This window comes from Nuphar pumila, chromosome 16 (assembly GCF_984573655.1).
Source record: "Nuphar pumila chromosome 16, dmNupPumi1.hap1.1, whole genome shotgun sequence".
NCBI lineage: Eukaryota > Viridiplantae > Streptophyta > Magnoliopsida > Nymphaeales > Nymphaeaceae > Nuphar > Nuphar pumila.
In genome coordinates, this window is record NC_143264.1 from 62299349 (window position 1) to 62362528 (window position 63180).

General features: G+C 36.4%; 1 protein-coding gene across 1 annotated transcript; it reads right to left on the minus strand.

Moving 5' to 3' along the window:
* Positions 1-2273: 2273 nt before the first annotated feature.
* LOC149813340 (SKP1-like protein 21) lies at positions 2274-60115 on the minus strand. The gene is made up of 10 exons (XM_089991936.1): positions 59955-60115; positions 59297-59484; positions 58673-58897; positions 58344-58535; positions 58157-58267; positions 57705-57780; positions 53499-53599; positions 53220-53395; positions 26899-27032; positions 2274-2420 (listed from the first exon to the last, which is right to left on the minus strand). Exons 2-10 carry the CDS (start codon positions 59330-59332, stop codon positions 2404-2406), a joined length of 1068 nt encoding a protein of 355 aa, XP_089848062.1. The 5' UTR covers positions 59333-59484; positions 59955-60115; the 3' UTR covers positions 2274-2403.
* Positions 60116-63180: the final 3065 nt, after the last annotated feature.

Sequence of the window (63180 nt, forward strand, 5' to 3'; positions counted from 1 at the left end):
TTGCTCCTACAGAACCAAGGTAGAAAAGGCTCTTGCCACTGCCCGCGAGTAGGGATGGCAGTAGACCGGGGCGGAGGCGGAGGACAAGGTCTCCACCCCCGGCCCATCTTAAAAATCTGCCCTCCATCCCCACCTTCATACCTGCATGGGTTTTGATTTTAACCTCCATCCCCATTTCATGTTCTCTGTGCCCGTCTAAACGGGACAAGGCGGGGTGAGGCCCCATTTCTCCCCGATCCATTACCATTCCTAAAGGTATTTTACTAACAGGGGCGGGGGAAAGCATAAGTCCATTCTCACCTCCATCCCCGCATGGAGTTTTGATTTTAACCTTCATTCCCACCTCCATCCCCGTTTCATGTCCTCCATCCTCGGTCCAAATGTGGCGGGGCCCCATTTTTTCCGGTCCACTGCCATCCCTACCTGTGAGGGCTCCACTGATCTAGTAAGGGTATCTTATGAATGCCACTAAGCTGAAGGGACAGCAAGAGTTAAAACCCTACAGGTGTATAACCATTGCCACAAGGCTGAAGGCATGTGTACTCCGAGGTGGGCAAAGGGGACCCAGAGTTTTTACACCAATGAACTCGTGAGTGAGGTGGTTTCCCCGGTTATCAAAGTAAACGAATTCCTCTTACCATCACCACACAAATTTTGGAAATTTCACCTGCTTCCACTAGACTGTTGAAAATGGTTCATTTTAGTCATACCAAGCCTTGCCAATGGTTCAATGATCATGTACTTGAGAGTCCACCTACAGGAATTGCAGAAACAAATTTAGAGCTTCGGGGTATTTTTCACTATTTTACATCTAGGAAACGTTAACAAGGCCCAGTGCTGGCTTGAATTGTAGTAAACATATAAGTGCAAAAAGTCATTTTTAATGCGTTTACAAAATGGGGAATCATTTGAAAATGTTTCTCAGAATAATATCAGCTACCAGTAACGTACGTAGGGCTCAAGCAAAGCGCAGTGAATATCGTATTCTACCCAGTAGTTTTACATCCTCGTCTCAAGTGCTCATATTTTTGCAACAAAAACCAGCACATCATCTCACTAATTAGAGTAGAACATTGTTTTCATGTCATGTAATGTCTACGTTATCCTTGTGGAAAGAGCTGGCTTGTATATTGAACTACAAATCGAAGGGTTAATGGGTGTTGCAGGAAACCCCGATAATTTGCAATATCAAATTTCAAATTAGCCGCATATATGTTTGAAATACAAATCATTAGACTATTTTTGCTGTTTAATATGATGACCAACTTGGCTTCTTCCCCAAGTTGCAGGTTATGCAAAATGACCAGACTCGATGTTGATGAATTTTTTGGATGACCAGGGGGTAAGAAATGCTCGAATACGATACAATACTTGGTGTTCATTGCTAGGTGAATTTTGCCGTAGATTGCCAATTGCAGACCCACTTAAAGAGCTTTATGGCTGCAGCGGCTCATAGTAGCACTCGCAGTAGGGCATGAAACACCATTCACCGTGGCACAAATGTACATTCGCCGATACGTATCTACATAAGGTAGTTCACCCAATGCTTGCCCAAGATATCACCCCATAGCTCGATTTGATCTCTGCTTATTGATCAATGGGGTTTTTTCCAGTCACCACCTAATTTACTTGAAAGAACCAATAGTTTCTGGCCTAAAACAATAGGGACTAGAAGGCTGATTCCACCATATGCGGGAGACATGGCCGTGAAGCCTCGCCATGCAGCAGGTTCCCTCTGATGAGAAAGGACTCGTCACAAGAACACCTTCATAGTTCATAGTACCATTGCATGAAGCTCGTAGTTACAAAACTTGTTTTTCTCCGTTTGCGTTGAAACTGTTCTGCACTCCATGATTGAAACCAAGTTAATGTGAGCAATCACAACAACACGTCACATTCAATGAGCATCTGCTCATTCATCATAGGTTCCTGCAATGTTTTCCCTGCACGTATAGCGACTTACGTGTTAACCGCCTGATTAAATTAAAATTGCAAAGCAACAGAGAAGCTTCATGCTTAGAAATTCAGACAAGAAGTTCCTCCTTGCACCTGATGAAAAATGGTATGCACAAAGGCAGTAGCAACATACAACACAGGCATATTATAGATAAACAGTTAGGAACAATTTTACAACTGGCAAACAACTTTGGCCTCCAGTGCAGCTCAGCTGGGAGGCAACTTGGCATAATTTCCAATTCAACTCCAGCCTTCACTGTCAGTGGAAATACACTGCAATTTGTACTTCAAGCCCGGGGATCAAAATGGGCCTAGAGGATTGGATAAGAAAGTTGCTTGTCTTTTGGTATTCTGCCACTTTGGTAGCATCTGAATAAAATCTTAAACAAAACCCATGGTGAGAATCGACAGTACTGCATCCACGTTGTGCATGGACGATAGCATGTCTTATGTTCGATCCAAACCTGTTCACATGAAAAACGTTAGAATGGAAATGGTAAGTTTGCGTTGTATGAATGCAGATAAAGTTAAAGGCATGAAAGGAAGCACTACAAGTTCCCAAATCAATGAAACGCATGATCACCATATATGCAAAAGGAAATGTATGGAAGGGACTGCAGTCTCTTGGCATGATTCAACCAAAAAAGAAAGAGTCTAAATGCCAAAGCCATTGACCGTCTCTGTGTGATCAGGCAAAAAGGAACAGGATTTTTTTACAATAAAGAGTACTTTGCAATTCATGATTATGATTTAAAGGAATCAGACATAAATGCAAACCACATTCGGTAATCTTCATGAAAAACCATGGAGAAAGTCAATGTCGTTGCAGCCCTGTATAAGATAACTCTTCAGATAGATTCAGATGCAGATATCACCAAATCCAATATAATTGGATATACATTCAGACAGCACTCAGTAACTAGATCCCATCAGTGCAAGTCCAATTAGTTTCTAAACAGGTCTAAACTTGCACGCAATTGGGTAGGAATTTCACTGGAATTCAAACTCACAATCCACGCCAGCCATTTGACAAACAAGAAATATACCCATTGAACTTAAACCAATAGCAACAACGATACACCATACTTAGGCCTCTCATAGAAGAAGGTTTGATTATTGAAGCAGAAGATGTTGAAGACTTGAGCAGCTATTACTGAGAAAAGCAAAGCCAGAATGGGACTTTAGTTTAACAGCTAAAGCACTGGCATGTCTGGAAGTAGGAAAAGAAACGAGTAAATTCTGACAAAATGTGAAAAAATAGAATCTCCTGTGATATTAAAAATAAGTGAATTTTTCATGCCAACAATTTTCAGAACTTATGTACAATTTCCTTAGCCATCCATGGGGCAAATTTTCTCAATACGAGGAGGTATTTTTCTCTGACATTTTTTCACACTTGTACAATCTTTCCAGCTGTACCTCCAATGTTCTCCATATGAAAATTTTAATTTTCATATTAAAACTTTTACCACCTCCAATTGTAAACTTTGGTAGGAGATTCAGGAAAATTTAAAAACTTGTGGTTTTAGAACATGCTATGTGGGATAGAATTTCCCACAACAGATTCAGCATACAAGTTGGAAAAATCATGTTCTCCTAAATGAGCCACACATTACCCATAGGAAATGAATTCAGTGAGTTTGGGGTCTATGACACAAAGAGATCCTTATCAAGCAGAATTAGGATGCCAAACTGATAATCTAGAAAGCTTGATCTCCAATTATATAGTGTCATGCAGCTTCATTGATAGAGATTCTGTTATTCAATGATTTCATGCAGCTTCCTTTGTACAGATTCTACTATTTGACGACGAATTGGTATGAAATGATTGCTATGAAAAGCAGTATTACAAAAACTTGCACTGATTAGAATGATCACTAAACAAGATTCAGGCACCTCTAAAACTTTTTTTCATCAAAGCACGCAGACAAGTAACCCAAATAACAATACTATCAGAGAGAACTGAATGTCCCATCAGAAACATTTTAATGTTACTTCTCAGGGTAAATTAGAAGAAACTCGTATCTTTAGAGGTAACATGGAATGTTATTTCTTGGTTGAAGTGCAATTAAAAAAGCTTATCATAAAGGGAGAAAGCACTAAATAACAACTAAGATCATGAACAGCATCTTTATTCATTACAATGAAGCATGGAATAAACTGAATTGCACTAAAGCAAGGCTTCCGCTTTCTAAGTTGTACTCTTTCAAAAGTTATCAATAGAAATTGACGGCTACCTAGACATATAACCTCCTCAGAATTTGGATAAAAGATGCAAAACGATGAAAATCAACATAGATGACAAGAGAAAATGTGAACTTATGAGTTCAGATTTGATGTTAATCAGGATAAATATCAATTGGTCTGGTCACGAATAGTCAATAAATTATATTCCAACAAGAACTGTTCAAGACAATCTTCAATACAATTAAGAACTAACCTAGGAGGCTAGGAATTTTCAAGCCTTGTTACTCCGAATTCTTCACCGATGTATTCAAGGAATACCTGTCACATAGGTATGGATGTGGATGGGTGTGGATATGGGGTACAACGCGTGTACAAATGGTATGGCACAAATTTCTAATATATATATATATATATATATATATATATATATATATAGTCACATAGCCACGGAAAACCAGTAGCCGTACCCATATCAACACAGCTTGACACGGGTACTGGACATGGCACTGGTATGTGCTGGGTCTGATCGTGTCGGGTCCAACCCTGGGCCGACTCAATAACACCGTTTTTTATTATTTGACATGGGGTCAAAGGGCAGGGCCATTTTGGTCCCCACTTTAACCCCGATAAACCCTACCCCCCTCATTTTCCATTGGTTGAATTCAGAGAGAGAGGGGAGGAGCAGGAGGAGCGGGGCGAGAGAGAAGAAGAAGAAACGGAGGAACAAAGCAGAGGGGAGAGAGAAGGCGACAAACCCTCCCATTTTTTTTTTTACTTTTATAAAACAAAATATCAAATTGGCCCCCTCTTTTAAAAAAATTCTTTCACTCCCCAAACCTCCACAAAATATCAACCTCTTAATTCTTATATATATATATATATATATATATATATATATACGATGGATTGGATCCAACCCGATCCAAAGTCCAAATAAATTATATATATATATATATAGAGAGAGAGAGAGAGTCTTGTCCCTGTACCTGCAATTTTTGAATCGTCATGTTGTAGTACCCGCACTAGTACACATGTGCCATAGAGTCACATGTATCATTCAAGATAATTTCTCGTGATATTATAGATTAGGTGGTTTTTCTCGGGAAAATCTTGGCAATATTTTAAAAAAATCAAATAAAAAATCTGGAAAATAAGTAAAAAAAAAAATAGAAAATGAAAGAAAACTAAGATAAAGACCTTAAAAAATCTTTCCTTCTTTCCTTTCTTTCCTTCCTTCCTCCCTCCCTTCCCTTCCTTTCTTTCTTTCCTTCCATTCTTCCCTTCCTTCTCTTCTTTCACACTGCAGACAACCTCCTCTCATAAGCCCTTTAAGTTGACCCCCCTCTCGTATCTATCGAGTCTCGACCCCCTTCACAAGCCCTAAAGGACTTTTACTTGAACTTTTTCCCCCACTTTTACCCTTAAAAATTGTTTAAAATCCATACCAAAAACGTTGGTTTTCTTATCTTTAGACTTTTACACTCTAAAACATTTTAAAATCCACATTTTTAAAGTATTAAATAATCCCAAAACTGCCCTTCCTTCACAAGCCCATTCATAACGACACTCGATTTGGGGGTTTTCTCAAATCTCACCCAAAATTGGTGATTTTTTGCACATCATGTTGTTTTTATTAATAGGGTAATAGTATTTTTTTGTTTTTTTAATGGTTTGTTTTTTTATATTTTTTTAAAACAAAAAGTTTGAAAAAAAACCACCCAAATCTCGTAAAATCCATCGATTTGATTTGGTTCAAACCAAATCAAATCAGATTTGGATGTCTAGATTTTGTTTTCCAAAAATTTTAGTTATTTTTCCATATTTTATCTCTAAAAAAATTTGGTTTTTCTTCAAATTAAAAAAGGGGAAAACTTGTGGTACTTCCCATAGCGATATTATCGTGATATATATTTTTGCTGATATTTTGAAAATATCACAAGATATTCCTCATATTATCGGCCTATGTAGTCAAAATCACCAACAAGGCACTTAGTCACCACAGGTGTCGGGTCTGCCTCCAAGACACTTAGGCGCTATAGACTTAAAAGGTCCTGATTAATCCGACTAGTCCCGACCGAGGCACAAACTTGTCTTTTTTTAGATGTATATCTAATCTTTTTCTTTAGATATATAAATATATATTCTCCGGTTTTTTTTTCAAATATATATATATATATATATATATATATATATATATATACACACACACACGTATGCGTGCGCGTGTGTGTGTGTGTGTGCTTGTATAGATTACAAATATACATTATTATAAATTTTGTATTTCTGAATCTTTCTTTATAGGGTTCCGACAAGGCTGACTAGTCCCACCTAAGGCTTTTAGATGTCTGCTGCCTAGGCGCCAACTAGCGATTTTGACCAAGGTGTAAGTATTGTATTGTAACTTATATCGGTCAGGCTCAAAATAAGATATGTATTCTATCGTATAGTAAAAAATCATAAATTAAACTAGAAAAAATTAGCAAACATTCTAAAAAAATCATAACACACAAAACAATGATGAAATGCACAAAATGCATCCATAAAATCACATATGAAGCATTTGTCGCCATAAGCTCCACAATACATCATCAATCATCAACTATCTCACAAGAACAATGCAAAATATTAATAGTTTTTTTTTACCTTAACCCACTTCCATGAGCGGAAAAATGGCAGAAATGCACTCATACTTTATGAAATCACAAAAGCTCTCTCCCTTGTGCATGGATCGGCTCCTAAATCACTCTCACGACTCCTAGAATGTGTGGATACCTCTCTAATGGCCTCTATACAAATGAGGGAGTCGACCCTCAAGAGATGTTTAAAACCTAAAAACATGAAATTACTGTTTGGTTCTTTTTAAAGTGTGTCAACATTGTATCATATGATACACCATGTATCATTCGATATGGTACGATACGGATACGATATACACTCGTATTGTGATACGAGTGTGTACCATATCGTTTTTCTAAAAAGTATTGATATGTAGTGATAACAGTTTCAACTACATAATTATAGACTACCTTAAAATAGCTGATATTATTGGGATAATATCAAAATATCGATGACTATGATATATATAGGGGTAATGTTTGCTACCAAGTGGGTAAGGGACCCCCCAGCAAGAAAACATAATTTTTTTTTTCAGTTTTTTGAGCATCTAACCTTCTAGATGTGATCAACACATTAAGTTTAGTAGAAATTGACCTTTGGATCATGTTTTTCTGACATATATGTCATATTTTACGATGGTTGAAAAACCAACGGCCTACAATGTACAATTTTTCAAAACTCAAAAGAACATATTTTACGTCGAAAAACTATGATCCAGGGTCGATTCCTACTATTATATCCATGTTGAACACATCTATGAGGTCAGATTTTTTATTTTGGTCATCACTAAGGGCAACAAAGAGTGCACAAACACAAAAGCATCTAATGGGCAAAATGCAATAAGTCACAAGGGCTAGCAGAATCAACTTACAAAGAGTATAAGAGAGGGAAAGTGTAATAAAGTATGTGAAAAGGTAAAGAATGCTAAAAAGCATTCACTATGTCCCACAATGGACTAATACACAAAAGGAATAATAGCCAAGTCCACTATGGGACAATACATACATAAGCTTTAAAGAAAGCACACGCTAAAATATAAAATCTCTTTATTGAGAGAAAGAGAGAGAGAGAGAGAGCACTAAGGCCTTACAACTTTAAAGAATACAAGGGGTTTTACCCCTATTTATACACACAAGGAGGGTTCAAAAAGGAGGCCAAAAGGGGGCTCCCAAAGAGTCGTTGGGAGCTGGGAGCCCCCAACGACTCTATTGTGGGGCCCCTATTTGGCGTGAAATAAAAAAGATAAAAAAGACAAAATAAAAACAGAAAATAAATAAAAGAAAAAATGAGTTGTTTAATAAAAAACAACTGTGAAAAGACTATAATACCCCTATTAGGTATTATATAAATATATATATATATATGATTTAACACACACACACACTCAAACTTTATGGGAGATGACCGAAAGTTTGCCAAGGAGAAACATGAAGCGTGGAGCAGGAAGAGTTTTAGTAAAAAAATCTGTTAACTGATATTCTAATGTGACATATGGCAGTGAAACTGTTCCACGTAGATACTCATCACGAACATAGGGGCAGTCCATTTCGATATGTTTGATCCGTTTATGGAAGGTGTGATTGTTGACAATATAAATGGCACTTTTGTTGTCATAGCAAAGCTTTGAGGCACCAGTAATTTCAATCCCCATATCTTTGAGAAGACTTCGAACTCAAACAAGTTTCATTGTAATAGTTGTCATAACATGGTATTCAGCTTCAGTAGAGAATAGTGAAACTTTCTGTTGTTTCTTGCATCTCCAAGCAATTAAGGAATCTCCTAGAAAAACACAAAAACCAGTAGTTGAGGTTCTATTATTAGGGTTACATCCACAATCTGCATCAGTATAAGCAAGTAAATTTAATGCATAAGATGATGATAGGAATAGCCCTTTAGTTATGGTGTTTTTGATGTATCGGATGACTCAGAGCACAGCACACATACGCACAGTTGTAGGAACATGTTGAAATTGGCTAACAGAGTGAACATGGGCGATGTCAGGCCTAGTGATAGTCAAATATGTGAAAGATCCAATGAGTTGTCTGTAGGGTGTGGGATCTTTTAGAAAAAACCCATCCTTCAACCTTAATTTGACATTTATTACTTCTGGAGTCTCCATCTTTTTATTATCTAAAATGTCAGACTTAGTACACATAGTTGCAACAAGCTTCATCTTTGATAAAATATATCCTCAGGGAGAATATGCAACTTCAATGCCAAGGAAATATCTAAGAAAGCCTAGATCAGACATGTCAAAGTTATCTTTTAGCATATTTTTAACATTACCTGATCATTTCCTTTGATAATCATGTCATCAACATAAAGTAATAAGATAACAATCTTAGTACCTACACTTTTCACAAAAAGAGCAGTGTCAGTATAACAGGAACGAAATCCCAATTTAATCATGATATCACTAAATCGATTATACCAAACCTTTGGGGCTTGCTTAAAACCATATAAAGCCTTTAAAAGTTTAAGAGTTTGACCTTGTCCAATGGTAACACCGGGTGGCAGATCCATATATACTTCTTCATTGAGATTTCCATTTAGAAATGCAATTTTCACATCAAGTTGAAATATAGGTTATTTTTTTATTGGTGTGACAGCTATTAAGGTTCTAACACTTGTCATTTTGGTCACAGGAGCGAATGTTTCATTATAGTCAATACTATATCCTTGTGAATATCCCTTAGCCACTAATCCTGCCTTATATATTTCTAAGGATCCATCGCTTTTGGTTTTAACCTTAAAGTCCCATTAGCATCCAATAGGTTTTTTATGTGAAGGTAATTTGACTATTTCCCAAGTATTGGCCTTTTGTAAGGCATCTAGTTCTACTTTCATAGCTTCAACCCAATGTGATATAGATTTGGCTTGAATATAATGAGTGGGTTCATAATATGAATGTAGTGTTATTAGACAAACCCGATAATTAGGTGCTAGGGACTCATATGACACAAACCTATTGGGTGGAATTGATTCTCTAGAAGATCTCATAACAGGAGGTTCCTCTAAAGATTCAGTAATTTGAGAAAGTTTTTCCAAGGCATTGATAGGCCTTTCTTGGTCTCTTCGAGTATAAACATTAATATTGTCATTACTAATATCACCATTATATGGTGATATGTCAATATTGGATACATCACAAGTATCCTCTACATTTTCCGAATGATTCATAGAATCATCACATATATCATCTATAAGATCATGTAAAAATATGTAGTCAATTTCATTTTGTTTTCTTAGGTTTTCAAATTCATTCTCTTCTTCCAAAAAAGTTACATCTTTTGAAACATATAGTTTGTTACTTTTTAAATCAAAACATCTATAGCCTTTTTTTATTTTCCCCATAGCCCAAAAAACATGTTCAATCGCCTTTCGAGATAACTTATCTCTCTTATGTGAGAGGACAAAGAATTTACCACCAAAGATGCGAAGGCGATGGTAGTCGGGTGAGAAATTGAAAAGTTTTTCATACGGAGAGACATTCTTTAGTTTAGAAGGCATTCTATTGATTAAATATATTAAAGTCAAGACGACTTCGGCCCAAAAAAAATTGGAACATTTTGAGACAAGCAATGTTCTAGCAGTTTCTATAATATGCCTATGTTTTCTTTCTGCTAGTCCATTTGTTGTGGAGTTCTAGGGCACGAATTTTTATGACAAATCTCATTTTGTTTCAAATAATTTTGAAATTCGATAGATAAATATTCTCCACCGGCATCGGATCTAAGAATGGATATATTACTTTGAAATTGATTTTGTATTTTTATATGAAATTCTTTAAAGAAGAAAAACACTTCGAATTTATGACTAAGAAAATAAATTCAAACATATCTAGTGAAGTCATCGAAGAAAGTGACATAGTAAGAGTAACCACCTTTAGACATGACCGGAGATGGACCCCAAACATCTGAGTGCACCAATTCAAAAGGTCTTGTAGAAAGAAATGTTCTAATTGAAAATAGAATAGACTTTATTTTCTCAAAAATGCAATCATTGCAATTAATGCCTTTTTCCTTACAAAATTTGGTTCCAAATGGAAAAATATACATTTCAGAATAACTTGGATGTCCAAGTCATTTATGCCAAGTTTCAATGCTTTTATCTTGAACATAAGTACAAAAATAGTTTGTAGAAAGGTTTAGATGATCCATATAATAGAGGTCTCCCTTCTTATGGCCTTGCCCAATCCGCTTCCCGGACTGGAGATCCTGCACAAAGCAACCATTAGATGAGAAAGATATTTCATATCCATAGTCGTAATTTAGGAAACAAAAAAATTGTTCAAATTAAGCTTTGGAACAACTCCTACTTTAGGAACAAATAGATTTTGAGAAATAAGTGTTCCAATACTTGTGATTTTTAAAAAAGTTTCATCGACTGTAGAAACACATGAACTTTTTGAATTGGTGCATACATTATAAAGCATTTTCATGAGGAGTCATGTGAAAGGATGCTCCGGAGTCTAGGATCCAAAAATACGTACCGGATGATGATGTAGACGCAATGGCCACACCCGACGTGGAAGAAGTGGCTTTGAGAATTTGTTGTAGAGCCATAGATATTTGTCCAAGTGTTTCTTTGAGGTCTCCACTCTTGCCTTTATCTTTTGTTGGTAGGAGATTCTTCAAGAGAAGCCACCTTAGGCTTGAATGTTCTATTTAGCTTAGGGCAAGTGGGTTTGATGTGACCCAGCTCATGACAATGATGACATACAATCATCTTTCTTCCTCCATTATAGTTTTCTTGTTTTCCAAAATAGGGTGGTTTATAGGTTTTGACATTGTTGCCGGGTTTGGATACGGCAAGCACTTCATCAATGTTTTTACTCATACCAAACCTAGTTTTCTCTTGTGTGATTTCGGCTATGGCATCTTCTATTGGAGGAAAAATAGATCTATGGAGAAGTGATGACCTCACTTGCTCAAATTCGGGACGTAGTCCAAACAAAAATTGTAACAATCGGTTTTGTTCCATTTGTTTTTGTCTTAGTTCGACATCTTCCATATCCACCCATTTTGGCTCTAAAAGAGTCAGCTCATCCCATAGTGGGTTTAATGTACTATAATAATCTTGTACACTTGAATCACCTTGTTTGGTGGTTCTAATTTTTTTTTTCAAAAAATATGCTTTTGCAAGGTCTTTTTGGGTATACATACCCTTCATAAAAAACAAAGCCTCATTGGCTCAACGAAATTTAGCTAATATTAGCACATACCTTAAGTTCGACATTGTTCATGAACTAAGCAAGGATTTTGGCGTGGTTGCTTTTCCAATCTTCAACTTTCTTTTGGTGGTCTTCAATGACTTTGAGGCGAGCATCTCCCTCAAGAACTTTTTCATGACCTATTTCCATCTTGGTGAGCTCCAATTGGGGTTTCAGAATAGAACTCATAACATAACTCCAAAGTTTCTGACCTTTGAGGTTGTTCTCCATTGTTGATGCCCACATCATGTAGTTCTTTCCATTGAGCTTGAAGGATAGGTCGATTTTGGATTTCATGATGTCACCAAAGAAAGTGAAGGATAGAGACGATATATGTGAAAAAGAATATCACTCTTCTTCCTCTAAAAACCGAATGGCTTTGATACCATGTAATGAAGTATACGGAAAGGTAAAGAATGTTAAAAAGCATTCACTATGTCCCACAATGGACTAATACACAAAAAGAATAATAGTCAAGTCCACCATGGGACAATACATACATAAGCTTTAAAGAAAGCACACGCTAAAATATAAAGTCTCTTTATTGAGAGAAAGAGAGCACTAAGGCCTTACAACTTTAAAGAATACAAGGGGTTTTACCCCTATTTATACACAAGGAGGGTTCAAAAAGGAGGCTCCCAAAAGAGTCGTTGGGAGCCCCCAACAATCACATTTGTGACCGTTGGGGGCCCCAACGACTCTATTGTGGGGCCCTATTTGGCGTGAAATACAAAATAAAAAAGGTAAAATAAAAACAGGAAAAAAAATAAAAGAAAATTTTGAGTTGTTTAATAAAACTGTGAAAAGACTATAATACCCCTATCTGGTATTATAGTATTATACATATATATGTATTAATACATATGATTTAACAGAAAGAACACACAAAATATAAAAAATAATATTTGTTGAAAATGCTTGAGACAATCATACCACAAGAAGAGGATTACAACCCTTTATATAGAGAAGAGAGACCATAGAGAGCCCTTGGGAACCACCCCAACAGCTATAATGGCTAAGGACCATTATTGTAATGAAACCAAATGCTACACCTAATGGGCAGCTACTATTACATAAATAAAAAATTCTAAAAATGCCCCTAAAAAATTTATTAATTATATCATAATATAATATATATATATATATATATATACACATAAACAAGTATATACATATATAAATATGCATATATTTTAACACACTCCCTCAAACTGACGGTGAGATCACCAAAAGTTTGTCTAGAAGGACAACCGATAAGATAGCAATGCTTTGGTGAAAAAATCTGCAAGTTGAGATTCTAATGTGACATAGGGAAGTTCAATAAATTGTTAGAGAGTTTTCGCAAGTTGAGCAATGGAAGCTTTAAAGTCTTCATCCCTCTTTGATTCTTCATTTGTTTTGAATGTCTTCTATCCAATGGAAGCCACTTTCCACTTAAACTTGGGACAATGGAGTTTAACATGTCCTGCATCATTGCAAAAATGACATACAATTTTTATTCCTCCTCCATAGTTATTTCTCCCAAAATGACGAGGGCTTATAGGATTTTACAATGAGTCTCTTCTTGGCAAAGTTAGGCAAGTGCTTCATTAAGAGGACTTAGAGAGGTTCTATAGAGCAAAGATCCTCTTGCTCAAATTCGGGATGGAGGCCGTGGCGAAATTGAAAGTTTTCTTTCTCCATTTGATGTTGCCTTATGTCAATAGCTTCTTCAACCCATTGAGGTTCAAGAAGAGCAAGTTCATCTCACAATGGGGATAAAGTGTTATAATAGTCTTGAATATTCATATCTCCTTGAGTTGTAGATCTTATTTTTTTCTTGTAAGAAAAAATGCAAAAAAAAAAACTAGCAAGGTCTTTCTGTGTGTACATACCTTTCATAAAAAAACAAGCTTCGTTGGCTTTTCTAAACTTTACAAGATTTTCACAAATTTTAAGCTCAATGTTGCTCATGAACCATGCCAATATCCTATCATGATCACTTTCATTTTGGAATGGTATTCTTGAATAGCCTTTTCCTTTTCTTCATTTAGAGCTCTCTTGACCTCCTTCATTCATTGTGAGCTTCAATTTTGTCTTGGGAACCATGCCACACATAACCCCAAAGTTTCTTTCCTTTGAGATGGTTCTCCATAGCGGCCATCCACATCATGTAGTTGGTTCCATTCAATTTGAATGAAAAATCAATCTTTACATCTTTCTCGGTCATGACAAGAAAGAGAGGGAAGAGAAATAAAGAAAAGAGATTTGCTTGAGTAGAACCTTCACAAGTACTTCAATCAATAAGGCCCAAGAGTGTAGACACCTAGGGGCTCTGATACCATGTAATGAAACCAAATGTGCACAAATACAATGCCACTAATGGTTACAAAGAGTGCACAAACACAACAACCTCTAATGAGCAAAATACAATAAGCCACGATGGCTAGCACAATCAACTCACAAAAAGTATAAGAGAGATAGAAAGAACACACAAAATATAAAAAATAATGTCTATTGAAAATGCTTGAGACAACCATACCACAAGAAGGGGATTACTCCCCTTCATATAGAGAAGAGAGGCCATATAGAGCCCTTGGGAACCACCCCAACAACTGGATTTGTTGGGGAGGTCCTAAAAGCTATAAATACAGTTGTTGGGAAGATCCTAACAACTCTAATGGCTAAGGAAAATTATTGTAATGAAACCAAATGCTGCCCCTAATGGGAAGCTACTATTACATAAAATAAAAAAGACTAAAATGCCCCTAAAGGACATTACTAATTACATCATAATATATATGCATATATAAATATGTATATATTTAAAAAGAGGGTAGCATATATATATATATATATATATATATATATATATATATATATATATATATATATATATATATATGTGTGTGTGTGTGTGTGTGTGTGAGAGAGAGTCACAGGGACTCAGCAAAGCAGGTGCCGCACCCGCGTCAACGCGAGTGCGGTCAACACGACCCTGGGTGCGGTCAACGCACCCAGGGTCATTTTTGTCCACATTTCGAACATAAAAAAAATGATGAAAAGGACTGATTAGGGAAAAAAATCCAAAATCACTCCTCTCATGTGCAGCCCTCTCCTGCTGACGCCACCTTCGAAGCTCCTCCTCTCCCTCGTTGCAGGTACGTCCCTCTCGTTCTCTGCTTGTGTCGGCAGGGGAGGGGCCGAGCCCCCCACCCCCCTGCGCCCTCTCTTTCTCTCGTTGGGTCGGCAGGGGAGGGGTCGACCCCCCACCCCCCTCGCTCTCTTGTTGGGTCGGCAGGGGAGGGGCCGAGCCCCCCTGCTCCCTTTGTTTTCAGCAGGGAAGGGGCCGAGCCCCCCCCCCTCTTGCTCTCTTGTTGGGTCGGCAGGGGAGGGGTTGAGCCCCCCCGCTCCCTCTGTTTTCGGCAGGGGAGGGGCCGAGCGTCCCCCCCCCCCCTCTCGCTCTCTTGTTAGGTCAGCAGGGGAGGGGTTGAGCCCCCATGCTCCCTCTGTTTTCGGCAGGGGAAGGGAAAGGACTTGCGTCATCCTCATCTCAACATATGAGTTCTGCTGCTAGTTTTGTTGATAGTTGCAGTGGGATTGATGATGTGCGTCCACTATGGGTACATATAGATAAACTTGCAAAAACTGGAGAAGGAGGTGGTGGAAACAAGAGATTTTGATGCAAGCTCTGCGAAAGAGATTTTGCTGGGTCTTACACAAGAGTGAAGGCACATTTGTTGAAGATACCAGGACATGGCATTTCAGCTTGCAGAAAAGTTGATAAGACAATGCGAAAACAATACAAGAAGAATATGAGAAGAGAAAGGCAATGACCGATTCTTGTGCAGTTAGTGTGTCATTTGCAAGCCACCAAGAAGATGCTGAAGAAAAAAAAGTCAATGTAGGAGGTAAAGAAATGATACAAGCATCATTCAATACATATGATAGAAAAGTTTGGAGGTATTTTTATTCTGGTTCACTCCCATTTAATGCGTCTAGAAATCCTTATTAGAAGGATTTAGTAACATCCTTGGCAAATTGTAATTTGAGTGATTATGTGCCTCCAAGTTCAGAAAAAATATGAACCACACTTCTTGCAGAAGAGATGGCAAATGTAGAGAGGTTGTTGGAGATTAAAAAATATTCATGGGAGCAAAATGGAGTTTCTATTGTGTCTGATGGATGGACAGATATTCAAAGGCGTCCATTAATCAATTTCATTGCTTGTTCGCTTAGTGGCCCAATATTCTTGAAAGTCGTTGATGCATCTGGGGAATATAAAAATGAAGAGTATTTGAAGGGATTGTTTATAAAAGTGATAAAAGAAGTGGGTGATCAGAAAGTGGTACAAATCATTACAGACAGTGCTCTAGTTTGTAAAAATGCACCGTTGAGTTTGAAGAGTGAGTACCCTCATATTTTTTGGACTCGCTGTGTAGCACACAGCTTAAATCTAGCCCTAAAGAGCATCTGCAACCCCAAAGAAGAAGAAAATTCGCAAGCATATGCTTTATGTTCATAGATTGAAGATTTAGAAAGAAATGTCAAAAGCATAAGGAATTTGTTGTTAACCACCATCGTGCAAATGCTATATTTAATAGGCATTCTGATTTGAAATTGTTGAAGGTCGTTGAAACACGTTTTGCATCCATCATTGTGATGATAAAGAAGATTAAAATAGTGAAGAATGCTTTGATTAACATGGTGACTGATGAAAATTGGATATTCTATTGTGTTGATGATAACATCAAGGCTCAAGAAATTAAAAAATCCATTCTTGATGATGAGTTTTGAAACAGAGGTATAATTCCTTCAATTTACGCAACCTATTTGGGAAATGTTAAGAGAAGTTGATAAGGATGAGCCCATGCTTCACAGAGTTTATGAAATGTGGGATAATATGATTGAAAAAATACAAGTTATAGTTTTCAAGCATGAAGAAAAGAATCCTGCATTGGATGATTCAGATTTTTTTAATCATATTCATTCAATTTTAGTCAGAAGATGGGATAAGAGCAACACTCTTTTGCATTGCATGGCATATTCTCTTAATCCAAAATATTATGCAAATAAGTGGCGGGTGTTAGAATACAGTTTGCATATGCGTATGGATCTGGATCCAGATCCATACGTATATTATATGAAACACATGTTAAATAGGATCTCATTAATGGCATTCTTGTAATATGTATATATTTTTACTTTATAATGTTTAGGGTTTTGGAGGTCGTGTATTGCAGTGCCACCCCAGCCATTGTGAATTTCTCTCTCTCTTTCTCACTCTCTCTCTCCTTATTTCTTGTGAACGAATCTGATATGGTATCAGAGCTTAGGTTAATCCTGTGCGTGAACAGCAACCCAGATCGTGGACAGTAACAGTTTCAGCGTGAACAACAGATTCGTGATTCTTCAGCATTAACAGCAACTCCAGATCGTGATTCCCCAGCGTGAACAGCAACCCAGATCGTGATTCTTCAGCGTGAACAGCAACCCCAGATCGTGATTCTTCAGCGTGAACAACAAACCCAGCGTGAACAGCAGCCCAAATTGTGATTCTTTAGCGTGAACAGCAACCCCAAATCGTGATTCTTCAACGTGAACAACACCCATCGTGGACTGTTTCAGCGTGATCATCTTCTCTTTATCTCAAATCTCATCTTCTGAATCTGAAATCTCATCTTCTGAATCTGAAATCTCATCTTCTGAAAGGTGGTCCCTTTTTCCCTTTTTCCTTTCAGCGTGCTCATCTAGCCTTTTCTTTTCTGTTACCCATTTTTATTATTCTCGTTCATTGGCATTTGTTTATCTTCTTCATTCCATCGTCTGTGTTGATTCCATCTTTTCCTCAACATCAACGACTGTTTTTTTTTATTTAGACCTGTGTTGGTTCCATTTCTCCTTTCCTTTATTGATGTTTTAGTGTTCTTTGTGCAACACTTTTGGTAGTACAGGTATTTTTCCTCTATTCATCTTGTTTGCTTATTCATCGTTTCACTGCAATGGATTTCTCTTTGTCATCTGGTCCCTCTGCCAATTTCTTGAGTCAGCTCGTTACTGAAAAACTTACTCATTCTAATTTTTTGACCTGGAAGTCAGGATCTCGATGTACATTTGGGTGGTTTAGTTCCTATGCCACCACGGTTTATTTTGCAGGAAACCAAGGATGAGAAGGGTGACCTAATTACCATTTCTATTAAGAATCCAGAGTATACAGCTTGGAGGAAGCGGGATCAGTCTTTGGTTGCTTATATTACGTCAACACTCTCTCAAGAAGTGTTGGTTACTCTTTCAGATGATTGCACTGCGGCAGATCTGTGGAGTAAGATGTCTTAGACATACTCTCAGATATCAGAAGGCTGAGTTATGTACTTAAAAAATGAATTTCAAAGTTTGAAGAAAGGCTCCATGACCGTCATGGAATACATAGGTCACTTGAAGAGTATTATTGATCAATTGGCTGTTGTTGGAAGTGCTATTGCAGATAAAGATAAAGTTCAACAACTTCTCAATGGATTGGGTCCTGATTTTGACATGTTTACCACAGCTTTATCCTGCCTTCCTCACTTGCCCACTTTTGACGACCTCCAAGCGAAACTTCTCCAGCATAGGTTGAGCTCTGAAGATGGTCATCTTTGTGTCAACCCTACAACGTATAGAAGTCTCGTGGGGATGTTACAGTACTTGACCTTTACCAGACCTGATATAGTTTATGTTGTCAATCAGGTATCCCAGTTTATGCATGCTCCAACGGAGGGTCATATGGAAGCTGTGAAGCGCATTCTAATCTATTTAAAAGGAACTATAGGAGACGGAGTTGTTTATCGCAAGAACGATAATCTGCATAGAAGACATGCACTCATCACTTATACAGACGCAGATTGGGCAGGGGATCCAGATGAGAGACGATCTGTCTCTGGATATTGTGTTTATATTGGGCACAATTTAGTGTCCTGGAGCAGCAGAAAACAAAAGGCAGTGGCACGATCGAGTACAGAGGTTGAATACAGATCGATGGTTGCAGGCACGGCAGAAGCCACATGGATTAGACACTTATTGAGTGATCTTAGGGAGACAATTATTCGATCATCTCTTTTATGTGACAATCAAAGCGCAATAAACATTGCATGTAATCCTATCCAGCATAGCAGAACGAAGCACATTGAGATTGATCAACATTTCATATGGCAGAAAGTCGAGATGAAGGAGATAGAACTACGTCATGTTCGAACAGAAGATCAAGTGGCAGACCTGTTTACCAAGGGATTAACAGGACGTCAATTTTGGCTATTGAAGAGCAAGTTGTACATGCTCCAAAATCACGTACAACTTGAGGGAGGGTGTTAGAATACAGATTGCATATGCGTATGGATCTGCGCATATTATATGAAACACATGTTAAATAGGATCTCATTAATGGCATTCTTGTAATATGTATATGTTTTTACTTTATAATGTTTAGGGTTTTGGAGGTCGTGTATTGCAGTGCCGCCCCAGCCATTGTGAATTTATCTCTCTCTTTCTCACTCTCTCTCTCTCTCCTTATTTCCTGTGAACGAATCTGATAGCGGGCTGGTGGTATTGGTTGTGTCCCTCCAAATTTAGACCCAGAGCTATCAAGACATAGAAATATGTGTATGACAAGACTTTTTCCAGAAGCATATCTTCTACATCAAGTCACACAAGAGTTTCAAAAATTTTCATCTTCGAGATTATATGGACCGGCATTATTCGCGAGATAAGAAGATAATATAGATCCTATCACGTGGTGCATTTGGATCAGAAACACTTCTTCTCCAACGTCTTGCATTAAGATTGCTATCGCAGCCTGCTAGTTCATCTTGTTATGAAAGAAATTGGAGCACATATTCTCAAATCAACATGAAGAGAAACAAACTCACCAGCAAGCGTGTAGAGGATTTAGTATATGTTTATTCAAATCTTCGATTACTTTCGCGAAGCAATGATGAATACAGGTACTAATTTGTTCGCTTACTTATTTGATTATTTCATAGTTTTTATTTAAATATACTTGTATTGTATTTAACATTTTTTCAAATTGGGTTTGTAACGCAGACAAAGAACATCAAAATTTTAGGATGTAAACCCAGAAGAGTGTGACTTCGAGGGAGAGCATGATTTCAACAAACATGGATTTAGCTGAGCCCAATATTCCTTCTAATGATGCATTTGATGATGAAGAAGAAAATTATTAACATCCATTACTTCATCAGGATATACTTTGGTATGTAATTTAGTTCTTTTATGCTTTACTTATTTGATTGATATTTATGTCAATTTATGTAATTGTTTTACTTAGTTGATTGATAATTTGATATTTAAGTTGATATACTGCATGCATGATGAATGATATTATGACAATGTTAATTGATAAATGTTAAACTATTAAAACTTCAAAATTATATATATATATCATTTTTTTACATTTTTTCCCCAGCCGCACCCCCACACCCGGGTTTTTTGGAAGTGTTGCATCCCCGCACCCGCACCCATGTGACATATATATATATATATATATATATATATATATATATATATATATATATATATATATATATATATATATATCACAGATATCGGCAGTATTTTCAAAAATATCAATTATCGCTGTAAAATCAAAAAATAATTTTACAGGCAAAATATCATGATATTTTGAAAATATTGGGAATTTCAATTTATCGTGATAAAATCGCCACTATTACATGAATGGAAAAATGGCGATTAAACTTAATGTTGTCTAATGAGGATTTAGAGCACAAGTGTAGACTATGTGCAAGTCTCAGCCCTATTGGAAATACCAGAAGTGAAGAACCCACTATAAATGATAATGAGGAAGAATATTCATAGTTGGATTGGTAGAGGCAGTTATACTTACAGTGATTTGAAGTCTCATCTCTGGTGACACTTTTTGGGTTACGCAGGGTGGGGATTTAATCAGTGACTTGAATCACCCTTATAAATGGGACAGACATCCATATATCATCAAGAAAAGTAGTATATTTTGGGAGAAGTGCACATGCAAAATAGCTCAATTCAACATTTAACCAACAGTACTGGACTCAACAGATGCATTGACAAATCAGAAGATATTGATCTGTGTCAAAGACAGAAAGAACTAGCGATAGTTCATGAAATGTCAAAGCTCCCGTAGATACATATATCTACAGGAAAATCTAAATATTTTTCGCAGAAGAGGAAAAGGAAGAAAATGACAAGCATGACATCCACAACCAAGTAGTGGGAAACTCGATTGAGAAAACCCATAGAAGTAGATAATAAAGATCAAGTCATATATTAATGCTTTATGCAGTACAAAAGAAAAGATCATGAAAAACTATTTGAATAAATCCGTATCAAATTATTGAAGCAAAAAACAAATGTCAACTACAGCCAATCAGGACACTGGTATCTATAATTGAAATCGCTAGAAATTCTGGATCATCAGTGTTCTGTTAAAATGTAAAACTGTACATATATGTATATATAATAATATTATATTATTATATATATATAAATACATTTTTCATTTCTTTCTTTTCTGTAATTTTTTTACTTTATTTTTATTTTTTGTCTTTATGTCATCTAGTTCAGTTTGAACTAGAATGACTGTTGCTAGTCAAGTCCTGTCCAGACTTGACTAGCAATAGAGCTGTTGGACTGTGTCCAACAGCTCTATTGAGTCCTCTTTCAGCTGTGTATATAAAGGGGTGCAACCCCTCTTGTATTTTATTCCAATGCTTCTTAAGCAATTGGTTTTTCATATCAATAAAGAATACATTTTTATTTTTATTTTCTTTCCAGTTATACCCTTTTTAAGGGTTATGCTTTAGTGTCATTCTTGACACTTGCCCTTGTTAATCTAAGCTCGTGTTTCGAAGATCCCCATTTCATTTCATGGTATCAAAGCCGCGGAAGTAATAAATCTTGAGGAAAAGCTGCCTCGGTTTCCGTGCCCGTTTGCAAAAATGTTCGCCACTTGAAGAGAAGTGTTTTATCACTTCATTGGAGAAGATTTCACATCTTGTTGTATTGTTTTTTTTCTTTCTTTTTCATTTTCCTTCTTGTTTCTCTTCTATCCATATTCTTTCTCTCCTTGTAATCGATGGATGACAATGATAAAGTCACCATCATGCCTATGAAACTAAGCGATACGAACTATGTAACATGGGCTTCAATCATGAAGCACCATATATGGGGAAAAGGCTCATGGGGGATTGTGGATGGTTCCGATTCGGAACCTAAGCTATCTCTTACTAAAAAGGAGGGACATAAAGAGGTCCCTCTATCGGAAGAAGAGAAAATCAAGGTTATTGCCTCATACGAGAAGAAATGGAAAGAATGGAGAATATCTCATGCGAAGATAATGTCATGGCTTATCAATAGCGTTGACATTAAAAAATGCTCAAGTCTTGCCAAATTTGATCATGCCGATAAGGCATGGGAATACCTTAAGAATATGTATTCGCTTAAAGATATTGCACACGTGTGCAACCTCCAAGAAAAAGTTCGAATGATGACACAAGGAGACAAAACTATTCGTGAATATTACAATGGGTTGTCTGAACTTTGGGAAGAACTTTCCCTTTTAGAACCAAAGTGGCATTGTGCCGAAGACATTGAGCTTCGTCAGAAACAACTCGATGCTGAACATTTTTACCAGTTTATCACTGGATTAAGGCCGGAATTTGAAACCACTAAATCGGCCCTACTTCACAGAGGAAAAATTCATTCTATTGTTGAAACTATTAAAGAGTTAACAATGGAAGAAAATCATCTCCGAAAAGGTTCTTTAAAATTTGAAGATGATTCCGTTTTAGCCGTGTCTAGACCAGAGAATCATGTTCGATCATATAGGCCTCCTCACTTTAACCAACAAAATGGTGACTATGATAAGAAGAAAGTTATTTGTCATCACTGTCATGAACCGGGACACTACAGGCCACAATGTCCCAAACTTAAGGAGCTGAGAGAAAAAAGAGTTGCAATTGCTGGATCGGAGCCTAAAGATCAGGATGCACCAGTTTCCCTGCCCCAACTAATGGAGATTCTTCAGCCTCTCATCAAAGGTGTCTCTTCCTCATCTGAATCTTCAACCGGCGCAGCAGCCTCATCTTTTTCTGATCTAGGTAAAATTTCTTGGCTTCTTAACTATGGTGCATCTTTTCATATGACCCCAAATAATCAAAGTCTATCCAAATGTGTTAAAAATAAAACAAGTGTGTCAAAGGTCTTTACTGCTGATGGGACTTCTCTTGAAATAGAAGGAATAGGAAATTTTGAAAAAATTTATAAAACAAAAATTTTTTTATTCCAGAAATTAGACATGTTCCCAAATTAAATTTAAATCTTTTATCTGTATCTCAAATTTTTTATTATGGGTGTAATATTTCTTTTTCTTCTCATGATTGTTGGGTACAGGATCGCCAGTCAGGAAAGCTGATTGGGGAAGGCCATAGAGAAGGAGGACTCTATTACATGGATTTTTTGGAAATGCCGAAGAAAACTTTTTGTTATAATATTCAAAAAATAGAGTTGGAACTGTGGCATAAGAGACTTGGTCACCCACATATAGCCAAAATCCAACATTTTTCAAATCTAGGGAAATTTTGTAACTCTGAATCATTTGATTGTAAAGATTGTATTCTCGGCAAAATGAAAAGATTACCATTTCAGAATAGAACCTTTTTCTTTTCAAGACCACTTGAATTAATACACTCGTATGTTTGGGGTCCTGCACCAGTAATTTCTAAAGGAGGATTTGTTTACTATGTTATTTTTGTCGATGATTTCTCCCGACATACGTGGATGTACTTTCTAAAACATAAGTCTGAAGTATTTTCATACTTTCAAACTTTTCATAATATGGTTAAAAACAAGTTTCAAAATGATATTACTATTTTTCGCACAGATTCAAGGGGAGAGTTTTTATCTACAAATTTTCAAAATTATCTTAAATTGCATGGCATCACACATCAAAGATCTTGTCCTTTACACCTCAACAAAATGGACTGGCAGAACGAAAACATCGCCATATTATAGAAACCACTAGGACTTTATTAATAGCAAATCAAGTCCCGAAAGACTTTTGGGCAGAAGCTGCCTTAACTGCCACCTATCTCATTAATAGGATGACATCTTCTTCGTTACAAAATATCACTCCCATTGAAAAACTTATGAACATTTATCCAGACTACTCTAGACTAAGAATATTTGGGTGCAAATGTTTCATATTTACTAACAAAAATGATAAACTTTCCCCTCGTGTGATTCTCTGTGCCTTTTTAGGATATGCTGAAAACCAGAAAGGTTATAGATGTTTTGACTTCAAAAATAATAAACTATATGTGTCTAGAAATGTTTCCTTTCTTGAAAAGGAGAGCTTCTTTGATTTTAGAAAATTAAAAGACGTCACTGAGTACTCCTTTTTGCTAGATCTAGCATCAACATCTGATGAATATGACCTTGACTGTAACTTTGATGATGATCAAAGAATTATTGATCTTAATGTTGAAAATGAAGAAGATCATAGAGATACTAGTATTCAATATTCCAGGCGACAAGAGTCTAATCCTCCATGTGCACTTGAGAAATATTCTAACATTCCAACTAGACAATCATCCCGAATCTCGAGGCCTCCAGGAAAGTTTGTATCATACGAGTCTTTCTCACCCACATATAGGGCAGTTATTGCATTAATTCACTCATATGAAGAACCATCCACATATTTTCAAGCAAAAAATGATATCAAATGGATAGAAGCCATGAAAGCTGAATTAGATGCACTTGAAAAGGCTTCTACATGGAATATTCAAGATCTTCCTCCAGGGAAGAAAACTATAGGATGTCGATGGGTTTATAAAATTAAAACCAAGAGTGATGGTACTCTTGAAAGATATAAAGTCCGTTTAGTAGCCAAAGGTTATGCCCAAGAATATGGGATTGATTATGAAGAAACCTTTGCTCCGGTGGCTCGTATGACTATTGTCCGAACCCTAATTGCCTTAGCTTCTATCAAAAAATGGTCTATTTTTCAAATGGATGTCAAAAATGCTTTTTTAAATGGAAAGCTAGTTGAAGAAGTATATATGGAACCCCCTCCTGGTCTAAGTATTCCTAAGGGTAAAGTCCTTCGCTTAGAAAAAGCTCTTTATGGACTTAAACAAGCACCAAAAGCTTGGTATGATAGGTTTAGTCGTGTTATGATTGATATTGGTTTTCAATTCTGTTTAACTGACACTGTTTTGTTTATTAAGAATTCTGATGCAGGGATCATTGTGCTTCTTCTCTATGTGGATGATATGATCATCACCGGAAGCGATAAACAGGGAGTTGAAACAATCAAAACACTTCTTAAATCTCATTTTGAAATGACTGATTTGGGTTTGTTGAGATATTTTTTAGGCATTGAAGTTGCTTATTCTCCTAGAGGATATTTATTATCTCAGACTAAATTTGCTTTTGATATTGTTTTCAGGTCTGGTATTACTGATGATAAGAAAGTTGACACTCCAGAAGTTGTTAATGTTAAAATGAAGATTGATGATGGAGAACTTCTTGCAGACCCTACTCCTTACAGACAGCTTGTCGGGGCACTTTCCTATCTATCCATTACCCGACCAGATATAGCACATGTTGTTCATACAGCAAGTCAATTTCAACATGCTCCTACTTTTGTTCATATGGGAGCAGTCATGTGTATTATTAGATACATCAAGTCCTCTCTTTCACGAGGACTTTTCTTATCTTCCTCCTTTTCTCTTGATTTAATTGCATATACTGATGCTGATTGGGGAGGTGATCCCAATAACAGACACTCAATCACTGGCTTTTGTGTCTTTTTAGGGGAATCATTGATCCCGTGGAGGTGTAAAAAGCAGCAAAAGGTATCTCTCTCATCCACCGAAGCTGAATACAGAGCCATGGCAACCACGACCATGAAAGTAGTTTGGCTCCGACGACTGCTTGCTGACATGGGAGCTGAAGCAACAAAGGCTTCACAAATGTGTTGTGACAACAAAGTGCGATCTACATTGCCAGTAACAGAACATTCCACGAACGCACCAAACACATCGAAATGGATTGTCACTACGTCAGAGAGGAATATCTACACGGGATAATTGATCTGCCATATGTCACTTCAGAATATCAATTAGCAGACTTCTTTACAAAGCCTCTCGCTGCTCCCCGATTTCACTTTATCTTAGACAAACTTTCGCTCATTGTACCGTAAGTTTGAGGGGGAGTGTTAAAATGTAAAATTGTACATATATGTATATATAATAATATTATATTATATATATATATAAATACATTTTTCATTTCTTTCTTTTCTGTAATTTTTTTCCTTTATTTTTATTTTTTGTCTTTATGTCATCTAGTTCAGTTTGAACTAGAATGACTGTTGCTAGTCAAGTCCTGTCCAGACTTGACTAGCAATAGAGCTGTTGGACTGACACATTCCTACAGCTCTAAATAGAGCTGTGTCCAACAGCTCTATTGAGTCCTCTTTCAGCTGTGTATATAAAGGGGTGCAACCCCTCTTGTATTTTATTCCAATGCTTCTTAAGCAATTGGTTTTTCATATCAATAAAGAATACATTTTTATTTTTATTTTCTTTCCAGTTATACCCTTTTTAAGGGTTATGCTTTAGTGTCATTCTTGACACTTGCCCTTGTTAATCTATGCTCGTGTTTCGAAGATCCCCATTTCATTTCATGTTCAACATTGCAAAAGCTAGGAAATGCTGAAAACTTGAAAAGAAATCAAATTTCAAGTAGGCATTAATACAAGCATCAGAGAGCTCTGAACTTAAACAGTCATAGAACCAATGATTGTGAGGAATATAAATAATATAGATCTTTTTAATTAACATAAATAACGAAAAAGATAAACACAACAGAAAATATAGTAAACATATGAATCTTACTTGTAAATCTTTGCAGGGAAGAACCACTAGTAATAGATACTGGAACCTGCCTTCTCTCTTGTCCCAAAGAAAGAATTTCTTGCATTCTTTGCGGCCAATCTGAATTCAGTCTCCTTGCAAAATCTTCAACTTCCCTGCATTTACGAATGTCAAAGATATCAGCAGATGGAAGATGGTATCAAAGGTGCATTTCATGTCAAACAAATAAACAAACTAAATACAATTGGCAATAATACACACACATATCTCAGCAATCAGATACAAGTTTTCCTTCTTTTTTTTCCTTTTGAGAAGCAAAGATTAAATCAATTTATTGAAGTGAAGCAGAGAAAACATAAGCACCCAATCATGCTTGAACCAATCCAATGCACATCTTCACTGTTCCAAGCAGACAGAGCATCTAAAAACAATATAGTCTGGTGCAAAGCTGTGGCACATTATACTGCAAACATAAACCAGACATACCACCATCTTGCCTTAACCCACCATCCAAACATCTCGTAACATATTGTTGATACATAAGAGAATATCAATTTGTGATTAGCTAATCCTCCATTTGTTGCAATCATCCAGCCAGGCCCACACAAGGATGAGAAGTATTTCCTCACATTGGCAATCAGGTGGAAAACTGATTTGCACTCGTTAAGCATAACATATTTGACTGACAAGTGGTACCCAGGCTTTTGTGGATTATTGGTTTGAGCAGCGTGGATTTGCAAAGCAACCAAGCAATGATTCTCAAACTTAAGTTAGGGCACTGCTCACGAATTATTCCATATAAAATTCATCCAAAGTTCTAATATAGCATGATAACATAATTCAATTGTGCAAGCTTCTTCTACACCAATGTCAATAGGACTCTATCCTCCAACTGAGGCTGCAACTTGATGGGCCTAACTGACTCCACAGGATGTACGCTTTATGAACGTGTTATCATTTACAGCTGCAAGTTCAAACCACTATAAAAAGAGGCATTCACATGAATGTTGAGGCATTTGTCTTGGAGAAAGCCACAAAGAAAAAGATTAGGTAACCTGGCAGCAAGGAGCTCCTCCCCTTCTCCATTATCCAACTAAAACTTAATGAACGAATGCCACCCCACCACAGCCAACATCTTCAATGAGTGGTTCTCAGGATGCAATTCAATACTTCAGAGACCAAGGAAACCCTTCATGACGAGTTAGGTCATAGGTGGACAGAACCAAGACTATTCCTCCCATCTATATTTCCCTAGCTGAAGACCAAACCCCAAAATTTCCTAACACTTGATAGCTGGATCATTCAGGTTACAGGTGTTGTATGAGATATGATATTGTGGGAAGGAGGTGGTGTGGGGAGGAGATGTGTGTGTCCCAACAGAAGTTGCAAAGATAGCATAATTAGCTAATTCTTTGGGAACCTCTATTTCTATCCATCTTGCAAAAAGTGAAACACACAGTCACAGTTCTTTGCAAGTATCACAGAGAGCCACACCTATCAGTTAGTCAATCAACATTTGACGCAGACAGTTTTAACACCGAAAACCAAACTTCAAAGATTTATGGTTGTACTGCCCTTAAGAAAATGGTTTTTTATGGAAAAAGGTTTCACCAAAACTGGATACAAGCACAACGAGATTGCTAGGAAGAAATTTTAAGTTCGTGTTCAACCTCTGATCTGGATCAACAATCAGTTTCATTTCTCCTCCCACAATCAGAAGAATAAAGCATTGATAATCCCCTCTATCTTTACAGTTTCTGAAAGCTAATAATCTATGTCACATGGGTGCGGGTGCGGGGATTCGGCACTTTCAAAAAACCCGGGTGCGGGGGTGCGGCAGGGGCAAAAATGTATATATATATATATATATATATATATATATATATATATATATATATATATATATATATATATATATATATATATATATATATATAAAATATCACGAGCGAACAAGGGTTTTGAGTCTAAAAGCTATGTGTTGAGTTTTTCGATATCAGCTGGTGCAAGGTATGGACCCGAATGTTGCAAATTCTTGAAGTAATTAGGTTTATAACATAGAAAGTACAACTTCCATAATGATACAACCACTCCCATTAAGCTAAAACAGATTGCATTAGCCCCATATAGTCCCTCAACATTGACCTGCTAAAATATATACTACTAGCGCACCATATGCTCTAAACCCGCTTTGACCAGCTTTGGAGCATCTTCAGTATCTCCTCCACGGTACTTCTTTTATTGCTTCTACATCGTCCAATAACCCAGTGCTAGGAACAACTGGTTGGCTATTGAATTTAAAAGTATAATTCTGATATGACTCCTCAAGATCTCATATTGAATGGATCATAAAACAGTTTTTTCCATCACACCCTTCATTACCCTTTTTAATTTTTCCTTGGAGTCTTTTTACTTTTATCTACCACAACCAGACTCCACTGGATATTGAAAAATCAGGTATATTATAGCCATAGTCCAAGAAAACTCATTGTCACTATAGCCTATCTTGTCCAAAAGTTTTTCTAGATTTATTTTCATTTCTCAAAATAATTGATCAGCTCATACCAGTTTTCTTCTATGGAAGTTTACACAGGTCGCATGCATCATTGATCCGCCAAATAAAGATTCCATGCAGCTTTGTGCTCCGCAACCCATCAGCTTAAAGTAATTCAGACATAGTTCCCCACCTATGTCACATAGGTGCATGTGCAGATGTGAAGGGTGTGGCACAACAATTTCAAAAAACTTGGGTGCAGGTATGCAGAAGACACACACACACACACACACACACACACACATGGAGAGTAGGTGCCTACCAAAGTTAGGAGCCTACCACGAGCGAACAAGGGTTTTGGGGATATTTTTCGCAATTCTGACCTTGTAGATGCATTCATCATGATCAATTTGCTAGAAAACAACACTAGGATCATGTTCTTTCAATGAAAAAACATGAATTTTCAACTTGAATATTTATGAAAATTGTAGACCATCAATTTTCAAACCTTATAAAATCCTACACACGTATCAGAATCGGATGATCCAAGAGTCCATACCTATAAAATCAAGCATGTAGAACACATTTGTATGGTCAGATTTGAGAAAAACATGAAAAAAAAACCTTCAGAAGCCCAGTAGGCTGGCGGTAGGCACAAATCCGAGTAGACAACTACCTCCTACTATATATATATATATATATATATATATATATATATATATATATATAGATAGATAGATAGATAGATAGATAGATAGATAGATAGATAGATAGATAGATAGATACGGAACACATACTCCCACCTACTAGAAATCATGGTTGTAAGTTGCATCTTCTCAATCAAACCTTATAGATGTATTTAATATAGTTTATTTGATAGGAAACATGTTTTGGATCATGTTTATTGGACATAAAAAATAGGAACTTTTAAGTCATAAAATTTTAGTTCATTGTGAGCCATTGAGTTTTGAAGATCTTGAAAAACCTACATGTACGCCATAATAACATGATCCAAAACTTGTTTTCCACTAAATAATGATTGTAAATTATATCTAAAGGATCGGATCAGCAAAAAAATAAAAAAAAATGGAAATTTTGAGGCTTCTATTAGGTGGGAGTAGGTTCTTCGGGAGCAACCTATCATTACTAATATGTATATATATATGGTTAATATTTGGTGCTATTGAAGGCACTGAACTATTGATCTGGAAACATAGATATGTTCAGCATGGTTTGTTTGCTAAGGATCAAACCTTGGATCATGTTATTTCAATCTAAAAATATGATTTTTTGGGTTGTGAATTTTTTAGTGCATTGTGGGGCCATTGATTGTTTGGGATCAAACTCCGCCTGTGTATAACTGTTTAGTTATGCACTGCCGGTCCCAAGCCCGGATAAAAGAGGAGGGTTGCGGTAGGCCTGTGACAGCCAGCATAAAAACTTAGTCATACCCTATGAATATGTTTTGGGATGAAGGCGTAGTTGTTGTTGTTGTTGTTGTATTGTGGGGTCATTGATTTGTGAAGCCCCTACAAAACCTGCTTACACGTGACATTCATATGATTCAAAATTGTTTTTCTATTAAATAAACCTTGTAGGTCACATCCATAACGTCAGTACAAAAAAAAATCTAAAAAATATGAAAAGGTGATTTATACTCAATAGTTTCATTCCTTCAATAGCACCAAATATTAACCCATATATATAGAGACAACAACAACAACAACTACGCCTTCATCCCAAAACAATTGGGGTCAGCGATATGAACCAAAAAAAGAAAATCATTCTGGGTTTTTCACATGAATCCTTCTCCTCCAATCATTTTTATCCAATGCCATGTTCTCGGTGAGGTTCAAAGCATTCATATCCTTTCCTATCATCTTTATTCAAGTCTTCTTAGGCCTACCCCGACCTCCTTTAACTAATATATTTTCCAATTTCTCCATCCTTCTAATTGGAGCATCATTAGGCCTTCGCCGAATATGTCCAAACCACCGTAAACGATTCTCTCTCATCTTATTTTCAATGGATGCAACGCCTACCTTCTTACATATCTCCTTGTTTTGAATCTTATCTTTTATTGTATTTCCACACATCCATCTAAACATATGCATCTCAGCTACACTCATTTTTTGGATATGATGTCTCTTGGCAGCCCAACATTCCGTACCATATAATAAAACGGGCCTAATTGTCGTCCTATAAAACTTTTCCTTCAACCACAATGGCATTCTACGATCGCACAACACTCCAGTTGCATTTTTCCATTTCATCCACCCAACCTTTATCCTATGATTTACATCTTCATCAATTTCTTCATACTTTTGAATGATAGAGCCCAAATATTTGAAACAGTCATCCATCAGTATTTCTTGCTCACCAAGCTTCACTACACTCTCATCACTACTTCGTTGCTTACTAAACCAACATTCCATATATTTTGTCTTACTCTTACTCAGCTTAAAACCTCTTGCTTCCAAAGTTTGTCTCCATAATTCTAACTTAGCATTAACCTCAGCTCTAGACTCATCAATCAAAACAATATCATCAACAAACAACATACACCACGACAAATTTTCTTGAATTGATCTCGTAAGCTCATTCATAACTATAGCAAATAGGAAAGGGCTTAATGCAGATCCTTGATGTAACCCAACCGTTATAGGAAAATTGGTTGTCACCCCTCCACAAGTGCGGACATTGGTTACTACTCCTTCGTACATATCTTTAATTATACTAATGTACTTGAGAGAAACACCTTTCTTCATCATTGTCCACTAGAGAACATCCCTAGGTACTCTATCGTATGCCTTCTCCAAATCAATAAAAGCCATATGCAAATCTTTGTTCCTCTCTCTATATCTCTCAATAAGTTGTTTAAGAAGATGTATAGCTTCCATAGTTTATCTTTCAGGCATAAAACCAAATTGATTCTCCGATATCATGACAACCTTCCTCAACCTATAGTCAATCACCATCTCCCAAAGTTTCATAGTATGACTCATGAGTTTTATACCACGATAGTCTGTGCAATCTTGTATATCATACTTATTCTTATATAGAGGCACCAAAGTACTCTTTCTCCACTCATTAGGCATCTTATTTGCTCGCCAAATCTTATTAAAAAGATTTGTCAACCATTCTAAACCTTTATCACCCAAGCATTTCCAAGCCTCGATAGGTATACCACCTGGGCCAACTACTCTTGATTTCATTTTCTTCAAAGCCTCTGCAATTTCTTTCTTCTGAATCTTGCGCATGAAGTCACGATTCATCTCATGAAAAGGAATGGACAAGTCTCCAAGATCCTGAGCATGACTTCCATTAAATAGCTTATCAAAATAATTTTTTCATCTCTACTTAATCTCCTCATCTTTGACTAAAACCCTTTGTGCTTCCTCTTTGATACATCTAACCATACCCAGGTCCCTCGATTTCTTATCTCTCATCTTTGCAATCCTATAAATATCCTTCTCGTCCTCTTTGGTATCCAACTTGTCATAAACCTCCTTATATACCTTATCCCTCGCGTTTTAAACTACTTTTTAGCTTCCTTCTTTGCTATTATATACTTCTCCAAATTCTCATTATCACGACTCTTACTTAGATTTCTATAACACTCTCTTTTAATCTTAATAGCTAATTTAAGATCCTCGTTTCACCATGATGTATCCTAACCTAGCAGTGCACCGCCTTTAGACTCACCCAATACCTTCTTAGCCACCTTTCTCATGCCACCCGCTATCTTATTCGACATTGATTTTAAATCCTCCTCGAGACACCAATCAACTTCCTTAACTACCTGCTCTACAAACATTCATTGTTTAGATCCTTTCAGTGCCCACCACTTAATTCTAGGATATATCTTATGTCTATCCTTTTTGCGGCATTTTCTAATTCTAAGATCTAAAATTAAGACTATATGTTGTGTAGCTACACTTTCTCCCGGTATAACCTTACAATCGATGCAACAACCCTTATCTCTCTTTCTAAGTAGAAAAAAATCTATCTGACTCGTATTAACCCCACTTTTAAATGTTATTAGGTGAGACTTGAAATGAAATGGGGATCTTCGAAACACGAGCTTTGATTAACAAGAGCAAGTGTCAAGAATGACACTAAAGCATAACCCTTAAAAAGGGTATAACTGGAAACAAAATAAAAATAAAAATGTATTCTTTATTGATATGAAAAACCAATTGCTTAAGAAGCATTGGAGTGAAATACAAGAGGGGCTGCACCCCTTTATATACACAGCTGAAAGAGGACTCAATAGAGCTGCTGGGTACAGTCCAACAGCTCTATTTAGAGTTGTTGGAATGTGTCAGTCCAACAGCTCTATTAAGAGCTGTTGGACTGTGTCAGTCCAACAGCTCTATTGCTAGTCAAGTCTGGACAGGACTTGACTAGCAACAGTCATTCTAGTTCAAACTGAACTAGATGACATAAAGACAAAAAATAAAAATAAAGGAAAAAAAATACAGAAAAGAAAGAAATGAAAAATGTATTTATATATATAATAATATAATATTATTATATATACATATATGTACAGTTTTACATTTTAACACTCCCCCTCAAACTTACGGTACAATGAGCGAAAGTTTGTCTAAGATAAAGTGAAATCGGGGAGCAGCGAGAGGCTTTGTAAAGAGGTCTGCTAATTGATATTATGAAGTGACATATGGCAGATCAATTATCCCGTGTAGATATTCCTCTCTGACGTAGTGACAATTCATTTCGATGTGTTTGTGCGTTCGTGGAATGTTCTGTTACTGGCAATGTAGATCGCACTTTTGTTGTCACAACACATTTGTGAAGCCTTTGTTGCTTCAACTCCCATGTCAGCAAGCAGTCGTCGGAGCCAAACTACTTCCATGGTCGTGGTTGCCACGGCTCTGTATTCAGCTTCGGTGGATGAGAGAGATACCTTCTGCTGCTTTTTACACCTCCACGAGATTAATAATTCCCCTAAAAAGACACAAAAGCCAGTGGTTGAGTGTCTGTTATTGCGATCACCTCCCCAATCAGCATCAGTATATGCAATTAAATCAAGAGAAAAGGAGGAAGATAAGAAAAGTCCTCGTGAAAGAGAGGACTTGATGTATCTAATAATACACATGACTGCTCCCATATGAACAAAAGTAGGAGCATGTTGAAATTGACTTGCTGTATGAACAACATGTGCTATATCTGGTCGGGTAATGGATAGATAGGAAAGTGCCCCGACAAGCTGTCTGTAAGGAGTAGGGTCTGCAAGAAGTTCTCCATCATCAATCTTCATTTTAACATTAACAACTTCTGGAGTGTCAACTTTCTTATCATCAGTAATACCAGACCTGAAAACAATATCAAAAGCAAATTTAGTCTGAGATAATAAATATCCTCTAGGAGAATAAGCAACTTCAATGCCTAAAAAATATCTCAACAAGCCCAAATCAGTCATTTCAAAATGAGATTTAAGAAGTGTTTTGATTGTTTCAACTCCCTGTTTATCGCTTCCGGTGATGATCATATCATCCACATAGAGAAGAAGCACAATGATCCCTGCATCAGAATTCTTAATAAACAAAACAGTGTCAGTTAAACAGAATTGAAAACCAATATCAATCATAACACGACTAAACCTATCATACCAAGCTTTTGGTGCTTGTTTAAGTCCATAAAGAGCTTTTTCTAAGCGAAGGACTTTACCCTTAGGAATACTTAGACCAGGAGGGGGTTCCATATATACTTCTTCAACTAGCTTTCCATTTAAAAAAGCATTTTTGACATCCATTTGAAAAATAGACCATTTTTTGATAGAAGCTAAGGCAATTAGGGTTCGGACAATAGTCATACGAGCCACCGGAGCAAAGGTTTCTTCATAATCAATCCCATATTCTTGGGCATAACCTTTGGCTACTAAACGGACTTTATATCTTTCAAGAGTACCATCACTCTTGGTTTTAATTTTATAAACCCATCGACATCCTATAGTTTTCTTCCCTGGAGGAAGATCTTGAATATTCCATGTAGAAGCCTTTTCAAGTGCATCTAATTCAGCTTTCATGGCTTCTATCCATTTGATATCATTTTTTGCTTGAAAATATGTGGATGGTTCTTCATATGAGTGAATTAATGCAATAACTGCCCTATATGTGGGTGAGAAAGACTCGTATGATACAAACTTTCCTGGAGGCCTCGAGATTCGGGATGATTGTCTAGTTGGAATGTTAGAATATTTCTCAAGTGCACATGGAGGATTAGACTCTTGTCGCCTGGAATATTGAATACTAGTATCTCTATGATCTTCTTCATTTTCAACATTAAGATCAATAATTCTTTGATCATCATCAAAGTTACAGTCAAGGTCATATTCATCAGATGTTGATGCTAGATCTAGCAAAAAGGAGTACTCAGTGACGTCTTTTAATTTTCTAAAATCAAAGAAGCTCTCCTTTTCAAGAAAGGAAACATTTCTAGACACATATAGTTTATTATTTTTGAAGTCAAAACATCTATAACCTTTCTGGTTTTCAGCATATCCTAAAAAGGCACAGGGAATCACACGAGGGGAAAGTTTATCATTTTTGTTAGTAAATATGAAACATTTGCACCCAAATATTCTTAGTCTAGAGTAGTCTGGATAAATGTTCATAAGTTTTTCAATGGGAGTGATATTTTGTAACGAAGAAGATGTCATCCTATTAATGAGATAGGTGGCAGTTAAGGCAGCTTCTGCCCAAAAGTCTTTCGGGACTTGATTTGCTATTAATAAAGTCCTAGTGGTTTCTATAATATGGCGATGTTTTCGTTCTGCCAGTCCATTTTGTTGAGGTGTAAAGGACAAGATCTTTGATGTGTGATGCCATGCAATTTAAGATAATTTTGAAAATTTGTGGATAAAAACTCTCCCCTTGAATCTGTGCGAAAAATAGTAATATCATTTTGAAACTTGTTTTTAACCATATTATAAAAAGTTTGAAAGTATGAAAATACTTCGGACTTATGTTTTAGAAAGTACATCCACGTATGTCGGGAGAAATCATCGACAAAAATAACATAGTAAACAAATCCTCCTTTAGAAATTACTGGTGCAGGACCCCAAACATACGAGTGTATTAATTCAAGTGGTCTTGAAGAGAAAAAGGTTCTATTCTGAAATGGTAATCTTTTCATTTTGCCGAGAATACAATCTTTACAATCAAATGATTCAGAGTTACAAAATTTCCCTAGATTTGAAAAATGTTGGATTTTGGCTACATGTGGGTGACCAAGTCTCTTATGCCACAGTTCCAACTCTATTTTTTGAATATTATAACAAAAAGCTTTCTTCGGCATTTCCAAAAAATCCATGTAATAGAGTCCTCCTTCTCTATGGCCTTCCCCAATCAGCTTGCCTGACTGGCGATCCTGTACCCAACAACCATGAGAAGAAAAAGAAATATTACACCCATAATCAGAAATTTGAGATACAGATAAAAGATTTAAATTTAATTTGGGAACATGTCTAATTTCTGGAATAAAAAAAAAATTTGTTTTATAAATTTTTTCAAAATCTCCTATTCCTTCTATTTCAAGAGAAGTCCCATCAGCAGTAAAGACCTTTGACACACTTGTTTTATTTTTAACACATTTGGATAGACTTTGATTATTTGAGGTCATATGAAAAGATGCACCAGAGTCAAGAAGCCAAGAAATTTTACCTAAATCAGAAAAAGATGAGGCTGTTGCGCCGGTTGAAGCTTCAGATGAGGAAGAGGCACCTTTGATGAGAGGCTGAAGGATCTCCATTAGTTGGGCCAGGGAAACTGGTGCACCCTGATCTTTAGGCTCCGATCCAGCAATTGCAGCTCTTTTTTCTCTCAGCTCCTTAAGTTTGGGACATTGTGGCCTGTAGTGTCCCGGTTCATGACAGTGATGACAAATAACTTTCTTCTTATCATAGTCACCATTTTGTCGGTTAAAGTGAGGAGGCCTATATGATCGAACATGATTCCCTGGTCTAGACACGGCTAAAACGGAATCATCTTCAATTTTTAAAGAACCTTTCCGGAGACGATTTTCTTCCATTGTTAACTCTTCAATAGTTTCCACAATAGAAGGAATTTTTCCCCGGTGAAGTAAAGCTGATTTAGTGGTTTCAAATTCCGGCCTTAATCCAGTGATAAACTGGTAAAAATGTTCAACATCGAGTTGTTTCTGACGAAGCTCGATGTCTTCGGCACAATGCCACTTTGGTTCTAAAAGGGAAAGTTCTTCCCAAAGTTCGGACAACCCATTGTAATATTCACGAATAGTTTTGTCTCCTTGTGTCATCATTCAAACTTTTTCTTGGAGGTTGCACACGTGTGCAATATCTTTAAGGGAATACATATTCTTAAGGTATTCCCATGCCTTATCGGCATGATCAAATTTGGCAAGACTTGAGCATTTTTTAATGTCAACGCTATTGATAAGCCATCACATTATCTTCGCATGAGATATTCTTCATTCTTTCCATTTCTTCTCGTATGAGGCAATAGCCTTGATTTTCTCTTCTTCCGATAGAGGGACGTCTTTATCTCCCTCCTTTTTAGTAAGAGATAGCTTAGGTTCCGAATCGGAACCATCCACAATCCCCCATAAGCCTTTTCCCCATATATGGTGCTTCATGATTGAAGCCCATGTTACATAGTTCGTATCGCTTAGTTTCATAGGCATGATGGTGACTTTATCATTGTCATCCATCGATTACAAGGAGAGAAAGAATAGGGATAGAAGAGAAACAAGAAGGAAAATGAGAAAGAAAGAAAAAAAAAACAATACAACAAGATGTGAAATCTTCTCCAATGAAGTGATAAAACACTTCTCTTCAAGTGGCGAACACTTTTGCAAACGGGCACGGAAACCGAGGCAGCTTTTCCTCAAGATTTAGTACTTCCGCGGCTCTGATACCATGAAATGAAATGGGGATCTTCGAAACACGAGCTTTGATTAACAAGAGCAAGTGTCAAGAATGACACTAAAGCATAACCCTTAAAAAGGGTATAACTGGAAACAAAATAAAAATAAAAATGTATTCTTTATTGATATGAAAAACCAATTGCTTAAGAAGCATTGGAGTGAAATACAAGAGGGGCTGCACCCCTTTATATACACAGCTGAAAGAGGACTCAATAGAGCTGTTGGGCACAGTCCAACAGCTCTATTTAGAGTTGTTGGACTGTGTCAGTCCAGCAGCTCTATTGCTAGTCAAGTCTGGACAGGACTTGACTAGCAACAGTCATTCTAGTTCAAACTGAACTAGATGACATAAAGACAAAAAATAAAAATAAAGGAAAAAAAATACAGAAAAGAAAGAAATTAAAAATGTATTTATATATATAATAATATAATATTATTATATATACATATATGTACAGTTTTACATTTTAACAAGACTCCCTCTTCCTAAACCAAGTGTTTGCTAAGATCATATCATAGGACAAACCAAAATCTTTTTGTTTCTTTCTCCACTTTTGTTTCTTTCTCCTGTACCATAGCCTTCATGGATACTCTCAAATACATCCCGACTAATGCTTACATGTCCATTAAGGTCACCGTCGATGAAAAGCTTTTCTCCATAAGATATCCCTTGTACTACTCCATCTAAATCTTTCCAAAATTGACGCTTAATGGAATAATCTAAACCTACTTGAGGTGCATAAACACTAATAATATTAATAATATGTGTACCTAATACTAATTTAATAAGTAAAATCCTATTACCCTTCCTACGGACCTCAACTACAATTATATGCACGTGCATGTATGTATATATGTATGTGTGCATGTAGATATACATTTTCATAGAATTCATTTAAAATTGCATAATTGTAAGTTTTTTAAAGTTTTTATGTTTTTTATAAATGTGGACAATTTTGGACTTGGACAAAGTTGACAAAGTCCAAAGTTAGACAAAAATAGTTGGATGAGGGGGTTGACCACACCGGATACTTGTTGACCCAAACTCAGCCGTGTCGGGTGCCACACCTCACCACGTCGATGCAAGTGCTTGGGGGTTGCAGAGGCAACCATGTTACATAGTTCTCAACCCTTTAGACAATAAGCCCCAACATTTTACATATGGTGACATTTGAAACATGCTTTTGACAAAGGATAAATAAGAAGTTTCCCACTGAAACCTGTATTACTCTTTTTGTTATTTTCCCTCTGACATAAGGAAAGCCTAAGTTCATTCTAAAAGGTTAGTCTTCCTATTATGATAATTTCTTGTATGCATGCTTTCAATATGCATCTACTTTACAAAGTATAGATATAAGTTCTTTTAAAATTTCTAGAGCCTGTTATGCTAAAATCAAAACTGAGTTTAAAACCACACTTGTGTTACAAAATAATTTACGAGAGTAGAATATTCATTTAATATGCAAAGTGCTTTTGCTTCACACCTCAAAGAACAGATACTAGGGCAAGGGAAAAAATTGATGTGCAAGCTTAAATTCCAAATAAATAAGAAGAGATAATACCTGAAGAAAAAGATACATCAGACATATGAAATTCAAGATACGTTTACTTACAGTACCAACACTATCATATCAAAAGCCACAACATTACTGAAATAATATTACTTAAATTCACAAACACACCAGACTATCTAACCCAGCTACCTGAAATAATTTTACTGCCAATAAATGACCATAACACAATAAAACAGAACCAGCTTAATCTCACAAGGCAGATGGTACTGCGGACAATCAGCAAGCACACTGTATTAATATTTAATAGTCTACAAGATATATATTACTAAAAATGGAGGTCATAGAATAATAATTGTCGACAAGCACATTTTAGGGATGAAAATTAGGCTCTGTTTGGGAGCCTTGCATTGAGCTGGAATCGGTGTTTCCATTTTTTGCCAAAACAAGGTATTGAAGATTCTTGGAGTTGCCAACTCCATGAGCTGTTTGGGAGCATGCCTTAGTTTTTTGGTAGATTTGGCATTTCAGGAGGCTGGTGTTTCCTCCCAAACAAGTGTCTTTTTTTGGAGTCAAACATAAGGTTGGATTTGGCAATAACCAGGGCTGTTAACAGGCCCACATGAGCTGAATTTGAGTCTGTAACCCAACTATGAGGTGTTGGAACCAAGTTTGAAACCGATTGGTCCCAGCTTGCAGATGACCAGATCTGGATCCTGGTTCTAATGACAAAAGCCAGAACTGATAAAATCTTTATCTTTAAAATATTGGATTTGGATTAGGATCAGATCTAGCTTGTAACAAACTTCCAAATCAGACAGAAGTCTGTTGTCTACTACTTGGATCTTGTGAGTCCAACCCGAATTATCTAAACAGACTTAATAGTTTCGGAATTTTAAAATGTGTGGTTGACTATGATCGGACTTAGTAATAGGCCTTCATCGAAGAAAGTCCACCACCTGCTACCTGCAAGACCATCACCATTCACCACCAACAATGCCTCCAAGCCCGCTACCAGCTCACGTCAAACCCATCATCCAAACTTCTATCATGGCAGAATACAAACCCACCATTTAAGCCTGCACCAGACCCATCTCTTGTTAAAATGTAATATATATATATATATATATATATATATATAATATTAATATATATTATTATATATTAATGTAATTTTATTTTTATTTTTTTATTTTTCTGTATTTTTTGCTATTTTATTTTAAATTTTTGAAAGTCTAGTTCTAATAGAACTAGACTTACATTATTAGTTAAGTTCCACTTGGAACTTAACAAATAATGTACGGCTACAAAGGAGAGCTCCTTAAGAGCTCTCCTCTCCCACTTGTATATAAAGGGGTGCATCCCCTCTTGTATTTTCAATTCCAATGCTTCTTAAGCATTTGGTGTTTTCATATCAATAAAGAATATTTTATTTCTTCGTTGTTTCCCATTATACCCTTTTTAAGGGTTATGCTTTAGTGTATTTTTAGACACCTTCTTGTGCAGATCTAAGTTCGCATTTGGAAGATCATTTTTGCATTTCATAGTATCAAAGCAAGGTTTATCCTACGATTTCTTGCCTCGTTTTCCGTGCCAAGCTTGCAAAGGTGTTTTATCACCTTGGTTGGGGGTTTTAAAGCCTCTTTTAAAGGAAGGAGAGAAAATAAAGGCTCGTTGCATCAAAATATTGTGTTTGCTTTCTCTTTCTTTATTTCTTTTTTCTCCTTGTTTTATCACATTTGTAAAAGATGGATGATCAAGATCAAATCACCATCATACCCATGAAGCTAAACAACACAAATTATGTAATGTGGGCTTCAATAATGAAGCACCACATATGGGGAAAAGGGTTGTAGGGCATAGTAGATGGTTCTGATTCGGAACCTAAACTTGTTCTCACCAAAATAGAAGGGTGATAAAGAAGTTCTCTTGACCGAAGGGAAAAAAAAGCAAAGCCTTAGCCAACTATGAAAAGAGTTAAAAAGAATGGAGAATAGGGCATGCTAAAATTATGTCATGGCTAATCAATAGCGTTGACATAAAGAAATGTTCTAGTCTTGCCAAGTTTGAGCATGCCGATAAGGCGTAAGAATATCTCAAAAATATGTATTCCCTAAAAGATATTGCACATGTGTGCAATCTTTAAGAAAAGGTTAGATCTATGACCCAAGGTGACAAAACTATACGAGAATAGTATAATAAATTATCCGAACTTTGGGGTGAATTGGCTATTCTAGAGCCAAAATGGCATTGTCCAGAAGATATTGAGCTCCGACAAAAACAACTTGATATGGAGCATTTTTATCAATTTGTAAACGGTTTAAGACCGGAATTCGAGTCAACGAAATCGGCTCTTCTTCATCGAGGAAAAGTCCCCGCTATTGTCGACACTATAGAGGAATTAACTATGGAGGAAAACAGAATCAAGAAATATACTCCAAAGGTTGAAGATGATTTTGTTCTTGTTGTATCCAGACCAAGGAATCATGTACGATCATATAGACCACCTCATTTTAACCGCCAAGGAGTTGATTATGTCAAGAAAAAGGTTATCTGCCATCATTGTCGTGAACCGGGACACTACAGGCCTCACTGGCCTAAGCTTAAGGAGCTCAAAGAAAAGAGAGTTGTGATTGCTGGATCGGGGCCCAAAGATCAAGATGCACCAGTCTCTATGACCCAGCTAATGGAGATTCTCCAACCTCTTATCAAAGGAGCCTCCTCCTCATCAGAAGCTTCGACTGAGGCAGTTGCTTCATCTTTTTCCGATCTAAGTAACTTTTCTTGGCTTCTTGACTCTGGTGCTTCATTCCATATGACCCCAAATGATAAAAGTTTATCCGAATGTGTTAAAAATAAAACAAGTTGTTAAAAGTTTTTACAGTTGATGGAACTTCTCTTGAAATAAAAGGAATAGGAAATTTTGAAAAAAAATCCATAAAACTGAGAAATTTTTTATTTCAGAAGTAAGATTTATTCTCAAACTAAATTTAAATTTATTATCCATTTCTCAAATATCTGACCATTGTTGTAATGTTTCCTTCTTTTCTCATGATTGTTGGGTACAAGATCGCCAGTCAGGAAAGCTAATTGGGGAAGGCCATAGAGAAGGACTCTATTACATTGATTTTTTGGAAATGCCAAAGAAAGCTTTTTGTTATAACATTCAGAAAAATGAGTTGGAGTTGTGGCACAAAAGACTCGGTCATCCTCATATAGCCAAAATCCAACATTTTCCAAATATAGAAAAATTTTGTAATTCTAAAACGATTACTTGTAAAGATTGTATTCTTGGCAAAATGAAAAGATTATCATTTCAGAATAGAACTTTTGTCTCTTCAAGACCAGTGTTTTAAAACTCGCCGAGTCAACTCGTTGACTCGACTGACTCGGCTCGGCTCGCCCCTCCAGTGAGTCAACCCAGCAAGGCAAACTCGGTTTGCCAAAACTTGGGCTTGACTCGGCTTGACTCGGGCGAGTTTTGGGATGTTTGAAATTTGTTTTTTGAGTTTCGAAATATATAAGTACATATATTTTAACAAGGGTTACCCCCAGATTTTGTATAAAAAAGAAAATAAAAATCATTTAAATATAAAAAAACATTTAAATCCATAGAATAAAATCGCCATGTTGTTCGAACTAGTGTTCACCCTGTGTTATCAACTTATTCTAGCAAAATATTTTAAAGAAATGATTCTCACTATATATGGCGGGTCAACTGTGCCTATGGGAAGTCACATTTAGGTTTCATCATCCATTTGTTATGTGAACAAGCATTGTACATATTCAAATATTAGTAGTCTTTTTATAGTTGTGCCATTGATATATTTTCTGCATAGTTTTATACATGAGAGAAAATTGCCTATTTATGTTGATATTGGGCATTTTGTAAACTTTCAATATGCACATATATCACTGTTTTACATTTATGGATTTGTTAGAGAGGGAATTAAAACATTTAAAACAAGCTAGCATATATGATTGGCCATTTTAGGAACCTTAGGTAGTAGCAGACTGAACTCATGGTGACCAAATTCTCTAATTCAAGACATGAATTAGTCAAAGTGCTTGTATAGATATCAAATTCAATTATTCAAGCAAACCTCTATAGCTCTTTGGAGTTATTTTTATATTCTTACAGACATTTGGAGACTATGTTTACTTAAAAACATGGTTTCAGACAAATTATATATTGTTTTTCTTTTAAAATCAAAAGTTAACAAAACCCGGTCCGAGTCACCGAGTTGACCCGCCGAGTCACGAGTCAATAAAAAACGAGTCGAGTTCCGAGTCACGGGTTTTAAAACCTTGTTCAAGACCACTTGAATTAGTTCACTCGGATGTTTGGGGTCCTGCACCAATAATTTCTAAAGGAGTATTTGCTTATTATGTTATCTTTGTCGATGATTATTCCAGACATACATGGATTTACTTTCTAAAATATAAGCCTGAAGTATTTTCGTACTTTCAAACATTTCATAATATGGTTAAAAACAAGTTTCAAAATGAAATTTTCATCTTTCGCACAGATTCAGGGGGGAGAATTCTTGTCCACAGATTTTAAAAATTACCTTAACTTGCATGGCATCATACATCAAAGGTCTTGTCCATATACACCCCAACAAAATGGGCTAGCAGAACGAAAACATTGCCATATTATGAAAACCACTAGGACTCTATTAATAGCAAATCAAGTCCCAAAAGATTTCTGGGCAGAAGTTGCCTTGACTGCCACCTATCTGATTAATCGAATGCCTTCTTCTTTGCAAAATATAACACCAATCGAAAAACTTGTGAACATTTCTTCAGATTACTCTAGACTGAGAGTATTTGGATGCAAATGTTTCATATTTACGGACAAAAATAATAAACTTTCTCCCCGTGAAATTCCTTGTGTCTTTTTAGGATATGTTGAAAATCAAAAACGATATAAGTGTTTTGACTTCAAAAATAATAAGTTATATGTATCAAGAAATGTTTCTTTTCTAGAAAAAAGAGCTTTTTTTATTTTGAAAAACCAAAGGAAGTCAGAGAGTACTTTTTGTTAGATCTAACATCAAAATCTGATGAATATGATCATGACTGTAACTTTGATGATGATCAAGGTATTATTAACCTTGATTACAATGTTGACAATGAAGTTCATAGAGATACTAGTATACAATATTCAAGACGACGAGAGCCTAATCTTCTATGTGCACTTGAAAGATATTCTAAAATTTCAACCAAAGGTCATCCCGAGTCTCAAGGCCTCCAGGAAAATTTGTTATACGAATCTTTCTCTCCCACATATAGGGCAGTTATTGCATTAATTTACTCATACGAAGAACCATCTTCATACTATCAAGCTAAGAATGATGTCAAATGGGTAGAAGCCATGAAAATTGAGTTAGATGCACTTAAAAAGGCTTATACATGGTCTATTCAAGACCTTCCACTTGAGAAGAAACCTATAGGGTGTCGATGGGTTTACAAGGTTAAAACTAGGAGTGATGGTACTCTTAAAAGATATAAAGCCCGTCTTGTGGCCAAAGGTTATGCCCAAGAATATGGCATTGACTACGAATAAACCTTTGCCCATGTTGCTCGTATGACAACAGTCAGAACCTTAATTGCCTTAGCTTCCATCAAGAAATGGTCCATATTTCAGATGGACGTCAAAAATGCATTTCAAAATGGAAACCTAGTTGAAGAAGTGTACATGGAAGCCCCTCCCGATCTCAATATTCTTAAGGGTAAAGTCCTTTGCCTCCAAAAAGCTCTTTATGGCCTTAAGCAAGCACCCAAAGCGTGGTATGACAGGTTTACTCATGTTATGATTGATATTGGTTTTCACTTCTGCTTGACTGACACTGTTTTGTTTATTAAGAGTTCTGATGGAGGAATCATTGTGCTTCTTCTATACGTGGATGATATGATCATCACTGGAAGCGATAAACAGGGAGTTGAAAACATCAAAAACCTTCTTAAATCTCATTTTGAAATGACTGATTTAGGTTTATTAAGATATTTCTTAGGTATTGAAGTTGCTTACTCTCCTAGGGGTTACCTACTATCTCAAACTAAATTTGCTTCTGATATTGTTTTCAGGTCTGGCAATACCGATGATAAGAAAGTAGATACTCCAGAAGTTGTCAATGTAAAAATGAAGATTGACAATGGAGAACTCCTTGAAGATCCTACACTTTACTGACAGCTAGTCGGAGCTCTTTCCTATCTATCCATTATCAGACCAGACATAGCACATGTTGTGCACACAACAAGCCAGTTTCAGCATGCTCCCACATATGTTCATATCGGAGCAGTTTTGCGTATCATCTGATACCTCAAGACCTCTCTTTCGAGAGGGCGCTTTTGTCTTCTGCTTCCTCACTTGATTTAATTGCATACATTGGTGCTGATTGGGGAGGTGATCCTAACAACTGACACTCAATCAGTAGTTTTTGTGTCTTTTTTGGTGAATCTTTGATATTGTGGAGATGCAAAAAGCAACAGATGGTCTCTCTCTCTCATCCACGGAAGCCGAATATCATGTCATGGCAACCACGACCATGGAAGTAGTTTGGCTCAGATGCTTGCTTGATGATATGGGAGCAGAAGCAACACAAGTTTCACGTATGTGATGCGACAACAAAAGTGCGATCTACATTGCAAGCAACAAAACATTTCATGAACGCACCAAGCATATTGAAATGGATTGTCACTACGTCAGAGAGGAATATCTACATGGGACAATTGATCTGTCATATGTTACCTCAGAATATCATTTAGCAAACTTCTTTACAAAACCTCTCGTTGCTCCCAGATTTCACTTCTTTTTGGACAAACTTTCGCTCTTTGTACTGTAAGTTTGAGGGAGAGTGTTAAAATATTAAATATATATAATAATAATATTCATATTATTATTATATATATTAATGTAATTTTATTTTAAATCTTAATTTTATTTTAAATCTTAATCTTATTTTTCTGTATTTTTTGCTATTTTATTTTTAATTTTTAAAAGTCTAGTTCTAATAGAACTAGACTTACATTATTAGTTAAGTTCCACTTGGAACTTAACTAATAATGTAACTGTTGGACTAGTCCAACGGCTACAAAGGGGAGCTCCTTAAGAGCTCTCCTCTCCCACTTGTATATAAAGGGGTACATCCCCTCTTGTATTTTCAATTCCAATGCTTCTTAAGCATTTGGTGTTTTCATATCAATAAAGAATATTTTATTTCTTTTTTTGTTTCCCATTATACCCTTTTAAGGGTTATGCTTTAGTGTCTTTTTAGACACCTTCTCGTGCAGATCTAAGTTCGTGTTTGGAAGATCCTTTTTTCATTTCATCTCTTAGATACTAAACCACCAGCTAGATCCACCACCTACACCAGAACATCCACTTAGACCACCTCCAAGCCCACCACCAGAACCTCAACCCAACCCACCACCACCACCTCCAAACCAACTACCTAAGACAGCGGCAAGCCCACTGCCTAAGCCCACCACAATCTCCTGCTCAACCACTTGCTAAAGCAGACCCACCTCCAAGCCCACCCACCATCACCACCAGCTCCACCAATGACCAAACCCACCGCCACTAAGAAAGTTATCCTTCTTAGCCCAATATTAAACCCATTTTGAATTCCATTTTAATCAGATTCAACTTCAGTGTCTCCTCAATAGGGCGCTGGATGCATAGGAAGAAGCACCAGAGATGCATTGGTTTTGGCAAAAACCTCCAGAGGATGGTGTTGATTTGAGGAAATAAGGTGGGTGTTGGTGTTGTCAATGTAAAAATGTCTCCAAAGAGACTATATGCACAATAACACTAAGCTCTTAATGTGTGAAGTGTACACAAAGGCACAAGAAGAACACTTGGAACAAGTGTTCACAAAGGCACAACACATACAATAAATCATAATATAGAATCTTTATTAAAGAAGAGAGAGTTTTTGCTCAAAGCAGAAGAAAAATACAAAAAGGTTCACCCCTATTTATAACATGGGAAAGGCCTTGGAGGGGCTCCAACGTGATCGTTGGAGGGGCCCAACGTCTATGATGTGGGGCCCCCAAGGCTAGACATAAAAAAGAAAAAAACAAAAAAAAAGCAAAAAGAAATAAATCACAATCATATTCAAAAAGATGAATATACGTAAAATGTGAAAGGACGGATTTACCGTTAATATATATATATATGTGTGTGTGTGTAGTTTACAATTTAACATCCCCCTCAAACTTGCGGTGTGATGACCGAAAGTTTGCTAAGAAGAAAATTAAATTTGGGGAACAAAGTGTCTTAGTAAAGAAATGAGCGAGTTGATATTTTGATGTTACATAAGAGAGATTAATGACTTTCTTCAGGTATTCTTCTCTAACATAATGGCAGTTCATTTCGATATGCTTCGTTCGCTCATGAAATGTGTGATTCTTGGTAATATATATTACACTTTTGTTGTCACAACATAGCTTTGTAGGCCCTTGAATACGAACCCCCATATCTTCTAGCAACTGCCGAATCCAAATAATGTCCATGGTTGTAGTTGCCACGACTCGGTACTCAGCCTCGATAGAAGACAAAGACACCTTCTGTTGTTTCTTACATCTCCAAAAAAACCAATGATTCACCTAAACACACAAAAACCAGTGGTTGAGTGACGGTTATTTAGGTCACCTCCCCAATCAGAGTCAGTATAAACAGCAAAGTCAATTCAGAAGATGAATATAGAAATACTTCCTTATTTATGAACCCCTTCACACGATAATTCGAAGAATGATACTCATATGAAATGATGTAGGGGCACGTTGCAATTGACTTGCAACATGCATTGCATGAGAGATATCTAACCTGGTAATGCTAAGATACATTAGTGACCCAACGAGTTGCCTATAAGGAGTAAGATCTTATAAAAGAATCCCATCATCAATATTCATCTTTGTCCCTACAATTTCAGGAGTTTCACAAGTTTTGTCAATTGTAATGTTTGACCTATCAATGACCTCGCAAGCAAGTTTAGTTTGAGATAAAAGGCAACCCCGATGAGAATAGGCAACTTCAATGACCAAAAAATATGTCAGAAAACCTAAGTCTGACATTTCGAATTTTTCTATTAGAGTAGACTTGATACTCTTGATTTTCATTGCATCATTTCCTCTGATCAACATATAATAACAAAATTGCAACTGCAATACCTTTATTAGATTTCTTGACAAACAAAGTTGTGTCAGTATAACATGAGACAAATCAATTTTCTACCATTATATTGGTAAATCGATCATACCAAGCCTTGAGAGCTTGTTTCAAACTATAAAGAGCTTTTCGTAGGCAAAAAACTTTAACTTTAGGCACATCCATACCCGGAGAAGCATCCATATAAACTTTTTCATGTAAATCTTCATTTAAGAAAGCATTTTTAACATCCATTTGATATATGTTTTATTTTTTAATTGATGTGATTGTAATTAGGCACCTAACAATAACCATTCGCGCAACTGGAGCAAAAGTTTCATTGTAGTCTATCTCATATTCTAGACTATACTCTTTGACAACTAGACGAGCTTTATATCTTTCAAGAGACCCATCACTTTTAGTTTTGATTTTGAAAACTCACCTACATCCTATTGTTTTCTTTCCTTTAGGCAAATCTTGATATTCTCAAGTTTTAGCTTTCTTAAGAGCTCTAAGTTCATTATCCATTGCATCCATCCACTCTATCATTTTCTTGGCTTCTTCAAAACTTCTAGGTTCATATGTATAACACTAAAACATGTTCTATATTTAGGTGATAAGAATTCATAAGAAATAAATCTAGAAGAGTTTCGTTTAGTTCTTTCAGTTCTACGAAGATTATTTATTGAGAAAGGTTCACTAGATTGACTATATTTTTCAATTCCACTTCTAAAATTAGGTGATGGGATCACTAGATGTTCATTCTTCTATAGAATTATCAATAGATTGATAAGAAGAGTTATTTTCATCTATATTTTTGTTGTCACTAAAATCATTATATAAGAGTTCATCATCGCTAAAAATATCATCTCTAGATAATAACTCAAACAAGAAAGAGTAATCCATCTTCTTTTCTCCTTATGAGATTCACATTCTTCAAAACCACTAACATTTTCTAAGAAAGTCACATTCCTAGAAACATATAGTTTATCATTCTTAACATTATAGCATCTAAAACCTTTTTGAGTTTCGGAATATCAAAGAAATGCACAAGGAATAGCTTTTGGTAAAAGTTTGTCATTTTTATCGGTAAGAACAAAACATTTGCATCCAAAGATTCTTAACCTATTGTAATCGGGTTTCTTTTGATATAGAACTTCAAAAGGAGAAATTTTATTTAAATTTTTTGAAGGAAGACGATTTATGAGATAAACGGATGCAAGAGCTGCCTAGAACCAAAATCTTTTATAAATGTTTTGATAAATAAGAAAAACTCTAGTTGTTTCAATAACATGTCTATGTTTTCTTTTGTCTAGACCATTTTGTTGAGGTGTTTTGAGACAAGATCTTTGATGAACAATTCCATGATTTTCAAGATAATTTTTAAAATTATTTGAAAGATATTCTCCTTCGGAATCGGTTCTAAGAATCTTTAAGTTGCTATTAAATTGATTTTTAATCATGATATGATATATCTTAATCAATGCAAAGACCTCATGTTTATGCTTAAGAAAAAATATCCAACAAAATCTAAAATAATCATCAACAAAAATAACATAATACAACGGGTGTCGGTCCCCATACGTCCGAATGCACAATTTCAAAAGGTTGGGTTGTAAACATAATTCTTTGTCCAAAAGGTAAGCTTTTCATTTTTACAAGAATGCAATAATTACAAGTGAAATCATATTTACATAAATCTTTAACAAAATGTAAATAAGAAAGCTTGACAATATTAAGATGCCCAAGTCGCTTATGCCAAACATTTATATCTTTATGTTGGACAATGTTACAAAAAGAATGTTTTAAAATTTGAAAAAAAAATCATGTAGAAAAGATCTTATTTCCTAAAGCCTTCCACAATCAACTTCTCGGACCGGCGATCTTGTATCCAACATTTATTTGATGAGAATTTGATATCACACCCATGGTCCGATAATTGAGAGACCGAAAGCAAATTTAAATTTAACTTAAATATAAATCTAATTTTAGGAATAGAAAATTTTTTACTTTCAAAATTTTCAAATCCTTCAATTTCAAGAGAAGCACCATTGGCGGTTGAAACAAAAGAAGGAGATGGATTTTTTGTGCATTCGAAAAGAGCAAAAATATTTGGGGTCATGTGAAAGGAGGCACCCGAATCTAAAAGTCAATAAATCTTACTAGGAAGAGAGAAGGTTGACATGACGGCTCTAGAGATAGATCCCTTGAGAAGATATTGGAGAGCTTCCATTATTTGATTTAGTGATAGTGATCCATTGTTGGATGTGGACGGTCCTTCCTCTTTATTTGGTTGAAATGTCGTGGACATGGCTACTATTTTCTTTCACTTTGGACAAACCGGTTTAATGTGACCCGACTCTTTGCAAAAATGACAAATAATCTTACTATAGTCAATTCCTTGGTACCTTCTATTTTGGCCACCATCTTGCTCCTTGATTTTAAAACTTGTTAAAATGCGAGGGTTTATATGTCTTCAAGTTATTCTCCGGTCTAGACACGACATATGCTCCTTTATTTTCATCTTTGTTTGGAGGCATAACAAGAACACTTGGATTTGTTTTACTCATACCCAATCGAGTTTCTTCACCACTTAGTTTAGTGAGAATATCTTCAAGCAGTGGAAAAGTGAAAGAGGACAAGAGAGAAGATCTTATTTGTTCGAATTTGGGTCTAAACCCGTTTAAAAAGTTAAAAAATCGATCTTCTTCTAATTGTTTGTGTCAAAGCTCAATGGCTTCTCCACTCCATTTAGGTTCAAGCATAGCAAGCTCATCCCAAATAGATGATAATTCGACGAAATACTCTCTAATGGTCAATTCGCCTTGTTGAAGGGTCAAAGCCCTTTTTTGGAGATAGCACTTGTGGGATAGATCTCTTCATGTATACATCCACTCAAGATATTTCAAAACTTATACGCTTTTTTGAATTTCAAAATATTTGCATTGATTCTAGTCTCAACGGAAGAGAAGATCTATGAGAGAATTTTATAGTTTTCCATCTCTCATTCTTCATGTTTTTGCAATAATCTTCACATGCTTTTGTCCTTTCCTCTTCATCAAGAACTTTTATTTCCCCCTTTTTCACTATAGTGATTTTTTGTTCGGGCTTCGGGATCGTTCCTTGGATGTAACCCCAAAGACCCTTTCCCTAGATGTGAGTCTCCATATTGCCGGCCTAAACATGATAGTTTGACCCATTGAATTTGAAACCAAGGGAAAAACAAGAATCTTTTTCCACCATTGAGAAGCTTAAGAGAAAAAAGACAAGAAGAGTAGAAGTACTTACCACAACGGGTCTTTTAAGCTTACTTGATGTGGTGTGCTTCACTAGAAATGAGATGTAGCTCTCCACGCCAAAATGAAAGAAGTATGAGCACGCTTTTCAAGGCAACCACCGCAATGAGGTAATGCACGAGCAATTCTTTTAGAGACCAAGCTCTGATACCATGTAAAAATGTCCCCAAAGAGACTATATGCACAAGAACACTAAGTTCTTAATGTGTGAAGTGTGCACAAAGGCACAAGAACACTTGGAACAAGTGTGCACAAAGGCACAACACATACAATAAATCACAAATGCACAGAGGCATAAAAATAATATAGAATCTTTATTAAAGAAGAGAGAGTGTTTGCTCCAAGCTTAAGAAAAATACAAAGGGGTTCACCCTTATTTATAACATGAGAGAGGCCTTGGAGGGGCTCCACTCATAGACGTTAGAGCCCCTCCAACGATTACATTTGTGACCGTTGGAGGGGGCCAACGTCTATGATGTGGGCCCCCCAAGGCTAGACATAAAAAAGAAAAAACATAAAAGCAAAAATAAATAAATTACAATCATATTCAAAAAGATGAATATGCATAAAATGTGAAAGGACAGATTTACCCTTATCGGGTTTACCCTTTTTATATATTTATATATATATATATATATATATATATATATATAAAATCTCTCTCTCTCTCTCTCTCTCTCTCTCTCTCTCTCTCTCTCTCTCTCTCTCTCTCTATATATATATATATATATATATATATATATATAGTTTACAATTTAACAGCCAAAATCCACCTTATTCCATGTTTTGACGATTTCACTGGTCCCAATCAAGTTTGAGAGCCGTGGATTCCACAACACAGTTCCGGCGAGCTCCTATGCAGTGCTCCCAAACAGAGCCTTAGAGTAAAAGAAAACAATGGACAGCACAGGAAATAGAATTGGCATAAATGACATTCCCTCACTTAAAATTCAACTCACCGGTCAAGTTTTTCCTTCATTATGGGGTCCAGGCCATCATCAACATCATCATCAAAGTCCACCTTAGGTGAGAACTTGCCATCACAAGCATCTTCTAGGTTTACCGCATGAGTGGGCACCAAGAGACCATCAACAACTTCATTATTATTGTTTTCAGTAGAAAGAGATCCAGTTTCCTGGTGCACATAGACCAATAATAAAGTCAATCCTTAGCAATGACCAGAAATCTAGTACGAATGACAAGCCTTTAAACAGAAGACCACCAATAAAATGAACAACCTTGTGGTTTTCCTTCCCATTGCTGGAAGCATGAGCTTTCGGCAGTTCTTTCCTTCTCCTATTTTTCTTTTTTTGTTTCGCAGGTGGGACTGCCTTGGAATCTGGGTTTGCCATAAGATATGGTCATGAATCAAAAAACAAAATCGAGGAATAAATTCTTATGGATGGAACTTCAACTATATCCAAAATGTGCTTAATGGAAATTTGAACAAATTCTTTATGGACTGAGCTTCTACTGTAGCGAAAATGAGCTTAATCAAAATTTGAAAGACCTAAGGATGGTTGTGTGAAGCTAAATCCTGCAGCAACCACCTCAAGGACATTGTGAATTCTATCAACAAACCAAGAGATGAATTCATCCCTATTAAGAAAATTTTAGATGAGCTATGATAAAAAAATTGACATGCTAAAATCAGATTATATATTTTACATGTCATGCAGTCAAAATATGGTCATGCAAACTTCACAATGTTTGGAAAAGAGGCGAACAGAAATTGATACATGCACGCATGTATAAACACATAACAATAAGAAAAATACGGAAATTTTCAAAAAACACACCAACTTTTTGGCAATAATAAAAAAACACCTAAGTTTTCCAAAATGTTATGGAAACACTTGGTTTTTTTCATGGTTAACCAACACCATCCAGAGTAATTTGTCATTAATCTATATTAAAATTACCATTTTACCCCACCCCATCCCTTCTCTCTCTCCCTGAACTACCACCACCGCCACTCTTAACCTTTTAACCTTTCCCATTTTTTTTGCTGCCGCTACATCCATTTCCCCACAACCACCAGCACCACTCATAACGTTTCTTATTGCTGATACCACCACCACCACCACCTTTTTTCTCTTCTTTGACCACCACCACCGCCAGCAGCAATCCTTCTCGTCACCCACTGCCACTGCACCACTGCTATTATTGCTGCACACCAGACCATGCACCATACACTGTCATCTCCAACACCACCAGAGTTTATTCCGCCTCCCACCAGCCCAAACCCTTTTGGTGGATAGTTGAAAAAGGAAGTTGGCTTCATAGAGATAGAGAGAGAGAAGGGTGAATTAATAAATTTGAGGTATTAACTCAACTTGATTTAAAGATAACCCAAATTAGCATGACAAATTTATTTTAACAGGGAAAATAATTGGATACATTTTCACATTTTCCAAAACTTGGGTGTTTTTTTACTATCACCAAAACGCTGGTGTGCTTTTGAAATTTTCCAGAAAAAATAATAACTGCAATGAAGAAAGATTCTGGACCATTCATCATCAAATCAAGAACATAAGATAAATGACAAATAAACATGACACTAAGCAATGTTTTTTTTTTCAACCTTAAAATATTAGATTGGAAGGAGATGCCAGTTGAACATCCACATTCATCAAAACAACCAACAAAGAGTACAAATTACCAACACAAGCTGAAGGACTACAAAACCACGAAAAAACAGGTAAGTGGTGATAAAAGATTGTCATGAGGTTATACTTTAAACCTTAACATTACAGAAAAATTTATGTTGAATGTTTAATCTGTCCCCTTGCTTGATTTGGGTTCTTCATTGCCAAGTTGTATCATTTGAGACCATATCTACACCAAAACCATGTGCATCTAAGCAAAAGACAAGGAATCACCAACAATTTATTACCTCAAAATCTAGAACAATGTTGAAAAGGGTAGAGGGTACTTCCTTGGCCTTAATGGTTGCAAATCCACCCCTTTTTGGCATCGAATCAAGCTCTAGAGATAAAATGGAGGAAGAACCCCCTAGGAAAACCCCCAAAAAAAAAACACTTGGAAACCCTAGAATGTGCATCTAATAGGGGCAAAATGAGGTATGGTGTGTTTAACTGGCCACAACTTCTTTGAAAATAAAAACTAAGCTGCTAGAAAAAACAAATTCTGACAATATTGATACCGCATCATATACACTGTATTGGGGTGCATTATATGATACAATACTAATACAGGGTGCACAGTGCTTTGCCTAAAAAAGCTATTGCATCTTAATGTATCATACAATACATTATGACTTTTGCAACACCAGTTTTCGTTAAGAGAATGAACATATGGATCAAATGATAAGTTGGATCTCATGCAGGTCTTCAATCCTTTTGTTGTTTTAACTATTAGGAACCAAAAGAACCCTTCCCCTAGATTGACAGCTTTCTCGTCAACACTTCTGCATTTTTATTTTTACTAGGATCCAATGCCAAATATTAGATCTCCTTACCTAGTTTCATGATTAGGTACTCCCTTTCATGAAAAAGATATCAAAAAAAAAAATGTGGTGACTTAAATGTCCAAAGATGCTTTGTACTATATCCAGTTCACTGATCAACTTATGAAACCAAGTGCGAAAGTATTAAGAGAAAAAGAATTTGAGGAAAAATTCACAAATTTGGGAAAAACGTTATGACAATTAAGCATGCATGAATACACATAGAGAGATGTGCATAGTGCACACACACATATCATAAACACGAAGACATACATATGCACATGGGGAGTTGGTATATATTGTACACCCATCAGGTATAGTACAATATATATATATATCATATTAGTATATTTTTTGTTGCTCATAACCTACAGCCTAGAAAATAATTTGCATATTTAGCTTCATAGTCACATAATCTACATAACAGATATCTTTATTCTTCTACTAAAACTAACATGAACAATCAAGTTTATCAAGCTAATCACAAGTTCCTCGATTAAATTAATTAAATATATTCACTTATTAATCAAGTTCCATTGTTCCAAAGTTTAGAAGAGCTATAAAATAAAACGAACAATACCATCAATATCTGGAATTTAGTGTGCACACACACATTTGTAGAACAAAAAACATCCCTACTATCATGGTCAGGTGGACTAGGAGTATCAATTAACCAATATCAATATGAGCAACAAGACAACTAGTGACATAAGCAACTCCCTTTTTTTTCATTGATTCAGTCAAAAAGATAAGCAGTATGTTTTATTACACAGGTTGGATTTAGATAGATTCAAATTCTAGAAGGATTAGATGGTGCATTTATTCTGGTATCCACTTAGACCCAAATGGACCATATCCAACTTGCTTCATCTTATTGAAGAACTAGGAAACATAATACAGAAAACGGAGATAAGCTTAAGATGATAACTTAATGGTGTCTCAATCAGATAAGTTATGTATCCCTCTCCCAGTATATCTATCATTCATATCTTTCATAGAAAACACAAATAAACTAACACAATGTCTCAACGTTTTCTGGATCAGATAAAATCGATAGACTTACTCCTTCCCTCCCTCTCTATCTACGTACAAACATCTTATAGAAAACAAGCAGCAGCTAACATGATCCTAATGACATACAACAAAGAGTTGTGAACTTGTAGTAATCCTTCAAGATCATGGGTTCAATTGAATGTGAATAAGGTAATACCTACTACATAAAAGTGAATTAATGAATAAAACATTTTGAATAGGTTTTACAAGGGAAGCCCATTTGAGGAAAAATTAAATAGAACCAAGAAAAAGAGGAGAAATGACACAATAATTGAAACTCCTACCACATATACCCTGATTTGTAATGGGTTCTACAATTACATATCATCAGCATGGATAGGTTTATTCTAGTACTTCTAGAGGTGACTACGGTAACAGTCATTCCATAAGCTCCTATAGAGTAGCAAAATCCAGCATTTATTTCACAATAATGTCCATGAAGGATCCTTCACCCAAAAGATGAAAAAGAAAATTCTAGTTAAACTAAAAATATGTTTCCCAGATGTCTGGAGTGTGAGATATATCTCCGAAGGATCTTAGAGTGAAAAATCTGAAGGTAAATAGGTGCACAAAAACTTAAGCAAAATAAAAGAAATGCCACAATATTTTGATAATATCAGTTATTATCTTATATTTGTTCCACAATAATACTTAATACTTTCTATGATTTAAGGTTTATTTGTGCATTAGATTTATAAATAGTTGAAATTAAATAACAAAACAAATGTGCCTTCCAACGTGAAAGCCAGGTATCACACTAATGATTTTAAATTACCAATTGTGATTGTAGGCATTCATAAATAAGTGCTAATAAGCAAATAATGATCAACCTTAAAAAAATGGCTTCCAATAAAACAACCACAGCATAATATACCCAGTAAAAAAAGGCACAAAAAAAAATATAAAACCAAACGGTGCATACCTCCGTCTCCTCCATTAATAAAAGATAGAAGGTCATCTAATGATCTTTCATCCACATGTTCCTCAACTTCAACATTCTGCAAAACACAGAAACCCATTTATTCCCAGTTTCTAAACCAAAATGCATCAGAAAGTAAACATATATGTATATGGCTCTTAATAACAATATGCTTTTGAACAGAACAATCAGAAGCATGTCAATATATTTCACAAAAAAGTTGTTCATCTTCCCATCCACATAATGCAATAAATATATGATCAGAGAACAATGATAAACTTTAACCCAACGAGAAGCATCACATGAAAGAAGCTGCTCTATTATTGACTCCATACAAGTGTGAAACCAATGTAATGTTTTAAAAACCAAGCACCACAAAAATGTTTATCAAAGATCCACTTAAGATTTTTTACAGGCAGGCTAAAAAACCACAGATGCAAGTTGGACCAACTCGCCTTCAATTTTTCTTTCTCCTTAAGTTCTTTCCTCTTTCTTGCATATAGCCTATTTAATAGTCGAATGCGTGGATCGTCAGCTGTATTTCTCAAAGGCTCCAGTTTTTCCTCCTGAAAATAGACCTATCTGATAAGATGAATGGAAACACACAATACAAAGAAGTACATTCTTCAACAAAACAGTCACCTCTGTGAGATCATCTGGTAAATGAAACGTCTCTCTTATCTCCTCTGGTGTCTTCCCTTCAATCATTCGAGCTAGTGCACGGCTAGTCAAGTCAACCAACGGTTTCAATTGAAGGCTGTCAGCTGCAGATGTTAGCTCGCATAACCTCTTTGTGTCCATTCGTATGAATTTCTCATCAAATGATTTCCGTTCCTAGAAAGAATGAAAGATAACCTTCAGGATGAAATTTCACAAGCATATGCATAGGCAGAAAGCTCGCTGAAAATGGATACGCAAGTCCCATATGAAAGACAACGCAGAGACACACAGGGACATCAGGCGGTTCAGACCTTGTTTGAGCGTCCAGGAACCTGATGGAAGCGGCAGTAATCAAGTATCAAGCTCAAGATGGCAGGATTGACCTGAGGAGGGAGTGTGATTGCAAAGTTTTTGCTCGACCCCATGCCTGTTTGGGTTATTTCTCGGCATATCATGGGGCAAAACATAGCGACCTCTTCCTCAACTTGCTGGATTGATCCATCGGCTGTTTGCAGCCAGATAAACGATTTCATAGACTGTCAAGAATCATAGAGTCGGAAAACCATTTCTCAATTTATAAACCACATTTGATGAAATCCTAAACACAAACTGCTGCATGGCTAATGATAATAAAAAACAGCACATACACCACAAAGAACAAATAATAGTAAAACACCATGCTATGATTGACTAATGAAAATTGTCACCCTGTAAATGTTTCATAATTCATCAAATATGTATACTCATGAACACATCGGTGTTAGTTTTGTAACAACCATAAACTACTTGAGAGAACACAATTACGCCACCCAAGAATAGCAATCATGGAATAGTAGTACCATCATCAACGTTAACAATCAAATTGTAATGCATTACTGCAATTACATAATGAACAATAACAAACACACACTTTTGGAGCATGCGCACGCACATACCTCGGGTTTAATAATTGCCATATTGGTTTCCAACATTCAACGCTAATCCCCCCAAATTCATAAAAAAGCACCAAACAAGCGCGCTAGAACACCATTCCCCAGCTGAAGTGCGATGGAAATCAACGCTTCTCGCTTCCAACAATTTCACGCCGATGCTAACCAACCGCGTTCATCCCTCACGACCATGGCTAAGAAAATGAAAATTTAGACAAGACGGAGTATCTAAGAATCCAAAACAAACGAAGAACAACGCATAAGATCAAACCACTATCGTCACGCTTAAGACCCAATCGAGACCGCCACAGTAATAAGACGTCGTTACTACGGAAAACGACCCACCCTCCATAGAAACACGAAATACCAAGTTACCAACAAAAGAAAACGCATTAAAAGGAACCAAAAAATCTGCACCACCATCTCCCCTAAATACAACCCAAAAAAACGAGCACCCATCGTCCATTTTGACGAAAAAAATAGAGAGGACTCTTGCAATAACCCAAAAAACGCCAACCAATACGTTCTCAGCGACACCCATCACCCGAAATTCCCAGAAAAGGGGAAACCAAACAGTTTTCCCTCGGGAAAAATTCTGGTGGTGGACAACGGATCGGGGGGGGGTCAAGAGGAAAAGGGAGGGAAATGGAGAAGATTTAGGTACCTGGGAACGAGAAGGGAGGACCCTTTGAAATTCGGAAGTAGTTTTCGCGCCGGTTTGGAGAGAGAGAGAGAGGATAACGAAAAGTGGGAGCAGAGCTTTTGTCGTGTAAATGTGGGGACGAAAGGGCGGAGTTAGGGCTGCTTTTAAACCCTCTCTCTCTCTGTCTCTCTTGGTTTTGTTACTAATTATCGTTGTGTCTGTCAGCCTTTCTTGGTTCAACTTCGATCATCAGAGAGAGACTCTCTCTCTCTCAACGCCGTATAGAGATCCTCCACGTCCTAAACGTGGGACCCACGCCCTAATTTTATTGACCCTTCGACGTTTGGTAAGAGTTTCTGATGGCTGCTCGACAGACTAGGGATGTACTCGGATCGGATTCGGGTATATCTCGTCGGATATCAGATTGGACTCAAACTGCATAAAGCTTGTACCGAACACAAATCTAGTTAGATTATATGCCCTAATAGATCTGACCTATACATACGATTGGGCTGGATGTTGTTTCACTTTAAGTTGGATTAGGATTCGGATTTGGATTCAAACTAAAATGTGAAAACACATCTTACAGACAACTAGCCAACTATGAGTCCAATTAGCATTTGGATCTGGTTTCACTTAGCAAAACCGATTAAACAGATTTGGGATGGATGGATGGATGGATGAGCATCGACAAGGTTGTTAAATCAGCCCAAATAGCCGAGCTAGAAATGGTTACAAGCTAAGCAGTTGTTACTTAGGCTACAGACGGCTCCCTCTCTCTCTCCTTAGTACATTTTCAAGAAAGAACGATTATTCTCGTTCACTCTCTCGTCAGCTGCCCAGGCACAGCAACCAAGGTGGAGGGTTTAAGATCGGCCCTCTAACAATGGTATCAGGAGTCTCACAAATCCGACGACATAAAGATTTGGTGGTTATGCTGCAGATCAATTCATATCCGGTCATTCGCTTGTTCAAGCGAAAGATCTAGCGTTGGAGTGAAGATTCGAGCCAACGAGTTCGTCGAAGACCTAGACTGCGAGCGGGCGAACCAAGCAAAGAAGATTGGCGTGAGCTGCTGGTGTGATCCCAATTATAGAGGGGTCAAATCTGACCATGGGTGCTGCGGGGGAGAGCCGCAGTTGTGTTAAGGTGGCAAACCAAGGCATCCTTTTCGGTTCCTGCATGCTTTTCAACTAATTTTTGGTCAACATGTGCATTGTCCGTTTGTGGGGTCTGTCCCAAACGAAGATTTCTCCCACTGCAAGACCGAATGGTACTACCAAATTCATCCTACGTAGAGATGGCAGTGGATCGGGAAAAACAGGGTCCTGCCCCCACCTTGCCTTATTTGGATCGGGGTGAAGGATATAAAACTGAGATGGAGGTTAAAATCAAAACTTGAGCAGGGATGAACTTATGCTTTCTTTGCCCCCATCCCTGGTTCTTGTTAGTAAATTAACTAAAATACCTTTAAGGATGGCAATGGATCAGAGCCGTTTGAATTAGAGATAGAAGACATAAAATGGGATAGAGGTTAAAATCAAAACCTATGCCAGGATGAAGGGCAAAATTTTGAGACGGGTCAGGGGTGGAGACCTTGTCCCACGCCTTCGCCCTGATCCATAATCTCATGCCAAAAGTAATACACAAAAATTCAGTGTTTTCAACTCATTTCAAAGTTTTGAAAATAATATTTCGTCTTGCCATAGATGTCTTCATTATTGTTCACATTTATCTTACCAACAAGATTAACACTCGGGGACACAATAAAAAAACAGATTGAAATATGATCAAAATACAACAACTACGCTTTCATTCCAAAACAATTGGGGTCGGTGATATGAACCAAAAAAGAAAATCATTCTGGGTCTTCCACATGAATCCTTCTCCTCCAATCATTTCTATCAAATGCCATGTCCTCGGTGAGGTTGAAAGCATTCATATCCTTTCTTATCTTCATCCAAATCTTCTTAGGCCTACCCCGACCTCTTTTAACTAATATATTTTTCCATTTCTTCATCCTTTTAATTGGAGCATCATTAGGCCTTCGCCCAATATGTTCAAACCACAACAAACGATTCTCTCTCATCCTATTTTCAATGGATCCAATGCCTACCTCTTACGTATCTTCTTGTTTTGAATCTTGTCTTTTATTGTATTTTCACATATCCATCTAAGCATACGCATCTTAGCTACACGCATTTTTTGAATATGATGTTTTTTGGCAGCCCAACATTCTGTACCATATAGCAAAGCGAGCATAATTGTCATCCTATAAAACTTTTTCTTCAACCACAATGGCATTTTACGACCGTACGGTACTCAAATTACACTTTTTTATTTCATCCACACAACCTTTATCCTATGATTTACATCTCCATCAATTTCTTCATACTTTTGAATGATAGATCCCAAATATTTGAAACAATCATTCACCGATATTTTTTGCTCGCCAATTTTCACTACACTCCTATTATTACTTCGTTGCTTACTAAACCAACATTCCATATATTATGTCTTACTCTTATTCAACTTAAAACCTCTTGCTTCCAATGTCTATCTCCATAATTCTAATCTAGCATTAACCACAACTCTAAACTCATCAATCAAAACAATATCATCAGCAAACAACGTACACCACGATACATTTCCTTGAATTGATCTCATAAGCTCATCCATCGCTATAGCAAATAGGAAAGAGTTTAATGCAAATCCTTGATGTAACCCAACCGTTATAAGAAAAATTGTTGTCACCCCTCCACAAGTGCGGACATTGGTTACTACTCCTTCGTACATATCTTTAATTATACAAATGTACTTGAGAGAAACATCGTTATTTGTCATTGTCCACTATAAAGGATCCTTAGGTACTCTATCGTATGCCTTTTTCAAATCAATAAAAACCATATGCAAATAGTTGTTCCTCTTTCTATATTTCTCAATAAGTTGTCTATGAAGATGTATAACTTTCATAGTTGATTTTTTATGCATAAAATCAATTTGATTTTTCGATATCATGACAATCTTCCTCAACCTATATTCAATCACCCTCTCCTAAAGTTTCATAGTATGACTCATGAGTTTTATACAACGATAGTTTGTGCAATCTTGTATATCACCCTTATTCTTATATAGAGGTACCAAAGTACTTTTCCTTCACTCATTAGGCATCTTATTTGTTCGTAAAATCTTGTTAAAAAAAATTGTCAACCATTCTAAACCTTTTTCACTCAAGCATTTTTAAGCC

Excerpts from the sequence above, each read along its gene's own strand:
- LOC149813340 (XM_089991936.1), bottom strand. The coding sequence starts at position 59,332 with ATGTTGGAAACCAATATGGCAATTATTAAACCCGAG. Across the intron at positions 53,600-57,704 it reads TATTAATGGAGGAGACGGAG|ATTCCAAGGCAGTCCCACCT; the intron begins GTATGCACCGTT and ends TGGCAAACCCAG. Across the intron at positions 53,396-53,498 it reads ATGGGAAGGAAAACCACAAG|GAAACTGGATCTCTTTCTAC; the intron begins GTTGTTCATTTT and ends TATGTGCACCAG.